The sequence below is a fragment of the Macaca mulatta genome, chromosome 1 (assembly GCF_049350105.2).
Source record: "Macaca mulatta isolate MMU2019108-1 chromosome 1, T2T-MMU8v2.0, whole genome shotgun sequence".
In the NCBI taxonomy this organism is placed as follows: Eukaryota; Metazoa; Chordata; class Mammalia; order Primates; family Cercopithecidae; genus Macaca; species Macaca mulatta.
The window spans coordinates 109,261,920-109,334,008 of NC_133406.1; the positions used below are offsets into that span (position 1 = coordinate 109,261,920).

Consider the following 72,089-nt stretch of genomic DNA (forward strand, 5'->3'; position numbering starts at 1 on the left):
AACACTGGTTCAGAGTTTTTATTCAATAGTCCCTCAAACAGTATTTACTGAAGGCATGCTTTCAAGAAAGAACAGTTAGAGGTGCAGGGGATATAATAGGTAAGAAAAGGGGTCCTTAAATGTTAGTGGGAAAGAAGACGCAAAAGCAAACAAGGAAATAGAGAAAATAATTGCAAATTATTATTAAAACTGTGAAAAAAACACAAAGGACTTGAAACAAAATAATGGGGTGGAACCTCTTTGATTGCAAAGTGAGGGAAGGCCTGTCTGAGAAGGGCTTTGGCTTTAAAAACGGTGGTACACTTGCTGATTTATCTCCTAATTTGCAGATCTGGGTGAGATTACGAGCAGTCCCTAATTTGTAAATTTGTATTATTTTCCTGTTCAGAAGCCTCATGACAACTTATGTGAAAGTCAAAAAGGCATATGCTTGACACATCTTGACTGTGTGACTCACACCACGCTCATTAAGCTTGCCTACATTAGGAGCTGCATGCGGAAGCAAAGGCTGTGTGAAGACAAAGTAGTGAAGGGGTTTTCCATGTGAAAAACAAAGAAAGAATTATTTGAATATTAGCAAATCCACAACTTCACATTTCTAGAGAACCCAGGCACAGCCTTGGAGACATTACTCCTGAGAGACTGCATTTGTTGGAAGATGAGCCCCAACTTCTAAAAATGTATCACTACCAGGATTGAGATACAAACAGCATTTAGGAAGGTAGCCACGTTCACATTTTCAGAGCCCAAAGCAAGATATGTTACTAAGCTCTTCTTCCCTTTTCTAATTCTTGCAGGTCTGATCTGAGTAGCAGCTTCCTGCCCTCCTTCCTGGAGATAAGTCCGGCTTTTGGTGAGAAAGACTTTCCCTGCCCTCTGCCCGGCCGATGCCCATGCTTCTGTGGCTGCTGCTGCTGATCCTGAGTGAACAGATGGACTATAATGGGACCAGGGCCTCCGTTCCTAAAGGTGACCAGGGAAAAACTCAAGGAGCTTCTATCTCTGCTTCTACTTGGGGTTCAGAGACAGATAGCAAGGGATGAGAAGTGAGCAGAGCTGGGTTCCCAGGACAACCAAGAGGCTCCAAATGCAACCATCAGAGCAAGCCAGATATCCTGCCCTTGGTTTCTCATCCGCTGCTTTTCTCACCTCATAGGAAACTTGGATTTTTCCTTCTGCCAAACCACAACTCTATATCCCACCCTCCCTCTTAAGCCTCAGACTAAATAATTTTTCAGATAAACAGTTACTTCTAAAAACTTAGGCATGTGAAGGAAGGTCTACTGAGAAACATCACTCTTTTCTAGAAGTTTTAAGCCAAAATTTAATCAGAGATTGAAAAAGTGAGAGGAACAATAGGAAGCCCAAGGAACGAAGGGAGCATAAACCATTTCTGCAAGTCTTTGTCTGCCCCTGCACTCAGAGAAGACGGGGAGAGAATAAAGTGTGCCATGGCCAAGAAAATAATAGCAGAGATGAGGTCAGGCCTTTGACACAAGCCATCACGTTTGTAAAATAATTTATAGGCCATTTGTTTGTTGCTTAGGGGCTCTGGGTGATATAAAAAGGGAGCAAAGAAGTGATAAGGAAAAACAAAAGAAGCGGTTGTGGTTAGGTTGTTTAAAAATGTTTTAGAGAGTGTCTGATTGTCATTTTCTGCTCCCTCACAGCTCCTAGAAGAGAACAATCAGGTAAGTTTCTCCTTCTCTCTGCCCCTCTGGTCTCTGTATATGGGTGCCCTCAGCCCACACAGCCTGCCCCAACGCTTGCAGGGATGCATCCCATCAGCAGTGCTGATGCTCTGGGGTCACATCTGCTACTACATTGGGTGAACAGAGCCTCCTCCGACTTTGTCAGTCTCCAGGATTTTTTTCCCCTACATTACCAGGATTCCTCAGAGTAGAGGAAGGAAACATTTGCAGAGCAAAGGGCAGAGGCAAGAGGCTGATGATGAAGGAATCTCATCTCTGATCTCCATATTCTCTAATACATCGCCTTCTGAATGTCCAAGCTAGTGCTGGTATTAAAGGACATAGAAATAGCTCCCATTCATGGAGGAAGATGCTACAGCAGAATCCTTATAAATCTCCAAAAAGAGCTCATGCCACTGCCACACCTCACTTCCATGCCTGTCAGTCAGTTGCAATTCCACACACAAGTTTGACTTCTCAAGCAGCCCGTCCTCCTCCATTTAAATTCTTTATGTTCCTCCATTGTTTACTGTGCCCAACTTACATGGAGAGTAAAGTTGCCTTCCCCACAGACTCTCAAACTAAGAAAGATATAAAAGTAATACAAGTGAGAAAATCTTATTCATTAAGTGTTAACAAGTAGGAAGTAATTTTCTGGAGTCTAGAAACTACTTCTGAGGTATATACATCCCAGGTTCACCTTTATCTGGACAGAAATGCATAGGACAAGAGAATTTCAGAATCAGCCACATTCTGAGGCCTTCACAGTGTTTGCCCAATGGCAAATCACATCTCCTGAGCTTTTCTAAGGCAATGCCAGGAACCCGAGACCTCTCCCCTGTAATACCCATCTGCTCACCTCCAGAAAATGGGTGAGGAAGAACAGATTCTTTCCCAGGCATTTCCCCAGGTTATTTCTGCTCCATTTTCCACCCTGGTCCTGACTGGAAATTAGTCCAGGAAAACTCCTGACTGTAGGTTGGGCTCCCACTGTGCTGTGCCCACCTCCCATTGACCTTCCTCTGCCTTTATCTTTCTATTTCCTGTTTAGGGGTAGCTCCAAAAGCTGTACTTCTCCTTGATCCTCCATGGTCCACAGCCTTCAAAGGAGAAAAAGTGACTCTCACATGCAGGGGAATATCACAGTCCCCAGCCCGCGGAGACACGTTTTGGTATCGCGATGAGAAGCTATGGAAAATACAACATAACGCGATCCAAATTAGGGGGTCTGGAAATTACCAATGCAAGACCCAAGGATCCTCCCTCAGTGATGCTGTGCATGTGGAATTTTCACATGGTGAGGAATGGAAGGGGAGTGTCTAAAGTGTCAAGCCGCCAGGCAGAATGTCTGAGGGCTGGGTTAATGCAGGGATCCCAGGCAAAGTTGTAAGCAGACATGGGGATATTTGATGCGCTGACCCTACTGGGGAAAATAAAGAGATAGGGCAGCAGCATGATGTTGGATTGTCTATCTATTCCCCTCCAAAGAAGTATGGGTGACCCAGTGGCCATCAAGCACAAAGAGGTTTAGGTCTGGGATTCCCCTTTTTGTAAAGACATGTGAGGATTTCTCAAGAAAGTTTTCTGGGAATTGGTTCGCTCTCCTGGGGAAAGGAAGAATAAGGTATTGGAGCCACATGACAATGTGGGTGGGGGCCATTTGCAGGTGTGTATAGAACTATGGCTCTTGCCTCATGGGCGGAAATGGGAGTGAAGGCAGAAGCAACAGGGTATAAACTGAGTGTGCTCCTGTGCTCTTTGCAGACTTGCTGATCCTGCAGGCTTCGCATCCTGTCTTTGAAGGAGATAATGTCACCCTGAGATGTCAGGTGAAAGAAGATGAAAAAGCTCATGAAAAGGTTTACTACAAAGATGGAAAACAGCTTCCTAATAGTTATAATTTAGACTTCATCATAGTGAATTCAGTCTCCAGGGATAATAGCAAATATTATTGTACTGCTACTTGGAGGATACTTTCCATAGTACCAATTAAACGAACTTCAAAAAGCCTAAATATCCAAGTTCAAGGTAATGGCTAGATTCCTGTGGATTATTGGGTTTGGTAGGGAAACTGAGGATAAAGGGAAGGTGTTTATCAGTGGGAATTTCATAAAGAGGTTCCTATGGCTCAGCCATGGGAAGGAGATTTTTCTTTCTGCATGCTTCTCTATCTCCTGATGGCTGGTGCTGAGAACAGAAGTGCATCTCTCTAGGAACTCTGAGCCTCACCACCCTGGGGACTATGTTTTTTTTCTTTTCATTAGAGCTGTTTCTACATCCTGTGCTGAGAGTCAGCTCTTCCACGCCCATAGAGGGGAGTCCCATGACCCTGATCTGTGAGACCCAGCTCTCTCCACAGAGGCCAAAAGTCCAGCTGCAATTCTCCTTCTTCAGAGATAGTCAGACCCTCGGATCAGGCTGGAGCACATCCCCCAAACTCCAGATCCCTGCCATGTGGACTGAAGACTCTGGGTCTTACTGGTGTGAGACAGAGACAGTGACTCACAACATCAAAAAAAGGAGCCTGACATCTCAGATACTTGTACAGAGTGAGTGTCCAAGTGGCTACACTTTCAGAGTCAGAGCTGGGGAGAGGAAGGCAGACCAGTGACAACTCCAGCACCCCTAGGATGGTAGACATAACAGAGAGGAGTGTCCAGCTATTCTGGTAATCTTCTCTAAGCTCAACATTGGTTTAACAGCCCTAGAACATTTTCTTCCACCTGAGTCAGGTAATAGTAATTATTGATCAGTTACTGAGTGCCTAACCCTATGGGGTTACAGAGATGTACAAGATCGGTTCTCTCATGAATCAAGAGACAACTAGAAGCATAGCTGAACACATGCAGTTTTGAGAGGCCCCTGTGGTGCTTCCATTTGGTGACCTAAACTCACAACAAAATAGTCAGAAAAGGGGAAGATGAATATGAATGGTAATAGTCAGAGAAAGATATGGAGGCATGGATGTAAATCTGGAGAAGTCTTGAAGAATAGGAGAAGAGTTTGGATTCTACTTTGATCTTCAAAATAGAGGATCTTCAGTGTTCTCTTTTACTTCGTGGTTTATTGATGCATCAAAGATTCCTTAGAGATAAACACATATACAATGTGACCAGAAAACTTTGGGTTTATGGAGATTATGGACTTGTTGCCCACATTTCCCAAGGATGGGAATTGTTGTGGGAGTGAGAGGGATGTTGCTTCCTTTATAATAGTATACACAATTAATTTCTTATTTCCTACTTTGGGCTTCTGCCTGCTGCACCTGCTGCTATTGGCCTATTCATGGCAGGTCCAGCTTTCCCCTTGACCTTGATGTCCCCGCCATCAGGACCTTCACATGCCATCTTGTGTTCCCCCAGGAGTGCCTGTATCTAATGTGAATCTAGAGATCCAGCCCACCGGAGGGCAGCTGATTGAAGGAGAAAATATGGTCCTTATTTGCTCAGTAGCCCAGGGTTCAGGGACTGTCACATTCTCCTGGCACAAAGAAGGAAGAGTAAGAAGCCTGGGTAGAAAGACCCAGCGTTCCCTGTTGGCAGAGCTGCATGTTCTCATGGTAAAGGAGAGCGACGCAGGGAGATACTACTGTGCAGCTGACAACGTTCACGGCCCCATCCTCAGCAGGCGGATTCAAGTCACTGTGAGAAGTAAGTTTCGATTCTTTTCACACAGCCTCTAGTTGCAGGCCAGGGTTTAGGTTCTCTGTCAGCCACTAGGATCTCCTAAAAGAGGCATTGGGAGGGAGGGAGGGAGGGAAAGAAGGAGGTGGGGGAGAGAGAGAGAGAGAAAGAGAGAGAGAGATTTAAAAGCTATCCAAGAAATGGAAAGATGGCAAAATAAGTTGAAGGACCTTACTTCTTGTGGGGAAGACTGAATGGTGATGAAAACAAAATTACCCAGGAGTAACTCTCACTGTTTTGGGGAAATGCTTCTGATTGTTAGATGAGAAAAATGTGATCAGTGAGAAACAGAAACAATCAAGGGACAAGGGATGTATCGATTGCTACGCTCCTTGAGAGAGGTTGTGCATCTGTCACAAACATCAGAATCCTCTGACAGCCCTTTTGTCTCCCTCAGTTCCGGTATCTCACCCCATCCTCACCTTCAGGGCCCCCAGGGTCCAGGCTCTGGTGGGGGACCTACTGGAGCTTCACTGTGAGTCCCTGAGAGGCTCTCCCCCGATCCTGTACCGATTTTATCATGAGGATGTCACCCTGGGGAACAGCTCAGCCGCCTCTGGAGGAGGAGCCTCCTTCAACCTCTCTCTGACTACAGAACATTCTGGAAACTACTCCTGTGATGCAGACAATGGCCTGGGGGCCCAGCACAGTCATGGAGTGAGTCTCAGGGTCACAGGTAAGCAAGATATACCCACAGCAGTTAACAGCCAATGCAAGAGATCATGTCTTCTCAGAAATAGCTCCACTGGGCTATTTGCTGGTTGATATCCCAATAGACTTCCCGCTCTTTATGACTCTGCCTGGGAGTTCTGGGATTGTTCCTTGTGACTACACATTTAGTAACTTAGACCATTTCTTTTTTTTATTATTATTCCTCTATAATTGTCATCAACGACCATCCATATACCCCATTCTTTTTTTTTTTTTTTTTTTTTTTTTTTTTTTTTCTGGTGGAGGCACGAAGTCTTACCAGAATACCAAATATGTGATGGGTCAGCAATTACTGACAAAGGAAAATTCTGAATTCCCTTGCCCAGGAAAAATTGACTGGATCATCCCTTGCCATAGTTTTCTGCCGCTATCTCAATCTAAATTTCCACTTGGCTCCCTGGATCATTAAAGTGTCTGTCTTCATGGATACCCACTTCTGTTGGTTCTCTGTCAGCCACTAGGATCACAGCAGCAGACCTCTTTCATGGCCTCTGGATTCTAATGAGCAATCTAACCTTCTCACTTTTTTCAAATGCCTTCTGATTGGGTCTTGTTTAAACTGATGCTCTCAGTATCCCCTAACAAAATTTTCCTTCAGCAGAGGCACCAGGACATCTCGTATTTTCCATGTCCAGCCCCGAAGAACCATTAGCAATGTGCCCAATCATTTCGAAGAGAACCTCCAGTCTAAGTCATGGTTATCCCAAAGTGCTCAGCATTTGGAGGATGGGAGAGGGCACTGGGACCTAGGAAAAGGTGGCAAAATAAGAGAGATATGGCAATAATTATCAGTGACCCAAACCCGTACATTCTCAGGATTTTGCCATGGACTCTTGTTCTCTAATGATTCCAAACTATTAGAACACTTATGACATTTTGGTTAATAATAATCCTTCCCATAGGCCAAACTTGGGTAATGATTTAAGGAAGTATTAAAATCTGGGAATGCCAGACAGTGTGCTGAAACAAAGACTCCAGTTTCAAACAAGAAAATATCATTTGTTTAACCTTGAATAAGTCTTCTTACCAGTCTTGTGCTTATTTTCCTCTCTTATAAACTAATTGAGTCAGCAAATCATGGGGGTACAAGAATTCTGGATATCACACCACTCTCCATCAAAATTGTTTAACACACACCCCACAAATGTGTATATTAATAACATATTTGTGTATTAATTATATACATGTACTACTGTATTAACTTAATGGGCACATTGCAAAACAAATAGAGAAATAGAAATTAAATAAGGGGCAGGGTGCAGTGGCTCATGCCTGTAATCCTAGCACTTTGGGAGGCTGAGGTGGGCAGATTACTTGAGCTTAGGAGTTTGAGACCAGCCTGGGCAACATGGAGAAACCCCTGTCTCTACAAAAAAACCACAAAATTCAGTTGGGCATGGTGGCATGCGCCTGTACTCTCAGATACTTGGGAGGCTGAGGTGGTGGGAGGATGGCTTGAACCCAAGAGGTTGATACTGCAGTGAGCCAAGATTGTCCCACTGCACTTCAACCTGGGCAACAGAGACCAAGTCAAAAAAGAAAGAAAAGAAAGAAAGAAAGAGAGAAAGAGAGAAAGAAAGAGAGAGAGAAGAAAGAGAGAAAGAAAGAGAGAGAGAAGAAAGAAAGAAAGAAAGAAAGAAAGAAAGAAAGAAAGAGAGAGAGAGAGAGAGAGAGAAAGAAAGAAAGAAAGAAAGAAAGAAAGAAAGAAAGAAAGAAAGAAAGAAAGAAAGAAAGAAAGAAAGAAAGAGGAAGGAAGGAAGGAAGGGAGAAAATATTTTTAAATCTTTGATTTAGAATACTTGACTAAAATTATTATAATTGAATATGCTTCATTTACTTTGAAAATCTTAGTTTACTTATGGTGGTACAATTATTTGAGGTTTGGTTCTGAGTTTGGCCTTATTCCTATTAGTTTTAGTGTCTGTTACTGCTTAAAGCTTTATCTTACCAATATATCTAGATCCAAGTGGAAGCAGATCATCACTGCTGCTCTTTCAACTCCATTATACTCATTTTTCAATCCCATAGTCTAATTATGCAAGGCTTTTCATTGCAATTTGGTTAATAAGTTTATATTTTTGTTGATGTTTATTAGTTGTTCTTGTAAAGTAAGTGGGAAGTGCTGCATGTAGGATTTCCTTTTTTTTTTTTTTTTTTTTTTTTGAGATGGAGTCTTACTCTGTTGCCCTGGCTGGAGTGCAGTTGCACTATCTCAGCTCACTGCAACCTCCACCTCTCAGGTTCAAGCAATTCTCCTGCCTCAGCCTCTCTAGTAGCTGAAGCAGGCCACCATACCCTGCAATTTTTTTGTATTTTTAGTAGAGACGGGTTTTCATCATGTTGCCCAGGCTGGTCTCAAACTTCTGAGCTCAGGGAATCTACCCGCCTCAACCTCCCAAAGTGCTAGAATTATAGGCATGAGCCACCACGCCCAGCCACTGCATGTTGAATTTCTATCGAATGTGTTTAAACTTTGGAAGAGCTATAAGCTGGTTGCCATGTTCTGTTTCCATGGATTTTTAAAGGTGCAGATATAAATTTTTAAAGTTGACTTACTTACATTTTTCTGGTAATAAGACCACATAGAAATGTAAATATTTTTAAACAACTATTTTCCAAAATATTATCTCTATAGCATGAGTTTAGAAAAGCATTAACAATATGAGTACTGTTAAAGGTCAGTTTTTAAAGTGTTTGCTAAGTATTAACATTGTCAGTAGCCACTGATCACCAAAAAGACAACAAAAATTAAATACTGATCTTTCTTTGCGGAAAACGCGTAACTTATCTTTACATTTAATTCCTCTTTTTAGAACTTTGTCACAAAATATATGAACTTTCATGTGATACAAAAAGGTTTGAGGTTGCTTCCAAATCTCATCACAAAGCATTGTAAAGTTTTTATGATTTGGCCAGGCACAGTGGCTCATGCTTGCAATTCCAGCACTTTGGGAGGCCAAGGAAGGATTGCTTGAGCCCAAGAGTTTAGACAAGCCTGGGCAACACGGCGAAACCCTGTCTTTACTAAAAATACAAAAAAAATAGCAAGGCGTGGTGGCAAAATCCTGTGATCCCAGCTACTCTGGAGGCTGAAGCAGCAGGATCCCTTGAGCCCAGGAGGTCAAGGCTTCAGTGAGTCATGACCGCACCACTGCACTGCAGGCTGGGCAACAGAGTGAGACCCTGTCAAAAAAGAAAAAGAAAGAAAGAAATTAAATTTAAAAATATATTTTATGATTTAAATTGAAATCATCTGTAAAAACACTTAAGTAGCCAATTAAAAGGGCATTATGTTCCATATGTTGAGAGTTAACCAACAAACCAGGCACTGCTCTCCCACTCTCTGTGCCTGGGTGGCCCTGCCATCATAAGAAACCCTGTCATATCCCAATATACAATGTGACATCTACCTGAGCAGGAGCACCACCATGAATATTAGTAAAGCTGAATATCTTTTTAAATTTCAAGCTCAAAAAGAAATACTCTTAAACATTGTCATATTTTCTCCTTACACTTCAATCGGGTGTCTTACAGCCCATGTTGGAGACCACTTAAGTTGACCATAACCATGGTCTTTTTCAGTCTTCAAATTCTTTGATTTTAGGGGAATATGCATTCAGAACTGGGGTCCCATGAGCCCTAGAGGAGGGGATGCAAGAGGTTGTAAATCTCTCTTCCCAGAATACGAACACCGAGAGACATGGGTGAAAGGCACAGTGAGATCACAAAGCACCATATAAAAGACTCACCCCTGAGGCCCTCTGCATCCCGCCCAGGTCACTTCATATTGCAGAGGCTGTACGAACGGGACAAATTCAAACCATCGGTTTCAATTTAGCAAGAACTCTACACTTCCAATATCGGGACTTGGCACCTCTATCCTGATGAGGCAGCTGGTGCCATCTTTCTTGCAGCCAGCAGATGGCTCGTTTTCAAGTTTAATCATTGCCATTCAGTGAATAGTTTCCACATTCACACTCATTCCTTTTAGCCAATCTCCAATGGAAAGCAGAACTTAAGATCCTTACCAAGCTACCCTTGCCAATAAAGCACACAGCTTATATCTAAAGCACTACACACAGATTGGTTCATCCAGTTTTCCTCACAACTTTGCAGAACCAGCAATCTTACAGTTTACATTCCATATTAAGGGCTTTCTATTCTTCCCACTATGCCATTTCTTTAATTGTTCATTAAAATGGAAATCATTGTTGCTAGAGCTATATCTGGATTTTTTGTGATAGTTTGGTTCAATTCAGTTTTCCATTCAATCACCAATTATTGAGCATAAATTTTACATGCCAGGCAAAGTTCCAACAGCCATAAATACACCAACGAACAAACAGATAATTCTCCATCCTATTGGGGAATCATATAAAACGATGATAGATGATGTTGATGATAGATAGATAGATAGATAGATAGATACATAGATACATAGATACATAGATAGACAGATGTTAGTGCTAAATGCTCTCTAGAAAAATAAAGCAAGGTGATTAGGTAGAGAGTAATGGGTCTTGCTTTAGATAGGTATGGAAGTTTCAGTCTTAGAGCTAAGATTCAGGTGAAGGAATGTTTAGAAACCTTGATTTTAGTTATATTTTTATCAATAATAATAACCAATTTTTATAGTACTTTATATACAATTTGATTTTTATTACAATAGCTTGAGATATAATGTATCATTAGCTCAGTTTTACAGAGGAATAAACTAAGACTTAGAGAAATGAAAAAGTTCTTAAACAGTCAAGCTTATAGACCTAATAAAGGATAGAGACAGGATTGAAGCCCAGGTTCTCCAGAATCCAGGTGCATGTTCCTGCAACTCAACTACGCTGCGTATTCCTTTATTAAGTTCTCTTGTATACCTACTTAAGCAAAACTGCCAGTGAACTATTTTTCCTCCCTCAGTTCCGGTGTCTCGTCCCATCCTCACCCTCAGGGCTCCTGGGGCCCAGGCTGTGGTGGGGGACGTGTTGGAGCTTCACTGTGAGTCCCTGAGAGGTTCCTTCCCGATCCTGTACTGGTTTTATCACGAGGATGACACCTTGGGGAAGAGCTCGGCCCACTCTGGAGGAGGGGCATCCTTCAACCTCTCTCTGACTACAGAACATTCTGGCAACTACTCATGTGAGGCTGACAATGGCCTGGGGGCCCAGCGCAGTGAAGTGGTGACATTCAGTGTTACAGGTAAGTTAGTAGTACCTGGGCTAGAGGTCACCATTATGGTAAATAAAATAGTTATCTGACAGATTGTACAAATTCTACCAGCAGCAAGGAGGTTTTGAACATGCACCCCAAGGCTTGGGACTTCTGGAGATTGGTATTGATTTTATATGGGAGAGGGAAAGGAAATACATTTTAATCTTAGATGCTGGCAAATACCTTTCATGTGCTATAGTTTTGAAAATTACAAATGACGCTACAGGAGGAATCAGAAACTGGAACATACTCACTCTACTTGCATGATTTTGTCTATATCCAAAACCTGTGCCACTGGAACTCAAGTACAGCTCCCTCCACTCAGGAACTTCCAGGAACAGAACAGGCCTTACCACTGCGGGAGTCACGGGGCTGGTGCTCAGCATCCTCAGCCTTGCTGCTGCTGCTGCTGCTCTGCTGCACTACGCCAGGGCCCAAAGGAAACCAGGTGGGTGTCTAGGTCCTACCCTGTGATGTGATTTTGCTGTTGCTATAATAATTTGAAGTTGTCTGGTGCATCCTATAAAGGTCAATTATTCCCTTCCAAGTACTAGGCCCTCGGTTCCACTACTCACTGTCGCTCTGTAGGCAACTGTAGCAAAAACAATAGAATAAACTTCTCAATAAAATTTTTACCTCTTGTTTAATTTGAGATTTATATTAGGTAGCAGAGTTTTGCTTCCAATTAAAAATTAGAAAATTAATTAACTCATGTTCTATCTCCCTAAGAAAGTCCTTCATTCATAACAAAAAATAAATAAATGATCGTAGAGGTGACCATAAACTCCAAGATATATTTGAATACCAGCTAGATATAGTGAAATTGGATAAAATAAATAAAGAATGCCAAAAATGAGATTAAAAATTCAGTTTCCCATTGTTGTTAGTATATAGAAACACAGCTAATTTTAATATTAATTTTATATCCTGAAATTTTGCTAGACTCACTTTTTAGTTCAGTATCTCTTCTGTAGATTTCATCAGATGTACTATATAGATGATCATGTTGTCTGCAAATAATGATAGTTTAACTCTTTCCTTTCCAATCTTAATTTCTTTTACTTCTTGTTCTTGCTTAATTGCACTGATTAGAACCTCCTGTACAATGTTGAGTGCAAGTGGTGAGAGAAAATATCCTTGTCACATTCCAGATCTTAGGGGGAAAGTATTCAATCTCTCCCCATTACAGATTACTTTAGCCATGCATTTTTTTCAATGCTGTTTATCTGGTGGAGGAAGTCCCTCCTATTCCTAATTTGCTGAGAGATTTTACACAAATAAATTTTTGTAAAATGATTTTTCTACATTTATTGAGATAATAATGTGATTTTTAAAAATCTATTGATAAGGTGAATTTTGAATGTTGAAGCAGCCTTATATTTCTGGGGTCAACCCAACTGGATCATGATTGTTGATATGATTTGCTAAAATTTTGCAAAGGATATTTACATCCATGTTTATGAGGAATATTGGTTGTTAGCTTTCATTTCTAGAAATGCCTTTTTATGATTTGGTATCAAAAGAATACTCACTTAGTTACCACTTCCAGGATTTTTCATTCATTTTTATATAGCCATATTTTCACCTGGTATCAATTTTGTTCTGCCTGAAGGACTTTTTTTTTTTAAGCATTTCTTACAGTATGAATGTCTGCAAGTGAATTTGATTGATAATGTTTCTCAATTCCTCTATATCCTTACTGATTTTTTTGTCTATCTGATCTATCAACTATTGAGATATGGAAATTAAAATCTTTAACTGTAATTGTGAATTTATCCATTTCTTCTGCAATTCTATCAAGTTTTGCTTCCATAATTTGGAATTGCTCATTATTAGGTGGATAAGTGTTGAGAATTTTCATGTTTTTGATGAATTATCCACTTTATCCTTATGAAATGACCCTCTGTATCCCTGGTCGAATCACTTACTGTGAAACAGTCTTTGTCTAATATTAATGTATTAATATAATTAGTGTTAGCATGTGATTTTTTCCCACCCTTTTGCTTTTAGCCTATTTGTACCCCCATATTTAAAGTTAATTTTTAATAGATACCATGCAGCTAATTCTTGCGGGGTTTTTTTTAGTTTAATATTATAATCTGCCTTTAAAATGAGGTGTTTAGACAATTTACACTAGTATAATTATTGATATGATTAGGTTTCATGTCTATTTTGCTATTTGCTATTTGTCACATCTATTTTTTTGCTTTACTTTGACTTATTTTTGGAATAATTGAGTGATTTTTTAATTCTACTTTACTTCCTTTGTTAACATAATAGCAATAACTTTTTAAAAATTTTCAACTTTTATTTTAGATGTAAGGGGTAAATGTGTGGATTTGTTACATGGTTATATTGCATGATATTGAGATTTGGGGTACAGATCCTGCCACCCAGATAGTAAGCATAGTACCCAATAGGTAGTTTTTCAACTCAGGCATTCCTCCCCATCTCCCCCATCTAGTAGTCCACAGTGTCTGTTGTTCCCATGTTTATGCCCATGTTTACTCAATGTTTAGTCCCACTTATAAGTGAGAACATGTGGTATTTGGTTTTCTGTTCTTGTGTTAGTTGGTGTATGATTATAACCTCCAGTTAAATCCATGTTGCTGCAAAAGACATGATTTCATTTTTTATGGCTGTGTAGTATTCCATGGTGTATATGTACCACATTTTCATCATCCAGTCTACCACTGGTGGGCACCTAGGTTGATACCATATCTTTGCTATTGTGAGTAGTATGGCAATGAACATATGAGTGCATGTGTCTTTTTTTTTTTTTTTTTTTTGAGTTGAAGTCTTGCTCTGTAGCCCAGAACTCCAGTGCACTGCACTCTGAACTCCAGTGCAGTGGCCTGATCCCGGCTCACTGTAAGCTCCGCCTCCCGGGTTCCCGCAATTCTCCTGCCTCAGCCTCCCACCTAGCTAGGACTACAGGCGCCCACCACCAGGCCTGGTTAATTTTTTGCATTTTTAGTAGAGACTAAAATTAGCCAGGATGGTCTCAATCTCCTGACCTCGTGATCTGCCCGCCTCGGCTTCCCAAAGTGCTGGGATGACAGGCGTGAGCTACCGCACTCGGCCGCATGTGTCTTTTTGACAGAATGATTTATTTTATTGTGGGTGCATACCAATAATGGAATTTACTAGGTTGAATGGTAGCTCTATTATAAGTTCTTTGAGAAATCTCCAAACTCCTTTCCACAGTGGCTAAACTAACTTAAATTCCCAACAGTGTATAAGCATTCCCTTTCTCCTCAGTCTCACCAGCACCTATTGTTTTCTGCCTTGTAAGTACTAGCCATTCTGACTGGTGTGAGATGGTATCTGATGGTGGTTTTGATTTCCATTTCTCTGGAGATGAGTGATGTTGAGCATTTTTTCATGTTTGTTGGCCGCTAGTTTGACTTCTTTTGAGAAGTGTCTGTTCATGTCCTTCACTTATGTTTTAATGGGGTTATTTGCTTTTTGCTTGTTGATTTGTTTAAGTTCCTTACAGGTCTCAACATTAGACTTCTGTCAGATACATAGTTTCCTAATATTTTCCCCATTCTATAGGTTGTCTGTTTACTCTGTTGATAATTTCTTTTGCTGCGCAGAAGCTCTTTAGTTTAGTTAAGTCACACTTGTCAATTTTTGTGTTAGTTGCAATTGCTTTGGGAACTTAGCCAAAAATTCTTTGCCAAAGCTGATGTCAAGAAGCATATTTCCTAGGTTTTCCTCCAGGAATTTTGTAGTTTGGAGTCCTACATTTAAATCTTTGATCCATCCTGAATTAAGTTTTGTATATAGTGAAAAGTAGGGGTCTAGTTTCAATCTTCTGCATATGGCTAGCCAGTTATCCCAGCACCATTTGTTGAATAGAGAGTCATTTCCCCATTGCTTCTTTTTGTTAGCCTTGGCAAAGATCAGATGGTTGTAGGTGTGAATCTTTATTTCCGAGTTTTCTATTCCTTTCCGTCGGTCTATGTGTCTGTTTTTGTATCAGTACTATACTATTTTGATTACTGTAGGCTTCTGGTATAGTTTGAAGTTGTGGGGTGTGATGCCTCCAGCTTTGTTGTTTTTGCTTAGGAATGCTTTGGCTATTTGGGCTATTTTTTGGCTCCATATGAATTTTAAAATAGATTTTTCTAATTCTGTGAAGAATGATATTGGTAATTTGATAGGAATAACATTGAATCTATAAATTTCTTTGGGCAGTATGGCCATTTTAACAATATTAATTCTTCCAATCTATGAACATGCAATATTTTTCCATTTATTTGTGTTATCTTTGATTTATTTCAGCATTTTTTTTTTGTAGTTCTCACAGAGTCTTTTCACCTCCTTTATTAGCTGTATTCCTAGGTATTTCATTTTCTTTGTGGCTATTCAAAATGGAATTGTCCATTGATTTAACTCTTGGCCTGACTTTGTTGGTGTATAGAAATGCTACTGGTTTTTGTACCTTAATTTTGTGTCCTGAAACTTTACTCTTGGCAGAGTCTTGAGGGTTTTCAAGGTAGAGAGTCATGCAGTCAGTGAAAAGAGATGGTTTGACTTATTTGGGTGCCTTTTATTTCTTTCTCTTGCCTGATTGATCTGGCTAGGACTTTCAGTACTGTCTTGAATGAGTGTGGTGATAGTGGACATGCATAGTTGTTTCCCTTTTTCATTAATTAAAATTTTTTTTATTTCTGCATTAATTTTGATCTTCATCCAGGAGTTATTCAGGAGTAAGTTGTCTAATTTCCATGTATTTGTGTAGTTTTGAGAGATCTTCTTGATATTTATTTTTGTTTTTATTGCACTGTAGTCTAGGAGTATAGTCGGTATGATTTTTAAAAAATGTATTGATATCTGCTTTATGGCCGAGCCTGTCGCTGAACCTAGGATATGTTCCATATGCAGGTGAGAAGAATGTATATTCCACAGTTGCTGGATAGAATATTCTGTAGATTTGTGTAGGTCTATTTGGTCAAGTGTCAAGTTTAAGTCCAGAGTTTCTTTGTCAGTTTTCTGCCTCGATGATCTGTCTAACTCTGTCAGTGGGATATTGAAATCTCCCACTATTATTGTGTGACTGTCCAGGATTTTTGTAGATCAAGAAGAACTTGTTTAATGAATCTGGGTGCTGCAATGTTGGGTGCATACATATTTAGAATAGTTAAGTTTTCTTGTTGGAAGTGATAATTATTTGTTTTGTTACTCTGGTGATTGCTTTAGGGTTTATAGTATATATCTTCAACTTATTGCTATTTTCAAGTGATATTATATTACTTATAGAAGGCTAGTCATACCTCCTACTTCCAAAATTACTTTTCTTTTTTTCCTCTCATTGTTTATCTGGGATGCCATTTTCTAATCTGTAACATACTAAAAGAGGACAATTGAATTTCAGTGTTGAGGTTATCAGTCAGCACAGCACCAGGAGAGAAAATTGACAATCATTTCACATGATACATGTGAATAGGAGCCCAGGTGATCTGTCCCCCAGACTTGGGGGAGTGTTATTTTAAATAACAAACTCACTAAGGAATTAGGATAGTTCACCAAGCAGAGGGTCTGTGCTCTTCTTTTCTCAAAATCTTGCTTACTGTACCTCCTCATAGCAAAGTATCCCTTCTCATCATTGGCAAGACTTCTCAGGAAGAAGCTCAGACCTTCTAAATTTTTCTAAAAGTGAAGGACTCTGCTTTTTGCCTGAGTGAATCACTCCTAAAAAGAATGATAGGTTTATTGACTCTATGGTAAATCTGGCTGTGTTGAAATTCCAGTAATAAAACTTGCCAACTTGATATTAGGCAAATAAATTAAACTCATTAAACTTCAGTTTCTTCATATATGAAGTGGTTATAATAATAACAGTATCTACCTTTTAGGTACTATGACACAACCTAGGTAAACTGCTTAACCCAGTGCTGGCCCGTATGTCTTTAAGGAATATTAGCTTGTATAATAAATAGCCACCTGTCTAGGTCTCAGTTTTCTCTTTTACAAATAAGGAGATAGACTGACTCCCAGATGCATTCTAGGTCTGAGCTAACCACCCACAGGACAGATACTGGTTATTAACTTATGTGAACTGTGATTGCTCTGAGGAGATTCAGGACCAGATCCTGATCATAACCCTCTAGCTTAACTCAGGAGGCCCATTCCCTGAGGAACAGGGAGTTACTCAGTTATTTTTCATGAAAGTCAAGGCTGCTATGTTTATTTTGAGCAACGACTTGTGTTCTCTAAGCCAATGAGACTGATATAGAGCCACAGATTTTAAAAAGGCAAAGGACAAGGATGGGAACCGGGAATAAGGCTTGTATTGGGGCAAGCCTGAAAGATTCAATATTTCAGTGATGATAGAAACCTGCCATATTTTTAAGTCTGCTAGGTTTGGCTTCAAGGATAGACTTCTAACTTCTAAAATTGTCAGTTTGTTATTTTTAAGTCCTCAATATACATACTTTGTTCAGTTGTTTAACAAATCTTTGTTGAATATTTTTAACTGCTGGCCATGACATCAGAAATACAAAAAAAAATTTAAGATGAGGTTTACAGCCTCAAGTAGCACATCCTTTCAAGAAAGAGAGAATGAGAGGGAAACAGAAATAAATAATTACAAAACAGTATAGTAATTTTAATATTACATGGTCTTATGTGCATGGAGACAGTTTACTTAATCCAGCCTGTTGGCATGCTCTGGAAAAAAGATAAATTGGAGTTAGCCAAGTGAAAGAGAAGGAGAGAAGAGGTGTGGAAAAGCCATTATATACCCAAACGATTTGCAGTTTAGTGTTGCTGGAATAGACTTGCAGGGGTGAGGGGTCACAGTTAGAGAAAAAGAAGGTAGAGTTTATCATGGTAGCCCCATTGATTCATATTAGTGAAGGAATTCTGTATCAATTTTGAGCATCCCTTGGCCCCTCTAGGCCTCAGTCTCCTTGTTTCCACCTTGTAGGGCTGCAGTCAGGATGAAGAAGTGGGTTTGGGGGGAGCACCTGACCCAGGTTGTGACCTATTCAGTCACTACTACTTAGAGTTGCTATTCACCTGTTACTGATTGAAAAATGATTCAGAATAAGTGTGATTCTAGGCAAATGCCTCTCAAGACCCCATGTTCCTCACCTATAACATAACATAGCTGGAGGAAGGAGGGTAGAACTGGATAATCCTTGAGATTTGCCATAGCTTAGATCTAGAATGAATCTGATTTCTAGGAAAAAACGTTCTAACAGAGTTCATGATCTACACAGCTCACTTACCACCCAACCTTCCTTTGTTTGTTTTGCAGGAGGACTTTCTGCCACTGGAACATCTAGGTGAGGTCTCTGCTTCTTGTGCTGCCAACATTTTCATGATTTATTTATATGCACAAGACTTGTTTATGTTTTTTAAAAATATGAATGGATTTCCTAGTAGCATTTTTACATTCTTACAAAATGAAAAAGTAGATATAAGTGAATGTCACTTTCATTTATATTTGTGAATGATATTCACTGTGTCTACTTAAACACAGAATACATGTTATTGGCTATCTATGTTAATTTATCTACTTCCTTAAATGTGTTCCAGCAGAGACTTGACCACTAATATCTTAATGGCATTACCTTTCATAGGGCTGCAGGGCATTCATTTCCTTCTTCCTCATTCCTCCACTCATTTGGGAAATTATTATTGAATGCTGGCAATGTTCAATTCGCAATATTAGCTGCAGAAGGAAATGAAATTGGAAAAAATCCACTTTACTTGAAGAGCTCGCGTGGCATCTTGCAGGAAAGGTAGATTATTGTAATATGAGGTGGAAAATTGAAAGGGACCTTCTACAAAAGACAAGGTTTAAGTTCTGTAAGAATGCAGAGGTCTTTGCGTCTCAGTGTTTAATCATTTACATCTTCAAAAATAACATTTAAAATTAGTCAAATATGAGTTTTTGCCTTTCAAAGAAGCGCTGAGGCTGCCTTGCCCTCTGGCCTTGCCTTGGCTGTCCTGTTTTGTAATGCTTCCCTGGGCTTCATCTTGTGCCATACGTCTTCTGACACTTTATCAAAAGAGCCAAACAGAAGCAGACACGATATTTTTACTTGAATCATGCTGTACTGGAAGACTTCCTGGATACCGAGTTCCCTGAAATTCTGTGTAACCCACAGATAGTTTTTTATCCATTTTCTCTCCCCCTCTGTCACAGTCACAGTCCTAGTGAGTGCCAGGAGCCTTCCTCGTCCAGGCCTTCCAGGATAGACCTTCAAGAGCCCACCCACTCTAAACCACTAGCCCCAGTGGAGCTGGAGCCAATGTACAGCAACGGTGAGGACTCCCTAGGGGGCAGAAGGCTCTAGGGAGGAGCCAGGGAGGGAAGAGAGATTGAATAACAGCCCGTGGCCCTGTCACAAATTTAAAAATGGCATTTCTAACATTAGACTGGGAATAGAAGGTGGTTATAAATTTGATGATTGGGAAGTAGAGTCTAAAATATGAGCTCTTGACTGCAACCAACTATGATACCTTCTCTCACAGTAAATCCTGGAGATAGCAACCTGATTTATTCCCACATCTGGAGCATCCAACACACAAAAGAAAATTCAGGTGAGATGCCTTTCAGGCAAATAGAGGTGAGGTGGCAGTGTTTTACTGAAACTGGTAAGGGGTCTTTGATCAGAGTTATTTCAAATACAAGTCCAACATGCAAGGCATTACTTGTCTCCCATATTGTCAGTTGTAGAATCTATCCATTTCTTCTTACCTTTACACACTGCCACCGTGATCCCATAAATTCTTTGAGGACAGACACTGTGACTTTTTCACTAATGTATTCACAGCATTTAGCCCAATGCTTGGAAACTGCAGGCCCCCTAAAATACTGTTTGAATTAATGAGTGAATAATCAAATGTGTAGACAATTGTCATTCTTTTAACTGTTCTCTTTATTTCTACTACTGTTCTCCTCCAGCCTTCCCACAATCTACTTCCAGCATGATCCCTTTGAGGTGCTCTATTGTTCACATCAGTGCCTAGATTAACTGCCCTCACTGACACCCATTCCAAAGCATGATCTTTGCCTTCCGCACGCTGGCTCCTCTTGCAAGCTTTGCCTAATGTTCTTCCCCTAGCCATACTGAACTCTTGGCATCTTTATGCTTGGTGCTCATGTTTCTTACTGGTCCTGAAATGTCCTTGCCTCTAGTCTACTTGGTGATCCCTACTCATATTTCAAGACATAGCTCAGGTAACACAGTGAAACTCACACTGATGCCAACTACCCTTTCGATATGCTAATCTGGGAGGAGCCATTTATTCTTTATGGCAACAACATAGTTCAATATGTATTTCTATCTTGGTGCCCATAATGCTTGTTGCATTTATTTCTATGTCCATTTCTCCCCTTCAAAATTATAGTATTCTTGATCACATGAACTGAGTTTCTGTCATTTATTTATTTATTTATTTATTTATTTATTTAATTTTTTGAGATAGGATCTCACTCTGTCACCCAGGCTGGAGTGCAGCAGTGCGATCTTGGCTCATTTCAACCTCTGCCTCCTGGGTTCAAGGGATTCTCCTGCCTTAGCCTCCTAAGTAACTGAGATTACAGGCGTGCATCACTACGCCCAGCTAAATTTTGTATTTTTAGTAGAGACAGGGTTTCACTATGTTGTTCAGGAGTTTCTGCATTTCTATCTCCTTATACCTTACCTAATGCCTAATAGAAGGCCATTGCTTAATGAATGCTTATTGACTGCACAAATAAATAAAAGAGATACAAAGAACCCCTTGGAAAGGTAGAAAACACACACACACTAAATTTTCTCAATGTTCCAATGCAACTCTTTGGCTTCCTGGGAAATTGCCATGTGGCCTTAGAATGCCAATCTCTTCTCTGGCCTCTTCCAATTTCCCTGTGCAAAGTGAAGTGACTCATATCTGCCTCCTTCTCCCAGAGGATCAATACAGCCCTAGAAGTCTGCAGTGGATTGGGGATGGTTGCCCCTCTGGGGTTAGAATGAGCAGAGGAGCAAGAAGGAAACTGTCATGAAAGTAGTTCTGGGTATTTGGTGGGCAGAGGAAAGTCTTTGTTAGTGTTTGTGCTTGGGAGAGTACTTTTTCTATGTGGGTTTGGAAGAATCCAACAGAGGAAACAGTCAAGAGGTCAAGCAAATCAAGAAGATTGGCTTGGAGTGCAGTGTGCGTAGGTTGTGAGTTGGATTATACTGCCCACAGTTTAATACTTTTCTTTGCTACTCCTACCCAACAGCTAATTGCCCAACGATGCATCAAGAGCATAAGGTGAGTCACATTTCTTGGCTTTCTTCCCTCTCTGGCCTTCCTCTCCTGTATTTAGGTACTTACCTTTTGTGGTTTTTTTCCACCAGGAACTCACAGTCCTCTATTCAGAACTGAAGAAGAAATACCCAGATGACTCTGCAGGGGAGTATTGCAGCAGAGGCAGGGCCCATGAAGATGATGAAGAAAATTATGAGAATATGCCACGTGCATTACTGGCCTCAGACCACTAGCCCCTTACCCAGAGTGGCCCACAGGAAACAGCCTGCACCATTTTTTTTTCTGTTCTCTCCAACCACACATCATCAATCTCTCCAGACTGCCTCTTACGAGGCTGGGCTGCAGGGGATGGGAGGCTGCGCAAAAGATCTGCAAATCTCCTCTGTGCCTGAGTCTGTGTGTTCCCTAGGAAAAGAGTGGGCAGCCTCTGAGCAAGCACTGTGTTATTTTCACAGTGGAGACACATGGCAAGGCAGGAAGGCCCTCAGCTCCTAGGGCTGTCGAATAGAGGAGGAGAGAGAAATGGTCTGGCCAGGGTTACAAAGGCACAATCATGACCTTTGATCCAAGTGTGATTGAAAGTTGTTAATGTTCTCTCTGTATAAACAATTTGCTCCAAATATTGTTTCCTTTTTTGTGTGTGTGGCTGGTAGTGGCATTGCTGATGTTTTGGTATATATGCTGTATCCTTGCTACCATATTGGGAACAGCCATAAGAAGTTATAGAACAAGATTTTAAGGTGACTCTATCTGAAGTGTATTTTTGTACTTACAGGGTGACATTCCCAACCAAATTACCCTTAGTTATAATGAAAAATAACCTCAGCATTTCATTAAAGGCTCTGCTAGTTTAATATGTGACCTCTATCCCTACTACAAAGACCTTATGTGTAAAAAATCACATTAATTGTAATTTTTGCTTCATGACATAGTCTCATCATTTTCCATACATGATAGATTTCTAGTCAGTCAGTTTTATTCTTATAAGTACCCATTAACCCCGAGACAATAACCTACTATATCTATGTGGCTTCTCCCATTCTCTTCCTCTACCTCACTCCATCTGCTAAAAAACCATTCTAAATCTCATGTTCATTATTCCCATGCTTTCCTAATTCTATCATATTAATGTAACTATATGTTTTCCTTAATATGTTTTTATATTAGTTTTAACTATAAGTTAAAGACCATATTGTTGTAGATAATATTTTTGGTATTTTCTCTTCATGTTCTATTTCTAAGATTCATCCATATGGTTGCATGTTGCTATAGTTCATTTGTTTTTATTGCTGTTTAGTATTTACTTGTGTAAAATATCTGTTTTAATGTTTTCCTAGCTATCACTGTCAAAAACTCTTTCCACAGTGTCTTGAATTTTTAATGTGACAAAAATGAAAATGTACCAACAATTTTTAGTGACTTCACCTCCATTCTGAAATCCTGATGTTTCCAAATATCTCTGAACACCTCAAGTCATAGGGACAACTGAGATTATATTAACATTAATCTCTGAATGTTGTTAATTCTAAGCCTTCACTTGGTTCATGTAGGAACACCAAGTCCTTTCAAAGCACCACATCTTTCTCTAATCAATATTCCTTGGAGTCCCTAAGGAATGTCTTACAAGCATTCAACCAATCACCATTTCTGGAGATACACTACAGGGTCACCATAAACTCTACTACCCTTGGATTCCATCACTATAGAAGCTGAGTTTCACCAGAAGGCACTTTTGTCCTCCATTACTACCAGCAAAGCCAGCTAAGCCACAGCTGCTGGCCTCAAAAAATGTGATGATCAATCCACACTGCTCCCACTGGCCTCTCTTACCCTTATCCTGGCCTTTGAGAGCAGGGCACGATGTCCTGCCTATACTGAGATGCTGATCTCTGCCAGTTCGTGTTCATATTGGCATTAAAATTTTAAGTTCCCTTGAAGAGGGAGGAGGCAAATGTCTCTGTCTTCTATGTGATACACTCTGCTGTTTTTTTCTCGATGGTAAAAATATATAAACAGGTTTGTGTACTAACCACCAGACTGTACATGGAGGCTCTCCTCCTCTCACACCTTGCTGCTGATTTGGAATTACCTTGCCAGGTCCCTTTGTGCCTTATAGTGAACTTTCTCTAAGGGACCTCTCATCTTTTATCATTGTTTATCCATTTTCTAGATTTTTAATCCAGGAAAGGACAAAGTTCAAGATTTTCCATGTCTTTGTAACACTTAACCCTGTTCAAATCAGAGTATGTGAGTGGAAAGAGGAGTGAGTCCTAACTGTACATTTCAGATATAACAAAAGTGCAAATTCTGATTGCCCTGTAAAATGAATTATTCTCATGCATTGCTCTACTTGACTTTTCCCTTTGAATTCACAACTAAAAACCCATAGCCCAGAAATCTAAAAAACAGTAATTTTAATGGAGCCTTTGAAAATAAAAGACCATTGGAAAAAGTACCAGTTTCCAGTGTCTTTCTCACACTTACCCTTTTAGTATATCTTTACATCAGAGCCTATTCTCACTCATAGATTACCAAAGACAAAGCCACATGAGAAGCTTAGGTTTTGTCACTAAAGTATATTAAAAAGGTTATTTTAATTTTATCAAGATCAGATTTGGGTGGGGACACAGAGTGAAACCATATCATTCTGCCCCTGACCTCTTCCAAATACCATGTTTTCACATTTCAAAATACAATCATGCCTTCCCCATAGTCCCTTAAAGTCTTAACTCATTCCAGCCTTAACACAAAAAGCCAAGTCCAAAGTCTCATCTGAGACAAGGCAAGTCCCTTCCAACTAGGAGCCTGTGAAATTAAAAGCAATCAGTTACTTCCAAGATATAATGAGGGTACAGGCATTGGATAAATGCTTCAATTTTAAATGGGAGAAATTGGCCCAAACAAAGGGGCTACAGGTCCCATGCAGGTCCAAAATTCAATGGGACAGTCATTACATCTTAAAGCTCCAACATAATCTCCTTTGACTCCATGTCACATATCCAGGGCACACTGATGCAAAGAGTGGGCTTCCATGGCCTTGGACAGCTCTGTTCCTGTGACTTTGCAGGGTACAGCCCCCACCCTAGCTGCTTTCATGGTTGTCATTGAGTGTCTGCAGCTTTTCCAGGTGCACAACGCAAGCTGTCAGTGGACCTACAATTCTGGGGTCTAGAGGATGCTGGGCTCTTCTCACAGCTCTATTAGGCAGTGCCCCAGTAGGGATTCTGTGTGGGGGCTCCAACCCCACATTTCCTTTCTGCACTGCACTAGCAGAGCTTCTCCATGAGTATTTCATCCCTGCAGCAGACATCTGCCTGGACATCTAGGAGTTTCCATACATCCTCCGAAATCTAGGCAGAGATTCCCAAATCTCAATTCTTAAGTTCTGTGTACCTGCAGGCCCAAGACCACGTGGAAGCCACTAAGGGTTGGAGCTTTCACCCTTTGAAGCAATGGCCTAAACTGTATGTTGGCCCCTTTAGCCATAGCTGGGATGCAGGACACCAAGTTCTGAGACTGCACAAAGCAGTGAGGCCCTGGGTCTGGCCAACGTTCAATTCATCAAACTCATTCTCCATCTAGTTTTGTTCCCTTGGTGGTGAGGAGTCATGATCCTTTGGAGGAGAAGAAGCATTCTAGTTTTTGGAATTTTCAGCGTTTTTGCTCTGGTTTTTTCTCATATTCATGGATTTATCTATCTTTGTTCTCTGGTGTTGGTGACCTTAGGATGGGGTTTCAGTGTGGAAGTTCTTTTTGTTGATGTTGATGCTATTCCTTTCTGTTTGTCGGTTTTCCTTCTAACAGTCAGACCCCTCTGTTGCAGGTCTGCAGGAGTTTGTTGGAGGTCCACTCCACACCCTGTTTGCCTGGGTATTGCCAGCAGAGGCTGCAGAAGAGCAAAGATTGCTGCCTCTTTCTTCCTCTGGAAGATTTGTCCCAGAGGAGCACCCACCAGATGCCAGCTGGAGCTCTCTTGTATGAGGTGTCTGTCAAACCCTGCTGGGAGGTTTCTCTCAGTCAGGAGGCACAGGGGTCAGACTGCCATTTGAGGAGGCACTGTGCTGGGAGATGCACTGCTCTCTTCAGAGCCAGCAGGCAAGAACAAGTCTGCCAAAGCTCTGCCCACAGCAGCCGCTTCCCCCAGGTGCTCTGTCCCAGGGAGATGGGAGTTTTATCTAAAAGCCTTTGACTGGAAATACTAATGAATAAAACTGAAAAGGACACAAAAACGAAAAAAAAAATCATAATTAAGTTGGAAGAATTGATATTATTAGAATGGCAATACTACCCTCAAACAATTTACAGCTTCAATGCAATCCCTATCAAAATACCAATGACATTCTTCACAGAAATTTTTAAAAGTCTTACAATTTATGTGGAACCATAAAAGACCCTAATTAGCTGAAGCAATTCTGAGAAAAAAGAACAAATCTGGAGGCATCACACTGTATAACTTTAAAATTTATGACAAAGCTATAGTAACCAAATCAGCATGGTACTGGCATAAAAATAGACACACAGACCAATGGAGTAGAATAGGAAATCCATGTATGAATCCACACATTTATAGCAAATTCATGTTCAACAAATGTGATAAGAAGGACAACCTCTTTAATAAATGGTGCTGGGAAATTTGGTTAGCTATAATCAAAAGAATGAATCTTAGATCTGTATCTCTTACCATCCACACACAAAAATAGATTAAAGGCTTAAAGCTAAGACCCGAAACTGTGAAACTACTAGAAGAAAACATTGGGAAAATACTCCAGGACATCGGTTTGGGCAAAAATTTTCTGTGTAAAACCTCACAAGCACAGTCAATCAAAGCAAGAAATAGACAAATGGTATTCCATCAAGCTAAAAAGCTTCTGCACAGCAAAGGAAACAATCAGCAAGTGAAGGAAGACACAACCTATAGAATGGGAGAAAATATTTGCAAACCACTAATCTGACAAGGGATTAATAAACCAGAATTTATAAAGAGCTCAAACAACTCAGTAGAAAAAAAAAGCAAATAATTTAATTTAAAAATGTGCAAAAGATCTGAATAAACACTTCTCAAAAGAAGACATACAATGGCCAACAAATACATGAAAAATATGCTCAACATCACTAATCATCAGGAGAATGCAAATCAAAACTACAGCGAGGTATTATCTTACTCCAGATAAAATTGCTTTTATCAAAAAGACAGGAACTAACAGGTGCTGGTGATGATGTGGAGACAGGGGAACTCTCACACACTTTTGGTGGGAATATAAATTAGTAAAGTCACAACGGAGAATAGTATGTAGATTCCTCAAAAAACTAAAAATAGAACTGTTCTACCATCCAGCAATCCTGCTACTGTGTATATCCAAAAGAAAGGAAGTCAATATATTGAAGGGATACTGACATTCCCATGTGTATCACAGTACTATGAACAATAGAAAAGATATAGAATCAACTTAAGTGCCCATCAACAAATGAATGAACAGAGAAAACGTGGCACGTATACACAATGGAATATTATACAGCCATAAGAAAGAATGAAATCCTGTCATTTGTAGCAACATGGATGGAAGTGGAGGTCATCATATCAAGTTAAATAAGCCAGGCACAGAAAGACAGTTATTGCATGTTCTCACTCATACATGGGAGCCAAAAAAGTGGATTTCATGAAGACAGAGAGTAGAATGATAGTTACCAGAGGCTGGGAAGGGAAAGGGAGAGAGAGTTATGAAGAGAAGTTGGTTAATGTGTACAAAAATACAGTTAGCTAGAAAGAATAAATTCTAGTATTCAATAGCAAAGTAGGGAAATTTTAGTGAAAATAAATAATAAATTATATATTTTAAAATAAAATAATATATTGAACATTTTAAAACATCCAGAAGAAATAAAATGTTTCCAATACAAAGCAAGATAAATGTTTGAGATGATGGATATCCCAATCACATGTCTTTGATTATTACACAGTGTATACATGTATCAAATATTACACATACCCCCAAAATGTACAACTATGATGTATTAATCTAAAACATACAAAAATATTCCTTTCTGTGTTTCCTAGAAATATTATAGTTTTACTTTTACACTTAAATCTATAATCCACTTAGAGTGATTTTTTTCATGTTGTGTATAGTGAGAAAAAAAAATATTGATTTGTTTTTCTTATAAGTACCCAGTTGGTCCAACACTATTTACTGAATAAACTTTATTTTGCCTCTTGTTAATTTGGGTTGTCTTCTTAGTATGTGGTTGCAGGAGTTATTTTTGGTGATGGTCAGTCTGGTCAACCACAAGGGGGACACAGAAGAGGCAAAGGGAAAAACAAGTTTCTTATACTTAAGGTCCTAGAGGGACAGAGTCACTGCATGCTGAGAGGGAGTGATGTGGAAAAGAGCACCAAGGAAAAAGGCTCAGCCAAGCAAGTGGGGAGCAGAGAGCAGGCGAACACCAGAGGGTAAGTGCCTTTATTGGAACTCAGGTTGAGACACACAAGAAAAGGGATACACAAGAAAGATTTTACTGGTGTGTTGAAACGTTACTAGGTTATGGTCAGGAGAGGTTGGGAAAGGAAACTTGTGGCAGGGACCAATCTTACCACACTGTTGCACCTGGTTGTCTGGGCAGGATGCTTTCAGCCTGTTTGTGGGTTGTTGAGGAAGCAAGAAAATATGAAGTTTTAAAATTTACAGTACAATATAACTTTGTCAGATAAATGCCTACCAAGTATTTTCTCCCATTTTGTGACTTGCCTTTACATTTTCTTAACCATAATTTGTAAGTTCAAATTTTTTCATATGATGGAATTTATCATTTTTTCTTGTAGTTCATGCCTTATGTGTCCTGTTTAGAACTACTTCTCTGACCAAATGTCATAAAGATTATCTTCTACATTTTATTCTAGAAATGTAATATTTTAGCTCTTGTGTTTAGCTATGTAAGGCATCCTAAGTAAATTTTTATCACAGCATGAGGTCAGGGTTGATGTCAATTTTTTCCCACACAAATATCCAATGATCTTAGCACCCTGTTTTGAAGATTATCTGTTTTTTGTTTTTCCTTTGACTTACCTTTTCATTGTTGTAAACAACCAATTGCCTATATAAATGTGAGTCTACTTCTGTACTATTCTGTTCCATTTATGCTAAAGCAGGGAATCCACTCAGAGATGTTTCTTTCCCAGGCTAGAGTGCAATGGCGTAATCTTGGCTCACTGCAACCTCCGCCTCCTGGGTTCAAGCGATTCTCCAGCCTCAGCCTCCCAAGTAGCTGGTATTACAGGCGTCTGCCACTCCGCCTGGCTAATTTTTGCAGTTTTAATAGAGATGGGATTTCACCATGTTGGCTAGGCTGGTCTCAAACTCCTGACTGCCAGTGATCCACCAGCCTTGGCCTCCCAAAGTGCTGGGATTACAGGCATGAGCCACTGCTCCCGGCCTATTTGTAGCTTTTTGAAAAACCTTCATACTCTTTTCAATAGTGGCTATACTAATTTATATTCTCACCAATAGTTCGTTACTCTTTGCATCCTCACCAGCATTTGTTATTTTTTGTCCTTTTCATAGTAGCCATTTTAATTGGCGTGACATGATGTCTCATTGTGGTTTTGGCTTGCATTTCTCTTAATGATGTTGAGAATTTTTTCATATGCTAGTTTGGTCATGTGCATGTCTTCTTTTGAGAAATGTGTATTCAGATTTTTGTCCGTTTTTAAATCAGATTGTTTTTGTTTGTTTGGTTTTTGCTGTGGAGTTGTTTGAGTTTCTTATTTATCCTGTATATTAATCATTTGACAGACGAATAGTTTGTCTCTTTATTCTGTTGAGTGCTTCCTTTGCTGTGCAGAAGCTTTTTGGTTTTATGAAATCCCATTTGTCTATTTTTGCTTTTGTGGCCTGTGCTTTTAATGCCTCGTTCATAAAATTTTTGCCTGGACAAACGTCCTGAAATATTTTCCCTTTGTTTTTTTCCCAGTAGTTTTAGTTTCAGGTCTTACATTTAAGTCTTTAATCATTTTGAGTTGTTTTTTGTATATGGTGAGAGATAGGTGTCTAGTTTCATTCTTCTGCGTGTAAGCATTAAAAGCTATCAGTTTTCCTCCTAATGCTCATTTAGCTGTGTCTCACAAATATTGTCCTCCTTGATATGGTTAGATTTAGGCCTTCCATCTTATTATTTGCTTCTTGTTTTCCTCTGATTTTTTTTTCTTTTCCCTTCCAGCATTCTTTTAGATTACTTGTACATATTTTAGTATTTCATTTCGTACCAAATAATTTCTAATACTCATTTTTTCTTCAACACATTGCTGTTTTAAAATATGTTGTTAATTCTCAAGTATTTGAGATTTTCCTAAATATCTTATTGATACTGACTTGTAATTTAATTACTTTGTGGTTGGAGAACATAATATTATTTCAATCCTTTCAGATTTATCAACACTTGTTTTGTGGCCTGGCATATGTTCTCTCTTGGTGACATACCATGTGCACTTGAAAATAATGTATATTCTACAATTTCAGAATAGTGTGTTCTATAAATATCAATTAATTAAGGCAAGAAAGTTGAGAGTGTTGTTCAAATTTTTTGTGTTTTTATCTCATTTTACCATTGGCTGAGAAAGGAATGTTAAAAAATTTTTACCATGATTGTGGAATTACTCTATTTCTGCTTTTATACCATAAATTTTTGCTTCATATATTTCGAGACCCTAGTAAGAAATGCACACATGTTAATGTCTTCTTGAAACTGTCCCTTTCATTATAATAAAACACCTTATTTATGTCTAATAATATTGTTTGTCTTAAAGTTTATTAATTCAGTAGTAATGTAACCTCTTCAGCTCTCGTATGTTTACTGTTTAAATAACATATCTTTTTCCATCGTTTTTACTTTCAATCTATTTGTGTTTTTATTTTTCATGTGAGCTTTTAGTAAGCATCATATACATTGGCCTTACTTTTAATAAAAATCTATTTAGATAATATTTTTCTTCAGTTAAAATTCTTATACTATTCATAGTTAAGGCAATTATTAATATGGTTGAATTTAAAAATTTTTTATTTTCCATTTGCTCCACCATTTTTTGTTCATTTTTTCTCCTTTTTCTCTTTTGAATCATTTGAATTCTTTTAGCATTCCATCTTAATGTATCTGTTTTCTTTTTAGTAATACATTCTTGTATTGTTTTCAACAGTTGATCTAGAGGTTAAAATATACATTCTTAACCTTTCATGGCCTACTTAAAATTGATACTCTGCCTCTCCACTGAAAATGTAGAATCTTGAAATTAATAGGTACATATATGTCCACCCCTTCAATCATTTATAAGATGGTTGTCCTATCTCTTCATTTATATCCCATAAATGTCCAATCATTTCTAGGATGGATGTGTAGGCATTATATCAATGTACATTTTAAAAATCCCACAAAAATTCTTATAATTTGTTAAGTACTTATATTTTAGATAACTTAAACTAAAATGCAGTCTTTTTTATTTTATCCTAGATATTTACCACTTACAGTGTTGTTAATTTTTTCTGATAATCCCCATTATTTCTAATTTCATTTCCCTTTAGCCTAAGGGACTACTTCTTCTTCTTCTTCTTCTTCTTCTTCTTCTTCTTCTTCTTCTTCTTCTTCTTCTTCTTCTTCTTCTTCTTCTTCTTCCTCTTCTTCTTTTTCTTCTTCTTCCTCTTCTTCTTTTTCTTCTTCTTCTTCTTCTTCTTTCTTCTTCTTCTTCTTCTTCTTCTTCTTCTTCTTCTTCTTCTTCTTCTTCTTCTTCTTCTTCTTCTTCTTCTTTTCTTCTTCTTCTTTCTTCTTTCTTCTTCTTCCTCCTCCTTCTCCTCCTCCTCCTCCTCCTCTTCTTCTTCCTCGTCTTCTTCTTCTCTCTTTTTTTTTTCTTTGACAGAGTTTTGCTCTTGTCACCCAGGCTGGAGTGCAGTGGCGCAGTCTTGGCTCACTGCAACCTCCACCTCCTGGATTCAAGCAATTCTGCTTCAGTGTCCCGAGTAGCTGGGATTACAGGCACACACCACCATGCCCAGCAAATTTTGTATTTTTAGTAGAGACGGGATTTCACCATGTTGGCCAGGCTGGTCTCCGACAGGGACTTCTTTCGAATCTCTTGTAGTGTTTTCTAACAATTAGTCTCTACATTTTGCTTTACTTATTTTTTAAAAAAGAAATTTTGCATTCATTTTTAAGGATATTTTTGCTCAATATAAAAACCAAGTTTGATAATTATTTTCCCTTTCTTTAAACATTTTTCTCTTACTTTAAAAATGTTCCACTGTCTTGTTGTGCCTGTGGTTTCTGAGAGAAGTTACTAGTCACCCAAATCACTGTTCTATAAATATTGTAGCATTTTTCTCTGTCTACAATCAAGGTTTGTTCTTTATCTTGGATATTTAGCAGTCTGATTATGTTTTTGGTATGGTTTTCTTTGAATTTATCCTTTGTAGGGGTCATTGAACTTCTCAAACCTGTAAATGTATGTTTTTCACCAAATCTGAAGAGATTTCAGCTGCAATATCTTTAAATATTATTTTATGTCCAATTTCTCTCCTTTTCTGCTGGGATTTCAAATATATGTATTTAACAGTTTTTGATAGACTTGATATTGTCCCACAAGTCCCTAGTTTCTGTTTATTTTTCAAACTTTCTTTCTATATTTCAGATGAATAATTTAATTGATATAGTTTTAATTTTATTGATTCTTTCCTTTGTCCTATTCATTCTGCTGGAAGTCCATTTGGTAAATTTTTGAAATATATTACAGACTTATTTCAAAAATTTCTATTTAGTTCTCTATTTATATATCTCTGCTGAGATTTCCTGTCTTTTTATTCATTTTATATATATTTTAAAATCTCATTGAATATAGTTATTGTGGCTACTAAAAAATTCTCATCAAATAATTCCCACATCAGATGCATCTGAAGCTAGCATCTATTGATTATCTTTATTCTGAAAAATTGAATTCATTTTCTTGCTTCTTTGTATGTTGAGTACTTTTCATTTCATCTTGGACATTTTAATGTTACATTGTATAGATTCTGTGTTCTGTGACATCCATCATGCTGTTTTTGTTTTTATTTTTTGTCTTAGCAGGCATTTAACCCAGTTAGACTCAATGTGCAAGCTCTGCCTTTCCTTCTGTAGGAAGGAAATTCTGTGGTGTAAATCTTAATTCAATTATTTAGTTCTTTGGTGTACTGCTTTGAGACAGTCCTGTGTTTATGTGACTCAGGCATCAGCCTGAACTTGTGTATTTAACCACACAGAAAATTAAAGGACTTCCTTCTCTGGCTCTCTCCTCTGTGGAATTCTCCCTCCATGTTCTAGTAACTGCAGTTAATCAGACTCTCTTTTTAGATCCTCTGACCAAAAAGACAATGAGCTATCAGAATTTTACCAACCTACAATATGCCTTCTCTGCTACAAAAAACAAATCCACAAATCAAATCTACAATAAAAATGGAAAACTAACTGCTATGCCAGTCACTTCTCCAACTTTCATCTCCCCACTACGCCCTGGCTGCTCTTTTACTCTTCAGAATTCTCAGGTGGTCATTTTCTGTATTTTATGTAGCATATAATTGTTACCAGTTAGATGCTTGTCTGAAGGGAATTTACAATATTATTCCAGAAGTGAAATTCTATCTTAAGTATGAATGGACATATTTGTATTCATTGGTCAGTAAGGTCTGCATTATTCAGGATGTATGTACATATGTGTATATATGCATTTTACATACTTGGACTGCAATTTTATTAAAAATTTATTTTACATATTTGAACACTTCATGCTTTAAAAATATTCTAAGACATGAGGTTAATAGCTTTATAATACTGCATCATATATAGGTACCCTAATTTATCATTCTTCTGGATATTTTTGCTTTTTTACTTTCATAAAAACTTTGAGATGAAATCTTTTCCTCTCTTCCTCAGAATAAACTTTTATTGGGAAAAGTAGTATAAGGAACTTTGCATCTCATAATCCAGAAAGTTTTTACATTGTATGGTACCAGCAGGAAATAGTTTATGAGTTCCAACACTGGGTGCTGTAATTTCTTTATTGTTTTTGTAAAAATGATAACAAAAATTACATTTTATTGCTTAAATTTTAATTTATTTGACTATTAGTTAAGTAGAATATAATCTTACGTGTTTTGGGGAGTGTTCTTTTTTAATCAATAGTCCATTTAGGATAACAATTTTTCACATTTTCAATAAATTAAGATACTCTTTTCCTAACAAATTATGTGAGTTTTTTTAAGTGAACTAAGGATAGTAATCCTTTATTAATTATGTGTGATGTAGACATCCATGGTATGTCTTTTGCCTTTTACTTCTGTTTATGGTATCTTTCATCTACCAAGGTTATCTAATAGATTATGAACATGTGCTAATTTACCAAGATATCTTGCTTAGCCATAGGTTAAGACATGAGGACTTCAACTGAAACTTCTCTAAATGTGGAACCAAGACTTCATCTGAGTTTGAGATTAAGAGAAGAAATTATCACAGGTAATGTGGAGATGAGCCACTTCTCCAATTGCGTTCTCTAAAGTGTGGTGTTTTGATGGTCAAAACCTCCTAAAATTAGGTCCAGGAGAGAAAGAATTAGAAATAGGAATTGCTAACAGAAAAAGACCATTTCAGAATCATGGACTAAGGGTTACTGTTCAAGAGAACTATAACCCTTGGGCCACTCAGTCCAGAGAGCAGCTTCACTTTTTGCAAAAGTGAATATGGTGGCATATAGATTAAAGTATTAATTTTATTCTGTGCTACACACTTACAGGAGAAAACTCTTAATATCCAAGACAAAAACAGTGCCTTGCTGATGAATGAAGAGACATGTGTGTCAAAAATATAACTGACAAAAGGCCGGGCATGGTGGCTCACATCTATAAACCCAATACTTTGGGAAGCTGAGACCAGTAGATTGCTTAAGCCCAGAATTTCAAGACCAGCCCAGGCAACACGGCAAAACCCCATCTCTACTAAAAAAAAAAAAAAGAATATAACTGACAATGTAAGAGCCTCTTACAGGTTCCTTTGATGCCTTGGTTTCCTCTGTCTACTCTGCTTTTTGTGGTAAAATCATATTTGCAAACTCTTCACTTCCTATTATAAATTCTTATCTCTCCCTTATTTGGATTGAAGAAAGTTGACTGAACCTGTCTACACAAACTACTCTTAAAATGGATCATTACCCTCTTCCCTGTCCATGGGCAATTACCATGATTCTTCTTGAGTAGCTACTGTTTCTTCAGCCCTTCTGCTAGGATAGGACTGCTTTACATACAGCGTATGGAGTCAAAAAAAAACAGAGAGTAGTAGTCACAAAAAGAGGAAGTAGTGGTTAGTGGGTTCTTGAGAAAGTTCTCCAAAGGTTACAAACTGAAAAGACTGAAAAATTAACAGTTCTATGCTAATCTCTGGTTTCTCCTTTTTGGCAGCTCCATGCAGAAGAAAAAATAATCAGTGACTTCTGTACCTTCTTCATGATCTCTGGGCAAGACTGACTCTCTGACCAATGCACAGGAGACTCATCAATATCTATCTAAGCCCCTTCTCTCTAGCAGCTGCAAGAGCGTGGTCTTCTATCATCTCAGGCCAAGGAAGCGCAATGGTTACACTCATCTCCACTCTGGTCACCTGTGTTCCATTTTGTGTGAGCAGGTCTTGCCCTAAAAAGTAAATATATCTACTGAGAAATGCCAACGAGGGAGACAGAAGGGATCTTCAAAGGGAAGGACAGATGTTGTAAGTGGTTATTGATGGACCAAAGTCCATATTATAAATCTTCTCAGGGTACAGTAGTTGATTTAACTCCATTGAGATGGACCCTGAAAACAAATATGCACAAAAGGAATTTTGCAGATAAATCCATGTTCCATGCCTAGAATAAAGTAATATAATTATAATCATTATCTGCTTTCAACGTCCAGCCCTGCCATTTAGTTTCAGCTTCAGGTCCACCGGATCCTTCAAATATTTCTTCATACAATCTCCTTTTGTCCCTCAGGACCTGTTGGAAAGAAAGGCCTCCAATGCTAATAAGGAAAAGAGAAAAGCCTTCCTCTCCATGCAGGTTTAAATCTGCTGAAAGTGGAAATTACTCTTTTATCTATAAATACTGATAGGACTCTTTTGGTAGCAGGGAACATGGACCAACTTATGCAACCTTTTTTTTGTTGTTTTGTTTTGTTTTTTATTTTAACTTATGCAATCTTAAGTAAGAAATGGTAATTTATTGTAAAGGAAAATGGATAGCTGTTAGAATGCTAAGCAGGAAGGTCATAAACAAGCTGGAATCAGAAAGTGGGAGGTTGTTGGGATCCTCGGAACTACCTCGACCCTGCAATCAGACAGACTCCTCTACCTGCCATCTATGTCCTTGGACAAAGTGCTCAACCTCACTATGCATCAGTTTCCTCATCTGTAAAATGGGCACAATGATATCCATCTTTTAGGATTTTTGTGAGGATTGAATGAGTTAACACAGGTAAAGAGATTGGACCTAGGTCTGAAATTTGCTAGCCACTCAAATACTAGTTACTGTTATTGGTTGTTTCATATTTTCTGCCCACATATGTTGATTTCTATTTTGTTTCTTTAAAATAATTTGCCACTTTCTGAAATTGTCTTATTTACCTAATTGCTTACTTGTAAAGCATGGGTCTTCTCCTCTAGTATGTAAGGTTTATCGCTCCCTCAGTAGAGGGAAGGCAATGAGTGTTCTGCTACGTGTCCTGTTTGCTGGAGCAGAGAACTTTCAGCCTATTTCTGACCCAATCCTCTGAGTACCTCTGCTCTGAAAGCTGTAACTGTCTCTCATTCCCAGGGCTGTTTCTATTTCCTTAGCCAAAAGCCAGACTTTCTAACCCATGGAGGGGAGCTCAGTGAATCTCAACTGTAAGGCTGAATCAATCAGGATTAATTTAGTTTCAAGCTAGACTGAGTAGATGACCATTACTACTGCTACTACCTCAAGTTCTGCCCGCTTTCAAGGATTTCCTTCATCACTTTCTTTCAAGAACAACACTAATTGCGGTTGCAGTAATGCAACAGTCCACTTCCAGTTTTGCTAACATGTTATATAAAATCATCTGTGAAGCAAGTTCTGGGTTTCCATCTGAGGCTATAGATGTGAACTGCAGGAGAGGAGGGAATGCAGGAAAAGTTGGTGCCTTAGCAGTTTGAGCCACCTGCTCATACAACTTACTTATGCCAGGTTAAACCCAGTCTCATATATATATATATATATATATATATATATATATATATATATATATATATATATATAAAATCCCACTCATGATAAGCAGTTCAAATTGCAGATTGCGTGGTCACTTGAAGTCCCATGTTAAGTATTAAGTTTTTAGTAAGGTCTAGGCAAACTTGATGCTATCTCCTAAAAGAACATTTACCTCCAGAAGAGAGTATAACTTTTATCTAAAATTCTAGAAGTCTGTGCTCTAATTTACTTTTCTGACTCCTTAGAAGCACCATACAACATCCGTATTTGCTACAGTCATTTCAGGCTACGTCGGATCTACCACACCACAAGTCTCAAGTGGTCAAGCAGCTTTCAAGGCAATCTGGAATTATTGCAGAGCCTTCTCTTGCCCTGAGCCTCACTCAAAACTAATAATGTTATGGGCTCCTCAGCAAATGGGTAAGCGTGGTGCACTTAAATGAGGATATATTGCATCCAAATTCCAAAGATATCTACCACGTATTGTGCCTCTTCTTTAGTAATAAGAAGGTGCAAGATGCAGCAATTTTTTTTAACTTTGAAGACATTCTGACATGTGAAAGACAGCGTAATCTAACTTATAGGGGTTTCCTGAAAAGAAAATGAATTACTTAGCCCAACACATGATATTAAGTAAGTGTTTCATAAGTATGAGCTATGATGATGATGACAATTATGTTTATTATTACTACTCTAGTTGAAATTTAAGCACGACTGCATAGAGAAGGCCTTTTTAGATTTCCAAAAACTTCCCTTCTCCACCTCCCAACTACAACATACTGCAATCAGAGGAGTAAAAGAATAGAAATAATGTCTGAGGTAGAATTAACTGTATCTATATCTCTTCATAAAAAGTAGATATCAAATTCAAGAAGTCAGTTCTACCAGTTGTTATGTGCTGAATCGTTTTACATGTAACAATACGTTCCAGTAAAGTCTTAGACTGCTTTATGGTTTTTAACAAAAATGTGGCAGGAAGTGTCCTTACTCCATACTGATTCTATATGTTTGTGTGAACTTGTAGTGTGGGAAGGGGTGTGGAGAACGGCTCGGGAAACAGTGGCCTCCACCTCCGAGAAGATAAACAGGACTTTGGGACTGAAGAACTTAACCCTCCTTAATCCTAGAAGAAATAGGTCTTTAGGAGCTTCTGTGTACTCCCTAATAGACAACTAATCTCTACTTTGGAAAAGAGAATAAATGTCTTGAGTTCAGCAGTCAAAAGCAGTGGTGGATGGAACTGGAATGAGAATGAGGGGAAAGGAAAGAAAAACAAGATTTGGGTCAAGGAGGAAGGTAGTCATCTGCTCCTGAACAGATAGTGCTCCTCAGTGTCTCCCTGACACCGTTTCCAGGGCCTGCCTATGTCTCAGGAAGTGCCAGGGTCATTCAACCATAGAATCCACTACTGGGAAGACCATTTTACATTCTTTCCAATGAAGCTTCCTGAACACTCTTATGGTATCATTGTCACCCACAAACTTCAGAGCACTGGCCACACACTCAACTGTGGAACTGTCATAGAAAAAACCCGGGATACTTGTAAAATCGATGGAGCACTAAGGACCCACTGGGTGAAAAAGAGCTGGGCAGTATATACTCTGGAAGTGGACTGGAGCAATTTAGTGCATGCCAAGTTTGAGACAAATAGTCATCTCTTTTTTTTATTTATTTATGTATTAAATATGTCAGGCACTATTTGAAGGGCTTTCACATATTAACTCACATATTAACTCACATATTAACTAGTGATGAAGAAGTTGAGATTTTTGCCCAAGGAGAGAGGCAATAGCTTTTAGAGCACAGGAGTATGTTTAAAGGGTGTAGGCAAAACAGAATCTATAAGGAGCCACATGGTATACCGAAATATGGCAGATAAGAAGTACTCTTTGTAGGGAAAAGAAAGAGATATCAGACTGTTACTGTGTCTGTGTAGAAAGGGAAGACATAAGAAATTCTATTTTGATCTGTACCTTGAAAAATTGCTTTGCTGACATGCTGTTAATTTATAACTTTGCCCCAGCCACTTTGCCCCAGCCACTTTGCCCCAACTTTGAGCTCACAAAAACATGTGTTGTATGGAATCAAGGTTTAAGGGATCTAGGGCTGTGTAGGAAGTGCCTTGTTAACAAAAGGTTTACAAGCATTATGCTTGGTAAAATCATCGCTATTCTCTAGTCTCAATAAACCAGGGGCACAATGCACTGCAAAAAGCCGCACGGACCTCTGCCTTGGGAAGCCAGGCATTGTCCAAGGTTTCTCCCCATGTGATAGTCTGAAATATGGCCTCGTGGGATGAGAAAGACCTGACCATCCCCCAGCCCGACACCCGTAAAGCGTCTGTACTGAGGTGGATTAGTAAAAGAGGAAGGCCTCTTGCAGTTGAGATAGAGGAAGGCCACTGGCTCCTGCCTGCCCCTGGGAGCGAAATGTCTTGGTATAAAACCCAATTGTACATTTGTTCAATTCTGAGATAGGAGAAAAACCTCCCTATGGCAGGAGGTGAGACATGTTGGCAGCAATGCTGCTTCACTGAGATGTTTGGGTGGAGAGAAACATAAATCTGGCCTACATGCACATCCAGGCATAGTACCTCCCCTTGAACTTAATTATGACACAGATTCTTTTGCTCACATGTTTTTTGTTGTTGTTTTTTGTTTTGTTTTGTTTTGTTGTGGTTTTTTTTGGCTGACCTTCTCCTTATTATCACCCTGCTCTCCTACCGCATTCCTGTTGCTGAGATAATGAAAATAATAATCAATAAAAACTGAGGGCACTCAGAGACCGGTGCCAGTGCAGGTCCTTGGTATGCTGAGTGCCGGTCTCCTGGGCCCACTGTTGTTTCTCTATACTTTGTCTCTGTGTCTTATTTCTTTTCTCAGTCTCTTGTCCCACCTGACAAGATATACCCACAGGTGTGGAGGGGCAGGCCACCCCTTCACTCTTGAAAGATATCAAGTTTTTAAATTCTAATAGGAAATAGAGGACATGTTATTCTCTATAAAGTCTTTCTACCCTTATTAGACTAGAAATTACATGAAGATAAGGATCATGTCATCTTTGTTCAACACTGTGAAACCAGTGAAACACTGTGAATACTCAATAAATAATTGTTAAATGAGTGAATGAAGTCCCCCAGACACAGAAGCTAAGGAGACTCGAACCTTTCTAACAGGATAGCCAGTCTTAGCTTGTATAGCTGGATAGCTTCTTGTCTACTTCAGCCATAATGTCACCCTGTATTTAAGAAGACTTAAAAACAAGAAAACAACTTCATTTCCTTAGGACCCACCGCAGAGGAAATGCCAGTTAGCAAATAGCAGTATCCTTGCTTCCCTTTTTCAAAATCTCCTAGGCAATGCTCATGGGTGCCAATGTGGAGAGCATCTGTACTCACACCTGAATCGTATGGTCATTCTCCAATATAAACTTCCTTAGGGTTTTCCAGGACGGGTCCTCATGTTGCTATGGCCTTTGATGCTGGTTCTAGATGAGTGGACACCATGAATCTAGACCTGAATTGGGGGGCACTGAGCACTGACCTCAGATGCTCACAAAAGCTTCTGTTGTACTTTGTCCTAAGGCAGTCTCTAGGCTTAGAGGGGGCTGGGCAAACGTTTTTGGAATATAAGCCCCTGGCCTCTTAAATAAGAATTTAGCAGCACATCAAAACAAAAATGATGATAATAGAAATGCTAGCATTTGTTGAGTGCTCACTAGTAATTTATATGTTTTAATCCATTTTAATCTTTACACTAAATACTACCAAGTATTTGTATCAGAATTGAAGCCCATATGGAAATTCACTGTTATTACATGAAAAAAAACACATTAAAATGCTAAATAAAAGAAACCATATTGGTTAGGCACAGTGGCTCATAATCCTAGCATTTGGAAAGCTGAGATGTGCAGATCGCTTGAGCCCAGAAGTTTGAGACCAGCCTGGGCAGCATAGCGAAAACCCGTCTCCACAGAAACAATTAGCCGGGTGTGGTGGTGTGTGCCTGTAGTCCCAGCTACTCAGGAAGCTGAGATGGCAGGATCACTTAGCCTGGGAGGTTGAGGCTGCAGTCAGCTGTGATCACATCACTGTACTCCAGTCTGGGCAACAGACTGAGACCCCGTCCCTCAAAACAAAAACAAAAAACAAACAAAAAAAGAAATTGCATAATGACAACACATGTCAAAAGTATTGACATAAGTATTAAAAATCAATATCCATTCCAAAAATAAGTATTCTTAAGCCAGAAGAATACTACTTAACATGATAAAGAATATGTGTTCTAGACTGACAGCCAATATTACACCTTAAAAACAGGACTAAAATTGCCATTCAAATTGAAGCTAGAACCAAGATTATTGCAATCATCATCATTTGCAATAGCTTTTAGAACCTGGCCAACACACTAAATTAGCAACAAAAATAGGAAGCATACACATAGGAAGCCAGGATTTTAAAAAGTATTATTTATTCTTTATTCATTTGTACTGCATTTATCGATCACCAGCTTGTTTGCTATTATTGCTATGAAATATGCAGCCCCTGCCCCCTGCTCTTGATCATATCATCTATGTGGTATAGTTAGAAATGTATGAATATTCATGAATTGGGAAGATTGAACATAAATATTCAAAATTATGAAATCCATGAATATTATTAATTACCACTTGGAGATTATAATTAAGAAATATCATCTATAATAGCAATAAAAGTGAAAACATAGGAATAATTAGAGTTTTTTAACCTAGAAAAGGAAATATATAAAACTGTACAAAGGAAACTTCAATGTGTAAGGACATATCATTAGTCTGGATAGAAATATTAAAGTAAAGATGTTATAAAGAGATCGGTTCTCTCCAAGTGGATTTGTAGATTCTGTATAATTTCAAACTACCTGTGGAATTTTCCGTGGAACTCAATAACATATTCAAAAGTGTACCTTGAAAAATACGCTGGTAAGAATGCCAAAGGATAGATTCTTTTTAAAAAAAACCAGAAACGTTGGAAATCTAATTTATATATTAAAGAATAGATCCCATATAAATATAGGTCAATGGAAAATAATACAAACCCAGAAATATATCTAATTACAGGTTATTTAATATATTAAAAACAGATATCATAATACAATAGACATTTACAATTCTCTTACAAATTTAAAAATAAAGTTCAGATAATCATAATTATATTTTTAATTTGTATCAGAATTGAAGACTATATGGAAATTCGCAGTTATTATATGAAAAAAACATAAAAATGCTAAATAAAAGAAACCATATTGGTTAGGCACAGTGGCTCATAATCCTAGCGCTTTGGAAGGCAGAGATGTGTAGATTGCTTGAGCCCATAAGTTTGAGACCAGCCTGGGCAGCATGGCGAAACCAAAAACATGATGGAAAACAAAATTAAGACTATTTTTTAACATAGATTACTTCTTCCTAAACATTGAAGTAGTAGAAAGATTAGCAATTTTAAATCCAAAACTTAAAAACGTATGTATTACAATAACATAACTTTAGTAGAAACTAATGTTGCATTAGGATATTTGTAGCAAGTAAGGCAAATAATTGAGATATGATACAAAGAATTCATGTTCATTGGCCAAAAAAACTTGAAAATGTTATTGGGTAAATGGATAAATATCAGAATTATAGAATACACAAACACTCCTGTAGCTGCTGCTTATTTGCCTGCAAGCTTCATAAAACCCATTGCTTGTCCTCCAAACCCAGCAGAGTGCCTGGAACATAGTTGGCATTCAATAAATATGCCTTATATTAATGAATAAATGCATTCAGTAAATCCACACAGAGGTACAATTTGCAGTCATTAAATTTGCAGCAACAACAACCCCCAAATGCTGGATACTGTACAGTGTAGGAAGGTTGGATAAGTTATACATTGCTGTGGCAGTGGAAATGGTAAAGCTCAATTAGAAAGCCAGTTAACAAGAAATAACATAAATAAGTACGTTTTGACTCAGTACTCCCAGTTCCAGAAAGCTAAGATAAAGTGGTAAGACTGCAGAAGATAATATTCATTGTAGTTATTATGGTAATAATGAGGGGAAAAGAGCAGAATAGTAAACAGTGTCTTAACACTCATGAAAACTAGGTTAAGATTATGCACATACAAGGTTAGTGTTTGGAAGGGAACAAGTAGTGAAACCAGATGAACTACGAAATTGAGAGTATGCATGGATTGTTTCACTTTTTAAAATACAAGCAGTATTTAAAACATTTGAAAAATGATAGAAAAACTGAATCTCATGCTTTAACAAAACAGGCTCAACATTTTGACTCTGACTCATTCCTGTTATATGACAAGCTGCATAAACGGTCTTTTCTTATTCAGTAAAAGGGAGAAGTTGGATATTCTTTTCAGTGCTCTTACAATGCTCTATGTTTCCCATTATCATAGCCCCACCACACTGTGTTATATCGCTTATTAACTTAGTTTCTCCTCCAATAGATTATAAGTTTCTTGAGGGCAGGAGCAGTATTTCATTCTTCTTGGTAACTACAATATTTAGGCCAATGCCTGCACAGTAAGTGCTTAAAGAATATTTGTTGAATGAGTGAATGAATGAATGAATGAATGATCAAGGAAGTTGCCTCCATTGAGTGCTCTTGCAAAGGCACTGTCTGCCAGGTAAGATCTTGGTAAGATCAGGCATCTGCTAAACCCTGCTTTGTATAGTAAAGCCAAACCAGAGAGCAATTAGGGAAACCAGCTGCTGAGGAAAGGGAGGGGTTGGATGTCCTTCTCCTCTGTCCTTCCTGCCTCTGTGAAATTCCACATCAGCATCTGGTACCAAAGAAAGAGAACTGCAGAGGAGCCAATCCATCCTGATGTTGAACTGGAGAAGTGTTCTTTGCTGTTTGGGTTGAAGCAGAGTGACACAGAGAAGGCACAGAAGGAAGGCACAGAAGGGAAAGTGTGAGTATGCAGCAGAGGCTAATTTCTCATGCCTGTCCCTCCTGCAGTTCCCGTCAGAGGACAGTCCTGTAAGATTCCCTCTGTTTCTTCTCCTTGGCTTTGGAGTAATAGTGCCCAGCAGAGGAGCCTGGGAAGCCTGCACCAACCCATGTCCCCAACAGCGGCAGGGAACTATACTCCTTTCCACCAGGCCCAGTCACTTTTTTTCTGCCTACCTTGCTTGCTCTCTCTGACACCTTCCTGCTCGGCCCTGCACAAGAGTTGTGATTTCTGATGCCTTCTGCAAAGGGAAAATTGTTCACCTGACAAAGGAAGGGCAGGCATCGAGACAGCCTGTTTCCCTGCTCACAGATGGACTAAGGCTTCTGGGGACCCCCCAGTTGGAAGTCCATACTGGGGAGCATGGAGGCAACTGTGGAAAAAAGATATTTGCAGAAATGGTCTTATATCCAAATCTTTGGTCCAGGCTCAGAACAAGTTGCTGTCGTTTCTTCCTTTTTTACTTACATAGTCAGTATTTGATACTGACCCTGGTTCAACTTCCTAGCCCCTAGTCTGCACAAGGGTCAGAAGCCATTTGGATGTAAAAGGGGAATATCCTGTGCCCAAATATTTACTTATTTGTTCTGATCCATTTGATACCCTGATACAAGAAATCATATGAAGAAAGTCCCGTAACTACCCTACAGCGTGTGTACTCCCTGGTTCCTTGGCCATCCCCGAGCAAGAGATAAGGCTTTTGCTAACCTATTTAATGTTAGGGTCTCTTTCTCTGACTTTCTCAGAAAGAGAGCACAGTTTAATTAAAAGATCATGGTACTAAAATTTAGAGACAATGAGGTTTATCCTATCTTTGTAACATTCTAGCTCTGTGACCACAGGGGCAAAACGACCTGAGGCTAATTTAATTATTTAAAAATTAAACATGATGATAATGAGTCCTTGGATTCAATGATCTCGTGAAAAGAATGTAGCCTGGAGTCTGGTGCCCAAGGGAGGCTTAATTCATGTCCATTTCCTTGCCCTGCCTTCTAATCAGTCTCCCCACTTCATATTGTGTTTCACTGAAGTCTGTCCACTTACAGAGTGCTCCATCGAAGCTCAAATTCTATCCCTGTCAATCTCCTTCTTGAAACCATTCCATGACACCTTGTGGCTTTCATAATAAAATTAGAGCCACTTCCTCGGGCCCTGCATGCTTCTCTGATCCTATTTTCCCCAACACTCCCAACTCCTGAGCACCAATCTCATTTCTCCACCTCTGTGCCCTTTCTGCCTTCATTACCCTCCACATCGTCTCTCTCCACACACAAATGCTAACTTTCACCTGCAAACTCATGTTCTCACTCACAGTTTTCTGAAGTATCATCTCCTTCAGGTACCTTCCAGGATCCATCCACCCTCTTCAACAAATATACACACAAACACACACTCTACACACACACATATATACTACACACAGGGCTAGGTGACTCTTCTGTCCCCAAGATACCCCATGTACTACACCCTGTGTTATAATTATATTACTTTACATTGTGTTTCTGTTTTTCCACCAGTCAACTTCTTGATGGCAGATACCATTTTTAAAATTCGTTTTAAAAATCCAAGCACCATGCCTTAGTATATATGAATATTTGATGAAAAAATACTGGATTTTTAAAAAATGAATTTTTTAATGGGAGAGGTAATACATGCATTGGGGTAAAAAAGGATTTATCTTCTTAAAACAAAATAACCTTAGCTCTATATTCATCTCTGGCTCTTATTTTTGCAGCTCCTGTCAGTGGACAGTTTGGTGAGTTCTCCTGTCTTTGACTCTTCAGCGTCTCTGGTTGAGTGTCTCTTCCTAATCAATAGAGAACATTTGTGATGGCTGCCTGAGATCTCTAATATCTCCTGTTTTCTCGCTGAGGTCAGCAGGGATGTGAAAGTGATGCCTGGTTTTTTGGCATCTCCCAAGGGCCAGGAGAGCTCCATGGTCACCCTCTGACCCTCCCGGGGGGAAGGGGTGAATGCCCAAGCAGCTCCTGGCCTTTGCTAAGCCCTGCATTTACTGTTATTGCCAACAGATCCCATTTAGCCAGGCAGGACATCTTCAACTCCACGGCAAGTGTGCTGGACTCAGGATAGGATCCTCTCCCATCAGCAAGCCAGAAAAATCCCCAAAAACATCCCACTCTGCTGATGCCAGCAGAAATGCTGCATTCTCTACAGCTTTGGAGTAAAATCCTCCTGGACATCCAACAACTGGGCCCTTACAAAAAAGAAAGGCACAGAAAGGGGAGAGAGGGGAGAAGACAAGTTATCTGCATCCTACATTTAATTAGTTCTGGCTCTTACTGCCGTTCCTTTGGCTCAGAGTGGATGATTGAGAACCCAGGAGTAGCAAGAACCCTTTACATCCCCTCTCCTTGTCCAAATCAGTGGTCCCAGCTGTAACCTTGTCCTAGTCACCTCTGGATGCCAGTGAGTGGCTTGCCCCTTCCTTGCTCTGCCACAATTAGCTATGATGGGGTTCTTCTGGGCATTTGAATCACCATCCACAAAATGAAGATGTTAGGTAAGTTGAGCTCTCGAGGTTTTCTCAGGGACAAATCTTAAGATAATATGATTTATTCTCTTAGGGAAAGTGCAAAATTGTGATTTTAACATCACCTTTGGAGTTTCTTATGAGTGTTTGAACATGATGAAACGGCAGCGCAGCATTGATTTTCTCTGGGACCCACTTCCATGTAAGGCTACCTAACTGTGATATTTGACGGTGAATCTTGCTGATGTCACTCTCCTGAAATCATTTTGCCCATTGCCATCCCCTGGGCAATTTCTCCCTTGGGTGAGGTGAGGGCCACTGGCTGACAGGGAGCTTTGAGCTATCAGTGACCCTCCCAGAGGACCTCTTTCAGATCCTCCAAACCCAGGTCCTTCAGGCTATGCAACAAGAGGCCCTGAGGCTGGGCCTGCAGGTGCCTCCACCTCAGACTCCTTTTCTCTTTCCTCTCCAGCAAGGACACACAAGTCTGTTATTTTCCTCCAGCCTCCATGGACCACAGTCTTCTGAGGAGAGAGAGTAACTCTGACCTGCAAGGGATTTTGTTTCATCATCAACCTGAGGATAGAAGTACTTCGTGGCCACAGGAGCAGATGGAAAGGCATGCCAATCTGAGTTGGGAAGTTAGAACATAGTTCTTAGAAGAACTCATGTGTGAGTTGAGACCTGAGGATGAGTGGGAACATTTCAGGAGAAGAGGATTCTAGTGAGGGAGGGAGGACATGTTCCAGAAACTGGAGGGGAGTTGGTTCTTGATGACTGAAGCATAGACTGAACAGTGGAGAAAGAAAGGACAAGGCTGGGGAAGAAGACAAGGTTAGACCATACTTAGAAGTAGAGTAAGGGCTTGGGCCATATTCTGCAGGGCAATCTGGGCTGCACGAATGGTTTACATGTTGGGGAAAACCACTTCAGCAGTACAGTGAGAAACAGGTCATAGAGCAGCCAGTTTGGGGAGCAGCCAGGAGTGAAAGAGAGGGCCCCACAAGAGAGTGTCCAGTTGGAGGAGGCCAGTCCTGGTAGAGGAGGTGGGACATAAGAAAGAAGAACTTTGGGCAAGGAAAGAGGCACTATGAGAGTGTGCCCCACTGTCACCAAGGGCAGAATGAGTACTAAGCAGAAGAGAGTGAGCCGGTTTGGATAAGGCAAAGCTAAGAGATGACAAAAGATAAAAACTAAGTCACATCCAGTGAATTTAGCCACAAAGTACTCTTTAGCAGAAGAACACAGGCTAGAGTCAGAATACCTGGGTTTGACTACTGCCTCTTCACTTACTGTGTTACTCACCCACTTGGGTCCTCAGTATCTTCATCTGTGAAATAGGGACAACAATAGTACCCACCTCAATGAATTGCTTTAATGATTAAATTAGTGTCTCTCTATATATCAATATTTACAAATTACATCCAACAAATATACGCACACCAGAACTTAGTTAAAGACACCATAGTGTTATTATAACAGACATCTATTTTATTATTTTTATCATTATCACCATAATTATACTCAGAAACATGAAAATCAACTTTAGTAAATTGTTGGGGATAAAAACAGAGTTGGAATGAACAAAATGCGCGTATAAGATGTGAGATAAAGAAGTAGAGATGATAAACGTCTGTCACTTATTCCAGAAGACTGACCACAGAAAAGTGGAGAAACAGACTGTGAGGAACTTCAAATGCAAATAGGGTTGTTTTTCTATTGTCTACTGGTTTTTCTAACATGGAGAGGGTTAAACACATGAAAATGGTGTTTGCAAGAAGCCAGCAGAGGTAAGAATATTTTATGTAGGACAGAGGCAGGTGTGCACAGGATCAAGAGACTGAAGACAATCCCCCCAGGCAGGCCAGGGAGGCTCTTCCATGGTCTCAGGGCACAGGAAGGAGTGAGGAGCTGGTGCAGGTAAGGGTGTGGTTCGGCTGGTGACAAGACAAGGGAATTCTTCCTGAAAGCAACGTCTCCTCTGCAAAAGAGAGGTAGGGCATACAACAAGGGGAGCTGGGAGGGGAGAAAAGACGAGCGGTCTGGTGGAAATGGAACAGGAAGGGAAAGACCAGCATGGAGGACAGGAGAGCTGGTGAGAGAAGCCTGGGAAGTGGCTGGGTCACCCTGTGGGTAGGTGGAACCTGGAGACTGTGGACTGGAGACTGAATATCTGCATTGGCCAAACATTGAGTCTTTGAGCCAAAAACTACCTGAGACGGGTCTCAATGAATTTGGACGGTTTAGTTTGCCATGGTTAAACACATGTGCCCCAGATTCAGCTCTCTGCCTTCTCCAAAGATGATTTTGAGGGAAGAACAGACATTGGAGAAAGAGGAAGAAATTTTTAAAAGGTATTCATACATAAGAGACAAACAGTTTCACTCTTTTGAGTTTTTGATCAGCATTTATCAGAATATACAATTTACATGTGAGAGACAGGGCAGAGGAATAGTCACTTCTGTCTTCTTCTAGCCCAGTGAGTCTGCATTTTGAAATCAGGGAAAAAAATCAGATATGCATTTGTCTCGTGCAAGCAGGAATGACTTAGAGTTCTGTCTTTCGTCCTGTACCTGTGAAAATCAGCTATCAATTTACATTTTTAGGGTAAAACAGAAACATTTAAAACAGAACCATTTTAGGGTGAAGATCTTGGGGTCCACAAAGTTTTAGAGGGCAAATTTTCAGGGAGGTATGTAGCTTTGTAAAAAAGCCTTTGTGGCTATCTTATTAAGGAATAATTTTTTTAAAAAAAGGGTTTTTTTAAGGTCAGATTTGCCTGAAACAGTTCCCAGGTTGACTTTTCCCTTTGGCTTAGTGATTTGGGGTTCCCAAGATTTATTTTCCTTTTACAAAATCTACAGTAAGAGGCAGAAACAAATCTTAACTAATTTTTTCTCTCTCTCTCAGTCCGTGTGTCTCATCCTGTCCTCACCCTCAGCTCTGCTGAGCACCTGAATTTTGAGGGAGCCAAGGTGACACTTCACTGTGAAGCCCAGGGAGGTTCACTCCCCATCGTGTACCAGTTTCATCATGAGGATGCCGCCCTGGGGAATAGGTCGGCCCACTCTGCAGGAGGAGTGGCCATCAGCTTCTCTCTGACTGCAGACCATTCGGGGAACTACTACTGCACAGCTAACAATGGCTTTGGCCCCCAGCGCAGTGAGGCAGTGAGCCTCTCCATCACTGGTAAGCCCTGGGTTCCTGCCAATCACCCACCCCTGGCCGAGAGTCCTCTCTCACCCAGTCCTTCAGAAGTCAGCATGTACCTTCCGGTTTCCTCTGCTTCTTCTTTGGGACAACCTAATGTCCTCCTTCACTCTCTGGCTCGCTGAACCTGCTGTCCACCACTTTCAGCCTTGTCTCACTGCAGCCTGGGTGCCTTCCTACCCCTGCCTCATGATGCAGCAGCTTTCTCTTCCCTGCTCCTCAAATTCTGAGCAGTCAAGCACTTTTCTCGTGCTCTCCACTTGTCCTGTAGATCCCCCAGATGCCTGATTTTCATTCACAAGATTGTTCTCAGTAGATATAGACTCAGACTCAGTTCTAGGAGCACAGAAACGTCCCCGTCCAGTTAATATCAGACATCAGTGAATAACCAGATGCAAAGTCATGCAAGATACAAAGACAAGTAGCTGGATCACAGTTACCCCAGCATGTCCCTCTCGCTCAAGCCTTTTTTAGAGTTGATTGGGCAGTTGGTAAGAAAGGCACAGGCAGTGGTGGGCTGGGGGCAGGCCAGAAGACAGCTTCACCTCCACTTGTTTGACTTAATGCCCTCACAGCTATTCAAGCAGCTGTCAAATACTTATGACATCAAAAAAGTTTCTGTGGTACTTTGGGTCTCAGTTTTGAACCATCCTGGCTAAATGCCAGGTCCAATTTTTTTTTTTTTTTTTTTTTTGAGACGGAGTCTCACTCTGTCACCTAGGCTGGAGTGCAGTGGCATGATCTCGGCTCACTCCAACCTCTGCCTCCTGGGTTCAAGCAGTTCTCTACCTCAGACTTCCGAGTAGCTGGGATTACAGGCACCTGCCACCATGCCTGGCTAATTTTTGTATTTTTAGTAGAGACAGGGTTTTACCATGTTGGTCAGGCTGGTCTTGAACTCTTGACCTTGTTATTCAACCACCTCGGCCTCCAAAAGTGCTGGAATTACAAGCATGAGCCACCACGCCCAGCCGCTAGGTTCAGTTTTTAAGCAGACAGTGTGATTTGGGCCTATACTTTTGACAGAGTGTCCAGTCTTTGCTGGGTCTGGAAACAGTCTCAGTTTCCTCTCCTGTAAAACAGTAATACCAGCTTGGAAGGCAAGGGAGAATCCAGTCCCTCCCACATGGATGTGTGAGATTGTAGAGGACCAGGGAATCCGCGGGGGGAAGATATCCAATGACTTAGAAAGAGAACTGTGCCCCTGACATCCAAAGGCCCAAGGAAAGTGGAGACGGTGACGTTGTGATCAAACTCACCCAGAGATGTATAAAGTCCTATTCGATGACTCATTTCTTCACCTAATAAATATTGATTGTATTTATCAGTAATAATACATATATTCAGTAATAAATACTATTCCATGGATCAGACTGTACTGACATCTAAGGATGCATCTGAGACTAGACTAACCTGGCCCTGCCCACACAGTTCATAGGGACTAATAGCAAATGCAGACAAGTAATAGAGAAAACATCAACCTTAGGTTAGAAGTACCTGGTGGCTGCAGGAGCAGATGGAAAGGCATGCCAATCCGAGTTGGGAAGTGAGAAAAAAATTTCTTAGAAGAGCTCACAGGCGAGGTGAGACCAGCACGAGAAGAGGATTGTGGTGAGGGAGGGAGGACACTTTCTAGTTCCGGAGAGGGGTCAGTTCTTGATGACTGAAGCATAGATGGAACAGTGGAGAAAGGAAGGATAACGTTGGGGAAGAAAACATGGTTAGAACCTACTTAGAAGCAGAGTAAGGGCTTGGGCCATATTCTGCAGGGGAATTTGGACTCCATGAAGGTTTAAATGTTGGGGAAAACCACTCCAGCAGCACAGTGAGGATCAGGTCATAGAGTAGCCAGTTTGGGGAGCAGCCAGGAGTGAAGGAGAGAGCCCAACAAGAGAGTGTCCAGTTGGACAGAACCCCCAGGCCAGTCCCAGTAGGGGAGATGGGACATGAGAAGGAAGGCCTCTGGCTGAGGGAAGAGGCACTATGAGAGTGGGTACCACTGTCACCAAGGGCAGAACGTGTTCTAAGTAGAAGATAGTGAGCCAGTTTGGATAAGACAAAGCCAAGAGATGATGAATGATAAAAACTGAATAACAGCAAGGTGCAGTGGCTCACACCTGTAATCCCAGCACTTTGGGAGGCCGAGGTGTGTGGATCACCTAAGGTCAGGAGTTCGAGACCAGCCTGGCCAACATGGTGAAACCCCATCTCTACTAAAAACACAAAAATTAACCGGGCGTGGTGGCAGGCGCCTGTAATCCCAGCTACTTGAGAGGCTGAGGCGGGAGAATTGCTTGAATTCAGGAGGCGAAGGCTGCAGAGTGCCACTGCACTCCAGCCTGGGCAACAGAATGAGACTCTGTCTCAAACAAACAAACAAACAAAAAGTAAAAACAAACCTGAGTCACATCCAGTGAATTTAGCCACAAAGTACTCTTTGGCAGAAGAACACAGACAGGAACCAGAATGCCTGGGTTTGACTGCTGCCTCTTCATTTACTAGCTGTGTAACTCAACCACTCGGGGCCTCAGCATCTTCGTCTGTGAAACAAGGACAACGATAGTACCCACCTCATTGAATTGCTTTGATGATTAAATTAGCGTCTGTATACATATAAATATTTACACACTACAGCTGACAAATATACACACACCAGAACTTAAAGGCACTATACTGTCATTATGACAAATATCTTTTTTATTTTTATCATGATCATCATTGCTACATTCATAAACATGAAAAATCAGCTTTAGTCGATTACTGGGGTTAAAAACCAAGTTATAATGGACAAAATGTGCATATGAGATATAAGATAATGAAGTAGAGATGATAAATGTAGGTCACTTCTTCCAGAAGACTGTCCACAGAAAAGTGGAGACATAGACTGTGAGGAACTTCAAATACAAATAATATTGTTTTTGCATCATCTGATAGTTTTTCTTATATGCAATAAAATGACACTGATTTTAGTGGTTTAGAAAACAAGGGATCATAAAAACTCCAGAAGTTTGAGGAGTTGGAATTTTATTGCATTATTTAAAAAAACTTTTGTTGAAGTGTGACATACATTCAAAAAACGTGTGCAAATTATACGTGTATGATTTGGTGTCTTTTAGGAGCTAAGTTGCTTCTTTATTATTATTATTATTATTATACTTTAAGTTCTAGGGTACATGTGCATAACGTGCAGGTTCGTTATATATGTATACGTGTGCCATGTTGGTGTGCTGCACCCATTAACTAGTCATTTACATTAGGTGTATCTACTAATGCTATCCCTCCCTCCAACCCCCTCCCCACAATAGGACCCGATGTGTGATGCTCCCCTTCCTGTGTCCAAGTGATCTCATTGTTCAATTCCCACCTATGAGTGAGAACATGCAGTATTTGGTTCTCTGTTCTTGCGAAAGTTTGCTGAGAATGATGGTTTCCACCTGCATCCATGTCCCTACAAAGGATACAAACTCATCCTTTTTATGGCTGCATAGTATTCCATGGTGTATATGTGCCACATTTTCTTAATCCAGTCTGTCACTGATGGACATTTAGGTTGATTCCAAGTCTTTGCTATTGTGAATAGTGCCGCAATAAACATACGTGTGCATGTGTCTTTAAAGCAGCATGACTTATAATCCTTCGGGTATATCCCCAGTAATGGGATGGCTGGGTCAAATGGTATTTCTAGTTCTAGATCCTTGAGGTAGCGCCACACTGTTTTCCACAATGGCTGAACTAGTGTATAGTCCCACCAACAGTGTAAAAGTGTTCATATTTCTCTACATCCTCCCCAGCACCTGTTGCTTCCTGATTTTTTAATGATAGACATTCTAACTGGTGTGAGATGGTATCTCATTGTGGTTTTGATTTGCATTTCTCTGATGGCCAGCGATGATGAGCATTTTTTCATGTGTCTGTTGGCTGTATGAATGTCTTCTTTTGAGAAATGTCTGTTCATATCCTTTGCCCACTTTTTGATGGGGTTGTTTCTTTTTTTCTTGTGAATTTGATTGAGTTCTTTATAAGTTCTGGATATTAGCCCTTTGTCAGACGGGTAGATTGCAAAAATGTTCTCCCATTCTGTAGGTTGCCTTTTCACTCTGATGGTAGTTTCTTTTGCTGTGCAGAAACTCTTTAGTTTAATTAGATCCCATTTGTCAATTTTGGCTTTTATTGCCATTGCTTTTGGTGTTTTAGACATGAAGTCCTTGCCCATGCCTATGTCCTGAATGGTATTCCCTAGGTTTTCTTCTAGAGTTTTTATGGTTTTAGGTCTAACATTTAAGTCTCTAATCCATCTTGAATTAATTTTCGTATAAGGAGTAAGGAAAGGATCCAGTTTCAGCTTTCTACTTATGGCTAGCCAATTTTCCCAGCACCATTTATTAAATAGGGAATCCTTTCCCCATTTCTTGTTTCTCTCAGGTTTGTCAAAGATCAGATGGCTGTAGATGTGTGGTATTATTTCTGAGGACTCTGTTCTGTTCCATTGGTCTATATCTCTGTTTTGGTACCAGTACCATGCTGTTTTGGTTACTGTAGCCTTGTAGTATAGTTTAAAGTCAGGTAGCATAATGCCTCCAGCTTTGTTCTTTTGACTTAGGTTTGTCTTGGCAATGCAGGGTCTTTTTTGGTTCCATATGAACTTTAAAGCAGTTTTTTCCAATTTTGTGAAGAAAGTCATTGGTAGCTTAATGGAGATGGCATTGAATCTATAAATTACCTGGGGCAGTATGGCCATTTTCACAATACTGATTCTTCCTATCAATGAGCATGGTATGTTCCTCCATTTGTTTGTGTCCTCTTTGATTTCACTGAGCAGTGGTTTGTAGTTCTCCTTGAAGAGGTCCTTTACATCCCTTGTAAGTTGGATTCCTAGGTATTTTATTCTCTTTGAAGCTATTGGGAATGGGAGTTCATTCATGATTTGGCTCTCTGTTTGTCTGTTACTGAAGTATAAGAATGCTTGTGATTTTTGCACATTGATTTTCTATCCTGAGACATTGCTGAAGTTGCTTCTCAACTTAAGGAGATTTGGGGCTGAGACGATGGAGTTTTCTAAATATACAACCATGTCATCTGCAGACAGGGACAATTTGACTACTTCTTTTCCTAACTGAATACCCTTGATTTCTTTCTCTTGCCTGATTGCCCTAGCCAGAACTTCCAACACTATGTTGAATAGGAGTGATGAGAGAGGGCATCCCTGTCTTGTGCCAGTTTTCAAAGGGAATGCTTCCAGTTTTTGCCCATTCAGTATGATATTGGCTGTGGTTTTGTCATAAATAGCTCTTATTATTTTGAGGTACGTTCCATCAATACCGAATTTATTGAGAGTTTTTAGCATGAAGGGCTGTTGAATTTTGTCAAAGGCCTTTTCTGCATCTATCAAGACAATCATGTGGTTTTTGTCTTTGGTTCTGTTTATGCTGGATTATGTTTGTTGATTTGCGAATGTTGAACCAGTCTTGCATCCCAGGGATGAAGCCCACCTGATCATGGTGGATAAGCTTTTTGATGTGCTGCTGGATTCAGTTTGCCAGTGTTTTACTGAGGATTTTTGCATCGATGTTCATCAAGCATATTGGTCGAAAATTCTCTTTTTTTGTTGTATATCTCTCAGGCTTTGGTATCAGGATGATGTTGGCCTCGTAAGATGAGTTATGGAGGATTCCCTCTTTTTCTGTTGATTGGAATAGTTTCAGAAGGAATGGTACCAGCTCTTCCTTGTACCTCTGGTAGAATTTGGCTGTGAATCCATCTGCTCCTGGGCTTTTTTTGGTTGGTAGGCTATTAATTATTGCCTCAATTTCAGAGCCTGCTCTTCATCTATTCAGGGATTCAACTTCTTCCTAGTTTAGTCTTGGGAGAGTGTAAGTGTCCAGGAAATTATCCATTTCTTCTAGGTTTTCCAGTTTATTTGTGTAGAGGTATTTATAGTATTCTCTGATGGTAGTTTGTATTTCTGTGGGGTCAGTGATGATATCCCCTTTATCATTTTTATTGCACCTATTTGATTCTTCTCTCTTTTCTTCTTTATTAGTCTTACTAGCGGTCTATCAATTTTGTTGATCTTTTCAAAAAACCAACTCCTGGATTCATTTATTTTTTGGAGGGTGTTTTGTGTCTCTGTCTCCTTCAGTTCTGCTCTGATCTTAGTTATTTCTTGCCTTCTGCTAGCTTTTGAATGTGTTTACTCTTGCTTCTCTAGTTCTTTTAATTGTGATGTTAGAGTGTCAATTTTAGATCTTTCCTGCTTTCTCTTGTGGGCATTTAGTGCTATAAATTTCCCTCTACACACTGCTTTAAATGTGTCCCAGAGATTCTGGTATGCTGTATCTTTGTTCTCATTGGTTTCAAAGAACATCTTTATTTCTGCCTTCATTTCGTGATGTACCCAGTAGTCATTCAGGAGCAGGTTGTTCAGTTTCCATGTAATTGAGTGGTTTTGATTGAGTTTCTTAGACCTGAGTTCTAGTTTAGTTGCACTGCGATGTGAGAGACAGCTTGTTATCATTTCTGTTCTTGTACATTTGCTGAGGAGTGCTTTACTTCCAATTACATGGTCAATTTTGGAGTAAGTACGATGTGGTGCTGAGAAGAATGTATATTCTGTTGATTTGGGGTGGAGAGTTCTGTAGATGTCTATTAGGTCCACTTGATGCAGAGTTGAGTTCAATTCCTGGATATCCTTGTTAACTTCTGTCTCGTTGATCTGTCTAATCTTGACAGTGGGGTGTTAAAGTCTCCCAATATTATAGCATGGGAGTCTAAGTCTCTTTGTAAGTCTCTAAGGACTTGCTTTATGAATCTGGGTGCTCCTGTATTGGGTGCATATATATTTAGGATAGTTAGCTCTTCCTGATGAATTGATCCCTTAACCATTATGTAATGGCCTTCTTTGTCTCTTTTGATCTTTGATGGTTTAAAGTCTGTTTTATCAGAGACTAGGATTGCAACCCCTGCTTTTTTTGTTTTCCATTTGCTTGTTAGATCTTCCTCCATCCCTTTATTTTGAGCCTATGTGTGTCTCCGCATGTGAGATGGGTCTCCTGAATATAGCAACCTGATGGATCTTGACTCTTTATCCAATTTGCCAGTCTGTGTCTTTTAATTGGACCATTTAGTTCATTTACGTTTAAGGTTAATATTGTTATGTGTGAACTTGATCCTGTCATTATGATATTAGCTGGTTATTTTGCTCGCTGGTTGATGCAGTTTCTTCCTAGCATTGATGGACTTTACATTTTGACATGTTTTTGCAATGGCTGGTACCTGTTGTTCCTTTCCATGTTTAGTGCTTCCTTCAGGATCTCTTGTAGGGCAGGCCTGGTGGTGACAAAATCTCTAAGCATTTGCTTGTCTCTAAAGGATTTTATTTCTCCTTCACTGATGAAACTTAGTTTGGCTGGATATGAAATTCTGAGTTGGAAATTCTTTTCTTTAAGAATGTTGAATATTGGCCCCCACTCTCTTCTGGCTTGTAGAGTTTCTGCCGAGAGATCTGCTGTTAGTCTGATGGGCTTCCCTTTGTGTGTAACCCGACCTTTCTCTCGTGCTGCCCTTAACATTTTTTCCTTCATTTCAACTTTAGTGAATCTGACAGTTATGTGTCTTGGAGTTGCTCTTCTCAAGGAGTATCTTTGTGGTGCTCTCTGTATTTCCTGAATTTGAATGTTGTCCTGCCTTACTAGGTAGGGGAAGTTCTCCTGGATGATATCCTTCAGAGTGTTTTCCGACTTGGTTCCACTTTCCCCATCACTTTCAGGTGCACCAATCAAATGTAGATTTGGTCTTTTCACATAATCCCATACTTCTTGGAGGTTTTGTTCATTTATTTTTACTCTTTTTTCTCCACACTTCTCTTCTCACTTCATTTCATTCATTTGATCTTCAATTGCTGATACTCTTTCTTCCAGTTGATCAAGTCTGTTACTAAAGCTTGTGCATTTGTCACGTAGTTCTCTTGTCATGGTTTTCATCTCTATCAGTTCTTTTAAGGTCTTCTCTGCATTGATTATTCTAGTTATCCATTCATCCATTCTTTTTTCAAGATTTTTAGTTTCTTTGCACTGGTTACGTAGTTCCTCCTTTAGCTCTGAGAAGTTTGATCAACTGAAGCCTTCTTCTCTCAACTCATCAAAGTCATTCTCCGTCTAGCGTTGTTCTGTTGCTGGCGATGAGCTGCATTCCCTTTGGAGGGGGAGATGCGCTCTGATTTTTTGAATTTCCAGCTTTTCTGCACTGCTTTTTCCCCATCTTTTTGGTTTTATCTGCCTTTGGTCTTTGATGATGGTGACGTACTGATGGAGTTTTGGTGTGGGTGTCCTTTCTGTTTGTTAGTTTTCCTTCTAACAGTCAGGACCCTCAGCTGTAGGTCTGTTGGAGTTTGCTTGAGGTCCACTCCAGACGCTGTTTGCCTGCCTGGATATCAGCAGTGGAGGCTGCAGAAGATAGAATCTTGTTGAACAGCGAGTGTTTCTGTCTGATTCTTGCTCTGGAAGCTTCGTCTCGGGGTGTACCCCACTGTGTGAGGTGTGAGATGTTGGTCTGCACCTAGTGGGGGATGTCTCCCAGTTAGGCTACTCGGGGGTCAGGGACCCACTTGAGCAGGCAGTCTGTCCGTTCTGAGATCTCAACCTCCATGCTGGGAGATCCACTGCTTTCCTCAAAGCTATCAGACAAGGGCATTTACCTCTGCCGAGGTTTCTTCTGCTTTTTGTTTAGCTATGCCCTGTCCCCAGAGGAGGAGTCTGCAGAGGCAGGCTAGCCTCCTTGAGCTGCAGAGGGCTTCACCCAATTTGAGCTTCCTGGTGGCTTTGCTTACCCAGTTAAGCCTCAGCAATGGCAGGTGCCCCTCCCCCAGCCTCGCTGCCACCTTGCAGTTAGATCTCAGACTGCTGTGCTAGCAATGAGGGAGGTTCCGTGGGTGTGGGACCCTCTGGGCCAGGTGTGGGATATAATCTCCTGGTGTGCCATTTGCTAAGACCCTTGGTAAAGTGCAGTATTAGGGTGGGAGTTACCTGATTTTCCAGGAGTTGTCTGTCTCAGTTTCCCTTGGCTAGGAAAAGGGATTCCCTTCGCCCTTGTGCTTCCCAGGTGAGGCAATGCCTCACCCTACTTCAGCTCTTGCTGGTTGGGCTGCACCAGCTGACCAGCACTGATTGTCCAGCACTCCCCCGTGAGATGAACCCAGCACCTCAGTTGAAAATGCAGAAATCACCCGTCTTCTATGTCACTCATGCTGGGAGCTGGAGGCTGGAGCTGTTCCTATTCGGCCATCTTGAGTGCCCCCCCCCCTTCTGTTTTTACTTGAATCTTTGTTTAGCAGAAACTGGGGAAATATTTCTTTTCTTTTCAGAGAAACAACATGGTATGATAGAAAAATCTTGAAACTGATGTGTCAGACATGCCCCTAGTATAACTTGTTGAGTAAATAGGTCATTTTAAAAATGTAAATTTTCTGAGACTACTCCAAAATCAGAGCCAAATCTATCTAGGAAGCTTCTAGGCTTCATGCATTCTGTATCCCATTACCATGTTTTTATCCATGTTTTACTTTCTTCTCATATTTAGCAGCATCTTAAGCCTCTTTATTTTCTGTTTCTTCATGGTCACCCTTAATGCCAATGGAATGTAAGCTTCATGAGAACAGAACTGCATCCATCTTGGTCTTCACAACATCCCTGTGCCTACTCAGTGTTTTGAATGCAGTAGGTCCTCAGTCAACATTTGTAATTTAGTGGACAGATGATATGACAAGATGATGAGAGGAGATTTTTAAAAATCATCTAGCAAAGCCCTAGAGGAAAAACAACAAAGCTATTTTAGAAATGCCAAATTGAAGCAGTAAGAATACAATGGATACCTGTGAAAATGGTTAATTGAATGTAGAACCAATCTGAGAAAACAATACAGAATGCAAAGTAGAAAGACACAGAAATAAGGGCAAACATTATAATACGGAAATCAGACAATGGAGCCCCCCAATTATCCTGTTATGTCGAAAATTAAAATGGAGACCCTCAGAAAATTGAACCAAAGAGTAAAATGAAACTCAAAGATGTAGTAGAAGTAAAGAAAACTTGAACATGTAGATCAGAACATATATGTTGATGAGGTTATTGACCTTTGAGGTTAAAAATATATGTATGTGTTTATGATCACGGGGAAAAAAGCCATCATCTCAGAAAGAAAAATATCGAATTAGTCTTAGACTTTGCAGAGCACTCAGTGCCAAAAAGAGAAGAGTGATGTCCAGACTTGGACCTCTGAGGGAGGAATAATAACTGAGAATTTTATATCAAATCCAAAAGGCATTGTCAAAAATACAGGGATTCGGAAACTGAGACTGCACTAAGCTTTTTTGAGAAACCATCTGATGACAAAATCCAGCCCAACAAGATGTAAATGAAGATAAAGGACTCATAATGAGGAAACTGCACTATGACTGGTTCTCAACCCTGGCTGCACATTAGACTCGTCAAAGACCTTTGTAAAAGACACATTACTAAGCCCCTCTCCAGACTAATTCAATTCAAAATCTCACAGATGGGGCCACAGAATCAATACTTTTTGACTCAACCTCAGGTGAGAATGTTGTGTATTGACCACTGATTTAGATATAGAAACAAAGGCTAATCAACTGTGAGAATTATGGTCACAGAATAGAAAGTAACTATTATAAACACTGAAAATGTGAAAAAAAAAATGTAACAAAGAAATATCAGTTGGTCAGAGGAAGGAGAGGAAGTAAAGGAACAATCATTTTCTCATGATTATTACTATTTCAGAGTAAATTGTGAATTATTTCACAATTCAAAAAGAATGCACAGGTTTTTGTTTGTTTGTTTGTTTTCTTTTTTTTTTATACTTTAAGTTCTAGGGTACATGTGCATAACGTGCAGGTTTGTTACATATGTATACTTGTGCCATGTTGCTGTGCTGCACCCATCAACTCGTCAGCACCTATCAACTCGTCATTTACATCAGGTATAACTCCCAGTGCAATCCCTACCCCTCCTCCCTCCCCATGATAGGCCCCAGTGTGTGATGTTCCCCTTCCCAAGTCCAGGTGATCTCATTGTTCAATTCCCACCTATGACTGAGAACATGCGGTGTTTGGTTTTCTGTTCTTGCGATAGTTTGCTAAGAATGCTGGTTTCCAGCTGCATCCATGTCCCTACAAAGGACACAAACTCATCCTTTTTTATGGCTGCATAGTATTCCATGGTGTATATGTGCCACATTTTCTTAATCCAGTCTGCCACTGATGGACATATGGGTTGATTCCAAGCCTTTGCTATTGTGAATAGTGCCACAATAAACATACGTGTGCATGTGTCTTTATAGCAGCATGATTTATAATCCTTTGGGTATATCCCCAGTAATGGGATGGCTGGGTCATATGGTACATCTAGTTCTAGATCCTTGAGGAATCGCCATACTGTTTTCCATAATGGTTGAACTAGTTTACAATCCCACCAACAGTGTAAAAGTGTTCCTATTTCTCTACATCCTCTCCAGCACCTGTTGCTTCCTGACTTTTTAATGATTGCCATTCTAACTGGTATGAGATGGTATCTCATTGTGGTTTTGATTTGCATTTCTCTGATGGCCAGCGATGATGAGCATTTTTTCATGTGTCTGTTGGCTGTATGAATGTCTTCTTTTGAGAAATGTCTGTTCATATCCTTTGCCCACTTTTTGATGGGGTTGTTTCTTTTTTTCTTGTAAATTTGCTTGAGTTATTTGTAGGTTCTGGATATTAGCCCTTTGTCAGACGGGTAGATTGCAAAAATGTTCTCCCATTCTGTAGGTTGCCTGTTCACTCTGATGGTAGTTTCTTTTGCTGTGCAGAAACTCTTTAGTTTAATTAGATCCCATGTGTCAATTTTGGCTTTTGCTGCCATTGCTTTTGGTGTTTTAGACATGAAGTCCTTACCCATGCCTATGTCCTGAATGGTACTACCTAGGTTTTCTTCTAGGGTTTTTATGGTTTTAGGTCTAACATTTAAGTCTCTAATCCATCTTGAATTAATTTTCGTATAAGGAGTAAGGAAAGGATCCAGTTTCAGCTTTCTACTTATGGCTAGCCAATTTTCCCAGCACCATTTATTAAATAGGGAATCCTTTCCCCATTTCTTGTTTCTCTCAGGTTTGTCAAAGATCAGATGGCTGTAGATGTGTGGTATTATTTCTGAGGGCTCTGTTCTGTTCCATTGGTCTATATCTCTGTTTTGGTACCAGTACCATGCTGTTTTGGTTACTGTAGCCTTGTAGTATAGTTTAAAGTCAGGTAGCATAATGCCTCCAGCTTTGTTCTTTTGACTTAGGATTGCCTTGGCAATGCGGGCTCTTTTTTGGTTCCTTATGAACTTTAAAGCAGTTTTTTCCAATTCTTTGAAGAAACTCATTGGTAGCTTGATGGGGATGGCATTGAATCTATAAATAACCTTGGGCAGTATGACCATTTTCACGATATTGATTCTTCCTATCCATGAGCATGGTATGTTCTTCCATTTGTTTGTGTCCTCTTTTATTTCACTGAGCAGTGGTTTATAGTTCTCCTTGAAGTGGTCCTTTACATCCCTTGTAAGTTGGATTCCTAGGTATTTTATTCTCTTTGAAGCTATTGGGAATGGGAGTTCATTCATGATTTGGCTCTCTGTTTGTCTGTTACTGGTGTATAAGAATGCTTGTGATTTTTGCACATTAATTTTGTATCCTGAGACTTTGCTGAAGTTGCTTATCAGCTTAAGGAGATTTTGGGCTGAGACAATGGGGTTTTCTAAATATACAATCATGTCATCTGCAAACAGGGACAATTTGACTTCTTTTCCTAACTGAATACCCTTGATTTCTTTCTCTTGCCTGATTGCCCTAGCCAGAACTTCCAACACTATGTTGAATAGGAGTGATGAGAGAGGGCATCCCTGTCTTGTGCCAGTTTTCAAAGGGAATGCTTCCAGTTTTTGCCCATTCAGTAAGATATTGGCTGTGGTTTTGTCATAAATAGCTCTTATTATTTTGAGGTACGTTCCATCAATACCAAATTTATTGAGAGTTTTTAGCATGAAGGGCTGTTGAATTTTGTCAAAGGCCTTTTCTGCATCTATTGAGATAATCATGTGGTTCTTGTCTTTGGTTCTGTTTATATGCTGGATTATGTTTATTGATTTGCGAATGTTGAACCAGTCTTGCATCCCAGGGATGAAGCCCACTTGATCATGGTGGATAAGCTTTTTGATGTGCTGCTGAATCCAGTTTGCCAGTATTTTATTGAGGATTTTTGCATCGATGTTCATCAGGGATATTGGTCTAAAATTCTCGTTTTTTGTTGTGTCTCTGCCAGGCTTTGGTATCAGGATGATGTTGGCCTCATAAAATGAGTTATGGAGGATTCCCTCTTTTTCTATTGATTGGAATAGTTTCAGAAGGAATGATACCAGCTCTTCTTTGTACCTCTGGTAGAATTCAGCTGTAAATCCATCTGGTCCTGGACTTTTTTTGGTTGGTAGGCTATTAACTATTGCCTCAATTTCAGAGCCTGCTATTGGTCTATTCAGGGAATCAACTTCTTCCTGGTTTAGTCTTGGAAGAGTGTAAGTGTCCCGGAAATTATCCATAAGAATGGACAGTTTTAAAAAATTAGTGACAGATATCAAAATGTTCATTTTGTAAATCATTTCTGAATACTTTGGCAACAGTAACTCATCATTAATGGTTTATACTTCACTAAAATTCCATGAAAAACCAACTAGTAGCCTGTAGGATCACACAGGATAGAACATGTGAATTCTTTGGGTCAAGCAACCATAGATGTTATAACTGACAAAAAATAAATAATAAAAACAAACCTGTACATTGATATGACCATAAATGATCAGGGAAAGAAGAAACAGAAAGTCTTGTACCCCATTATTACCAGTGTAAATTGGTTCAACCTTTTGTTCTTAATTGACACATTGTAATTGTATATATTTATAGAAGTGATGCTTTGATACATATACATGGTGTATAATGATGAAATTAGGATATTTACTGTACCCATCATCTCACACATTTATCATTTCTTTGGGATAAAAACATTCAAAAGCCTCTCTTCTAGCTCTTTTGTAATATACTATACCTGACTGTTAACCATCATCTCCCTACTGTCCAATAGAACAGAATTTATTCCTCCTAATTATAACTCTGTACCCATTGACCAACTTCTGCCTATCCTCCTTCCTCTCCCCTCCCCAGTGTCTGATAACCACTGTTCTACTCTCTGCTTCTATAGTATCAACTTCGGGTTTTTCAGATTTCAAATATGGGTGAAATCATACAGTACCAGTCTTTCTGTGCATGCCTAATCTCATTAATTATTACCTCCTCCAGGTCTTTTCATATTGCTGCAAATCACAGGATTTCATTATTTTTTATGGCTGAATACTATTCCACTCTGTATATATACCACATTTTATTTATCCATTCGTCTGTTGGTGGACACTTAGATTGCTTGTATATCTTGGCTATTGTGAATAGTGCTGCAATAAACTTGAGAGTGCAGATATCTCTTCAACATAGCAACTTTATTTCCTTTGAATATCCACACAGCAGTGAAATTGCTGGATAATATGGTAGCCCTATTTTTATTTTCTTGAGAAACTTCCATGCTGTTTCTTGTAGTGGCTGTACTAACTTACAATGACACCAGCAGTGTAAGGATTCCATCCTCTCCACATTCTCATCAACACTTGCTTTCTTTTGACATTTTGATAACAATCATTCTAACTGGAATGAGGTGGTACCTCATTGGAGTTTTGATTTGTATTTCCCCAATAATTAGTGATATTGAGCATGTTTTTTCATGTACCTGTTTTCCATTTTTATGCCTTCTTCGGAGAAATGTCTGTTAAAGTCTTTTGCCCGTTTTTTAATCAGTTTCTTTGTTTTATTGCTGTTGAGTTGTTTAAGTTCTTTATATGTTCTGGATGTTAACACCTGGTCAGATGTACACTTCGCAAATATTTTCTCCCATTCTGTAAGTTGTTTCTTCACTCTGTTCATTGTTTCTTTTGCTGTGCAAATTCTTTTCAGCTTGATATAATCCCACTTGTCTCATGTTTGCTTTGTTGCCTTACTTTTGAATTTTAAAAGGTCCAATCTTTTAGAAGAACAATTTGACATTATATGTTATTACTTAAAATGTTTGTATACTTCATCCCAGAAATTCCATGTCTAAGAATTTCTCCTAAGAAATGCATGTGTAAATATGCAATAATATATCTACAGAATTATTTAATGCAGCATTAGTTGACATTTAAGAAACAACAACATCCCAAACATCCATTAATGGGAAAATGCTTGAATGTGTTATAGCGTATCTATGCAATGGAATACTTTGTCATTGCTAAGAATAATCAGGTAATATTTATCCAAAATTATCAAGTTGTAAATTTAAGACTTGTACTTTATTGTGTGTAAATTATGCCTTAATAAATATGAGTTTTACAAGTTAGTGATGTCGATCTTTAAGTAATACCACAGAAAGATGCCCATAATATATTGCTTAGGGGAAAAAGCAGGTTGTAGCCAGTATGTTATTGTGATCCCATGCACGTGTGTGCTCTTAATGTATTTATTTATGTGTCCACATGAGTATACTTATACATAGAAAATATCAAGAAAGTATCACCAAATACTGAACAAAGATAATTTCTGAAAAATAAAGAAAATGGTAAAACTTTTTATTTTTACTTAGGTAATTCTGTAAAGTTTGATTTTATTAAATGAAGATCTGGGTTTTCATTTTTTAAAACATTTCTGTTGTTTTGGGGAATAAGTGGTGTTTAGTTACATAAGTAAGTTTGCTTCAGACCTTTCATGAGTGGACAATTTTATTTCACACTGTGGTAAGACAGGGAGAGAGTAAAAAGTTCACAATACAACCAGACAGGGAATGGGATTAGCTGCTTAAGTTTACATATTAAAATGATGAAAATTTAAACTATCTGTATAAAACTCATTGAGCCCAAGGGACACTGACTTCAAGCAGTGTATCTAGAAGGAAATAATTATCATAAATATCAACTAAAGTTTGCATGAATGAACCGTGTGAACACTGTAGTTTCTACTGAGGGCATTAATGTCTCTAAACTCATGGTTCCTTCAATTTGAGTCACATATCCGGAGCAGTTTATTAATCATGCAGATACTCAGGACCTACCCTATATTTACTGAGTAAAATGCTAGAAGAGTAGGGCCCAAGAATTTGTATTTTTGCAAGCTGCTTTAGTAAAAGAGTATTTGAAGAGTAATTTATTTGAAGGTTCCTGAATCTATGTGTAGTTTTAAGCCATATTATTTGTTTGCAATAAATAAGTAGCAGGAGTTTTATTTTCTATTTAGAGAAAGAAAGAGACAGAGAGAGAGAGAGAGATAATGGAGAAGTAGAGAGAGAATGACAGATAATGGAAGAGACATTTCCTTTTTTGCCCTAAAACCACCTGTTTTGAAATTGAAACCACGTCATCCTAAAGTCCTTTAATTTAGTGAAAAAAGAAGCAGTGTGGTAGCAAGGAACAAATAAAATGCTTATGCTCTTTGACTTAACAATCTCTCTCTTAAGATTCTGCCTTCTGAAACGATCATAGATGTACATTCCTGAAAATTGCAGACCCTAAATTGTCAAGAATAAGACTCATTAAATAAATCATGTTTCAGCCATTTAGGGAACATTTTGTGGCCACTGAAAGTCAGATTCAGGAATGATATTAATAACATAGAAAAGTTTTCATAATATACTAATAGAAAAACAAGTTATCAAGTCTATAATTATAATTCCTATTCCATAAAAAATACACATAGACTGTCAAGTATATGAAGATGGAAAAGAAAACTGGAAAAACATATGCCAAAATGTGACTGGTGAGACATTAGGTAATTTTTACCTTTCAACTTTTTGCTTTTGAACTTTTCTCAAAGCTCATGTGTTTAAACAGAAAAAAAGAAATTATAATTACTGTAATAACCCTTTTTCCCAACCCATTGTTTTGAAATACAGTCTATTTGGAAAAACAATGAGAGGAAAAGGGAAATGATGAGATGAACTAAATAGCTGCTGTTGCGTTTCTCAGAGCTTCGCTGATCCTGCAAGCTCCACTTTCTGTGTTTGAAGGAGACTTCGTGGTTCTGAGGTGCCGGGCAAAGGCGGAAGTAGCACTGAGTACTATGGACAAGAATGGTAACGTCCTGGAATTCCTTAAAAATCTCTGACTTCCGTATTCATCATGCAAGTCTCAAGGACAATGGTGCATATCACTGTACTGGATTTAACGGAAGTAATTTCTGTGTTTCTTCCAACATAGTCAAAATCCAAGTCCAAGGTAAAGCCTTGATTATTTTGTGAAGTGAGTTGGTCAAATGGAGACTCCCTGGGGACATAGAGGTAGAACAGGAGGAAAAGGGTGGGCTGGAATACCGTTAAACCTCGGGGTATATTCCTGCAAGGACCAAAAGAAGTACAGTAGTGCTTTGGGCTGAAGGAAGTCAGGGATCGATGGCATCCATTTCTTTGCCTGCTTTTGGATGTGCTGCTGCTTGAAGTGTGTTCTTCTCCAGAGCACATCTCAGCCTCATTGCTCTGGGACTATTGTGATTCTTCTCTCTAGAGCTGTTTTCACATCCAGTGTTGAGAGTCAGCTCCTCCCAGCCCATCAACCCATCAGACAGAGCCCAGTGACCCTGAGCTGTGAGACCCAGCTCTCTCTAGAGAGGTCAGATGTCCAGCTCCAGTTCTGCTTCTTCAGAGATGGCCAGACCCTGGCATCACGCTGGAGTAGCTCCCCGAAGTTCCAGATCAGCGCCATGTGGAGTGAAGTTTTAGGGTCCTTCTGGTGCGAGATAGATACTATGGCTCACACGGTCGGAAAACTGAACCTGAGATCCCAAATATGTGTGCAGAGTAAATGTTTGTAAAGGGGATATTGGAGACAGAAAGAGGAGGGTAGAGTAGGGACATTGCTTACACCTTAGTTCCTTTTTTCCTCTAAGTGGGCAGCAGGGGTCTATTCCAGACAGATTCTAGTGCTATCTTGAGTTCTTCTTTCTGCTAGTGCATTAAGAGTGGAATGATTATCAACAGACTCCAAAAAATATCAAAACTTCTGGATCTTTGCTAAATCTCTCCAAATTTGCCCTTTCATATTGCAAAATTATCAGGTATTTATTGGGTGTCCATAATTGTGCTATAGTGGCTGTGGAGGACACAGATGATATATGAAGCTTTATCCCTACAGGCAGGAAACAACTTGCATTATAGTTGGAAAAGAAAGAGAGTACTCTATAATATTCATTAAAATTTGCTTTGTGCGCTACTAGTAGTGATTGTCAACGTTTATAAATGTTCCATTTGTACCTGAAAATAAAATCCTTCCTTTAATTATTGAGTGTTAGGTTTGGTACTTACCTATTAAATCAAATTAGAATTTTTCTCCTTATATATTTTTATCTGTATTTTCCAATTACTGAGATTCCTGTTAAGATCTCTTACTATGAAAATAGATTTGTTTTTCAGTTCTTGCAGTTCTGTCAATTTTGTGTTATATATTATAAGGCTATGTTATTGAAAGTGTTGTTACGCATTGCTGGTAGATGAAGAATTATTGTATGACCCACACTATGGTCTAAATATATGTGTTCTCTCCAAATTCATACATTGAAACTCAACTCCTAAGATGATGGTAATAGAAGGTAGGATCTTTGGGAGGTGATTAGGTCATGCAGAGATCTCATGAATGGGGTTAGTGCCCTTATAAAAGATACACTAAAGAGCTAGTTACCCCCTTCACCATATAAGGACATAGTGAGAAAGTACCATCTATGAAACAGAAAGCAAGTCCTCACCAGACACTGAATCTGTGGGTGCTTTGATCTTAGACTTCCCAGCCTCCAGCTGTGAAAAATAAATTTTTGTTGTTTATAAGCCACCCAGTCTATGGTATTTTATTATTGCAGCCCAAATGAACTCAGACAATCTCCTTTCACTCTATCATGTCTCTTATAAACACTAGCTGAATTTACCTTTCTCTCAAATCTCTTCATTTCTGGTGTCTAATTGGTGAGGTTTTTCCCATTTAAGGTATTGTGACTGCTGATGTATATGGAATTATTTCTATCACCTATTATTTCCTTCTATTTGTTGTGTTTTACCTATTTTCTTTTCTACTTTCCTTCATGTAATTAAGTTGAAATCTTTATTCTATTTTTTCTCTACTTTTTTGGAATTTATACACTGTATTTCCATTCATGTAGAGATTTGACCTGAAATTTTCATATGTATCTCTAACACAAAGCCTATATAAATATCTCTTTATATCCACTTCCTAAAAATTAAAGGACTTTGAAGTACTTTCAAACTTCTCATCTTCTTCTTGTCTCATTCAATATTATTATTTTTCTGTATTTCCACTACCACAATTATAAATTATTATTTTTTATGAAATCAGTGTTCAGATTTATTCCCTGTTTGCCAATTTCTCTGCACACTATTTCTTGTCCCTTTTCAAACTTTCCTTCTAGGACCATTTTTCTTCATCATGAAGCTCTTTAGTGCTTGTCTAATGGTGGTGTGCATTCCCAGTTTTATTTTGCCTGGAAATCTCTTTAGTTTATCCTTGTTGAGTAATAGTTCCACTGAATAGATAATTCAAAGATTAATTGAATTGAATGTATAATGTTTGATGACATTATACATTATATAATCCTGCTGTATTGTAGTTTTCCTTTCATTCTTTTGTAGATAATCTGTCTTTTCTACCTCTGTTTATTGTACAATTTTATCTTTGTCTATAGTGTGTAATATATTTATTCAGCTGACCCAATCATAGGCAAAACCAGTGCCAAATGAAGATCTGAGTTAGACCAATCAATAAATTTAAAAAATGGAAAATTAATAATATAACATTTATAATACAATCAATGCTTCCAAGAAAACAAGGTGTATAAGAAATGACTAAAGACCCCTGGGAAAAGTGAGGAGCTCAGGTCTAGAGAAGGTGTCTGGGGTTAACCAAGCCTTCTGCTTCCATCACTGGGGATAGAGCATCTCCCGCCCCAGTGGTTCCTGAAGGCACCTGATTCCACTGTGACCCTTAGTGAGATATTCTCAGTCAATGGAGGTCCACTTCTGACACGCACAGGCTCCCAAGTTGTGACTCCCTGGATTTACTTCCCTACTAAGGAAGTTTGAAATATTATCTGAATATATAGATATATATTTACCATCAATACTTTTTAATATTTGCTAATGTCTTTTACCTGTTTCTTTGCTTAAGATTCTTCCTTCTCATTCCCTCCTGCCTGTTTTATCTTCAAAATATTTTGTTTTGTATTACAGGCTTGACTTCTCCCTTTAGCTCTTTCTAGAGTTTAAGCATAGTTTTCTGAAGCTCTGTTGCAAATTTCTCTGTTAACTGTGGTTCCCAGACTGAGACTTCTGGTTAGTGGCCTTTGCTAACTCTCTATCAGAAGCTTGTGCATTTCCTAACATGTTGGTAATTTTTTACTGTTATCATATCTTCAGCAGTGATTGTTCTTTACAAGAGCCTACACTATGCCCTGAGCTGAGGAAGTCTCCTCTTGGTTTTATTGTTTCCCCTGCTGGGGTCCTATAGGTTTCATCTATTTTTAAGGTAGCTTCTGGGGTCAAAGTTCTAGCACAAAGTGAAAACTGATGTCCACACTCATTCACTGTGCAGGATTGGATTCCAATTTCTCACAGATTCCATCTTTAAGACAGGACAGGTGGCATTCCCCAACCTGGTTTCCCAAACAAGAAGACAGACTCGTTCTCCCACCCCAACCCCTCATCTGGCTTTGTGCAGCTTCACTACAAGCACAAACACAGCCTAGACTTCATTCTCATGTAGGGATATCAAACATGGGCCTCTAAGGTCTGCTTCTGGTTCTGATAACTTCTTGGGTCTCCAGAACTTCAAATCCCACTCACCCCCTTAGCATTGAGTTCCTTCTTGTTTCTGTACCTGGAGTTTTCCTGAACCTAAGTTACATAATTAAAATATTTTTGTTATGTTTTTATCAAGCACTATTGTGTGGTCAGAGTGTTAGGAGGGGCTTACTGAGTCAGTTCAAGTGCCTTCTTCTCTGGAAGTTTCCGAAGTATCTTTTCCATTTCTGTAATTCTTGTTGCCCACAAACATCCAACATTTGGGATGTAGGCAGCCATTACTTCAGGCAGAGGTTAGACCCTACTGAGAACGCAGAACTCAGTGTTCACCTTTTGACTGCCAAAATGGGCAAGAACTAAATTTTACCGATAGAAAAAAAAATAGATTTGTGTGTTCCAAACCAAAGATTGTAGATTCAGAGGATAGAGTTCTTCCAAGTCACAAACTAAAACAATGCCAGGTAAGATATGTAATTTTCCACCATCTATATATAACATTCTGGATCTAAGTAAGCATTGAAGAAATGCCTAAAGTTGAGACTCTGATTATGACTTAGAAGGAACTTGATATCACCATTTCCTAGGGCTCAACAGAGGGGGCTGTGGGGCAGAAGGGAACAGAGCAGGCCAGGTGATAGGACCTCCAGATAGGCTGACAAGAAAAACAAAGGCAGGGGGATTAGGTCTCACTTACCTTTGACAAGGGAGGGCAGGGCCTCCTCCCAGGGGGCCCTGTTGAGCAGAAATTGGGGCATGGTATGTTTCAGAAGAACAAAGTCCTCTAGAAGTGCTACAATTTCTCCTCAGCCTGTGCATGATGCTGGGAGATTCTGAAGTTCTCTTGGGCCTCTATAAAGAAATGAATTACTGAGAGAGGTCGTGGGCCAGAAGATGCCTAAGCTAAAATAAGGAAGGTCAGAGTGCATGGACTTCATTACAGAGGCCGTGGCAGGAACCACAGGTGTCAGCAGCACCTGCCCACCCCAGTCCCTGCCAAGCAGGACCAGTCCCATCAGCAGCAGATGTGGAGAGTGATACCCAAAGACCAGGACAAAATTCCCTGTAAACACCTACAAAGGTGACAGAAGAGCCAAAAAATGGACTTCCTTCCCCCAACTCCATGAGGGCAGGCAGGGAGAAGCGGTAAAGAGGATGGAGATGAAAGACGGGAAAGGCCTTCCTGAGTAGTTCTATGTGGCCATCAGTTGGTTCTCTGGGCTTGACAGTGTCCAGGTGAATTATTTCTCCCCCAGGGCATTTTCACAGCTTCTCTGGATAGATGGCCTTTTTCACCCATGCTGAGAATCTGTATCCTACTTTGTCATTCACAACACACTCTCAGGGTGACCACTGATGACTCTCTCTTTGATCCCCGTTTCCTGGCTGCTCCGTTTCCATACAGACTCTCCCTGCTAGGGTTCTATTTTCAAGTGACCCTCTTGAACAATTCTTTTAAGGTCCCATGTCCAGCAGATGAAAAGCAGGTTCACTTGACTCCTCAATGGGGATGCAGTTTCCCCACTGGTGGTCCTGACTCTGCGGCCATAGGCTGTTTCAGCAGCATCTCCTACTTGAGTTTCTCAGATGTGAGTCAGGCACCTGTCCAGTGCATCCCCAAGCTGCAGGGGACACACATTGAGCTCTCCAAAT

The 72,089-nt window shown here is 39.5% G+C and overlaps 1 protein-coding gene across 7 annotated transcripts; it reads left to right on the forward strand.

Annotated features, from left to right (window-relative positions):
* Positions 1-446: 446 nt before the first annotated feature.
* FCRL3 (Fc receptor like 3) lies at positions 447-22,167 on the forward strand. Of its 7 annotated transcripts, none has more exons than XM_077941671.1 (15): positions 447-721; positions 798-969; positions 1,671-1,691; positions 2,743-2,988; positions 3,456-3,719; positions 3,956-4,240; positions 5,054-5,341; positions 5,772-6,050; positions 11,000-11,278; positions 11,616-11,738; positions 18,561-18,588; positions 19,455-19,573; positions 19,784-19,852; positions 21,519-21,550; positions 21,637-22,167. In XM_077941671.1, the coding sequence occupies exons 2-15, from the start codon at positions 888-890 to the stop codon at positions 21,778-21,780; spliced, it is 2,259 nt and encodes a 752-aa protein (XP_077797797.1). In that variant the 5' UTR covers positions 447-721; positions 798-887; the 3' UTR covers positions 21,781-22,167. The 7 variants fall into 7 exon arrangements, 4 of the variants coding, with proteins under 4 accessions (XP_077797797.1, XP_077797791.1, XP_077797802.1 ...); XR_013396519.1 differs by having other exon boundaries at positions 455-721; positions 11,602-11,738; XM_077941676.1 differs by having other exon boundaries at positions 510-680.
* Positions 22,168-72,089: the final 49,922 nt, after the last annotated feature.

What these genes read in the sequence shown, in the direction of transcription:
- FCRL3 (XM_077941665.1), top strand. Translation starts at nt 888, where the DNA reads ATGCCCATGCTTCTGTGGCTGCTGCTGCTGATCCTGAGTGAACAGATG. An exon ending in GATTCAAGTCACTGTGAGAA is followed by an intron (nt 5,342 to 5,771) that starts GTAAGTTTCGAT and finishes TGTCTCCCTCAG; the next exon opens with TTCCGGTATCTCACCCCATC. An exon ending in CAGGGCCCAAAGGAAACCAG is followed by an intron (nt 11,739 to 18,560) that starts GTGGGTGTCTAG and finishes TTTGTTTTGCAG; the next exon opens with GAGGACTTTCTGCCACTGGA.